The sequence below is a fragment of the Ochotona curzoniae genome, unplaced genomic scaffold (assembly GCF_017591425.1).
Source record: "Ochotona curzoniae isolate NIBS_2020 unplaced genomic scaffold, NIBS_Ocur_1.0 scaffold_4506, whole genome shotgun sequence".
Taxonomy (NCBI): Eukaryota; Metazoa; Chordata; class Mammalia; order Lagomorpha; family Ochotonidae; genus Ochotona; species Ochotona curzoniae.
In genome coordinates, this window is record NW_024467119.1 from 37723154 (window position 1) to 37792319 (window position 69166).

A 69166-nucleotide genomic window follows, 5' to 3' on the forward strand; every position below is an offset into this window, starting at 1 on the left:
TATAAGTTTATTAATAAATTCATAAGTTCACAAGTGTAACCACATTCTATTTCACTGTCTATTCTACACATAAGAGACACAATATTTCAATCTGCTCTTTGATATTAGGGACAACTGAGTATTAAGAATCGTCTTTCAACTGATCAGAATTCTAGTGATATAAAAAGGGAATTACTTATTTCCTGCACCTCCTTTGTAATCTAACTTGATGCCACATTTGGAGAGGTACGTGTAATCTTCTATTACACAAAGTGTTCATGCAGATGGTATAGGTTTATTATCATAAGTTATGTGACATCACAGGCAACTAGTATTGCAGTGGAATTATTATCCCAATTCCTAAAACAAACAAAAAACCAATATATTCACAGAAAACTGATCTAACATCGGCTTGATCACTTATGGCAGGCATTTTAATTACTTAGCTGCTTAGTAATTAACAAGTCCTGTTTGCTAAGACAATCTGTTCATTTATCTAGGAATAATTCCGTGTTTTATGTTATGGCACATCTAGAAATTAAGCTACCAATTACAAACAAATGTTGCAGGCTTTACAACTGTTTGACAAAGCTGGCCAACTGTCATAAAGTACAATTTCTAAAGGTCCACATTACAACAGATACTTTTTAATCGCATACTTTTCAAACCACAGGTTACAACGAATCAGATGAAGAGGACTTACAATATCAAAGAAATAAAATGGACTTCAACACAAGAACTTTCAGGTCACACAGATCAGCAGCTGATTCACATGCACAGTATTTGAGAGGCACTGACCTACAGGACCAATACTCAGAGGGCACAGGACTCCTGACTTCAGCACCAGTAGAAATAGATCGAACATTTTGAAGGCGTTACTGCCATCAAGTCTCTAACATCAGGATGAAGAACATGTACACTAAGAAAGTGTCCCATGACACACTCTAATACCATGCTAGACAACCATGGAAATTTTCACATAATTTATAAAACTGAAAACCGGAATGCAAACAGTTCCATTATCTCACACTAAGTATTCTGTACAACAGCCAATGTAAACCCATAGTTTTCCATCCAAAATATTACTAAGTATTCTTCACTATTTCAAAGTTATTTAATAGCCTACATTTCAGTCATTGTATTGCACTGTTTTAAGGCATAAACTCAATTATCAACACTTTATTCTATGATTAAACTAAGATATTTTACTTAAAACTAATTCTCTCATTTTCTTTCTCTTATTCTTTAAAAGGGATTTTCTCCCTAACCCATGAAAAATGTAGGCAACAAGTTATATCATGCACAGTTCTGGCTTGTGTATAGTGTTATACGCTTTTACAAAATAGGTACTAGTCTGACAGACTTTAGATCTATGCCTCTATTATCCCACCTAGGACAAGGGGACGTTAGCTTAGGAACAGAAAGAAGTTCAGCTTTAATGAATCCATGGAGTGGCTTCAGGAGAGCTATACAACCCATTAGTACTTACAATTTTATGTTTTCAAATCAATATCAATCATCACAAAGTGTGTAATTACCCTTGGTGGACAGCACACAATTTTATTCTATATCAAAAACAATGGGCTGGAGCTGGTGTTATATCACGCTGAGCCAACCAACCATTTGTGGCGTCAACCAGCATCTGACATGAGTACCAATTAGAGCCCCAGCTATACATGTTCTGATCCAAATCCTGCCACTTTGTAGGGGAAAACATCAGAGTATTTCCCAGGTTTTTGGCTCCTGCACCTACACAGCATACCTGGATGAAACTCCTGTCTGCTTTGGCATGGTCTAAGTCAATATGGACACTTGGAAAGTGCAGCTCTTCAACTCTGCCTTCCAAATAAATTAACTTAGAAAAATTTTTTTACCCTGAGGCTGTACAAATCAGACTCGATCATAAACTTGGACCTCAAAAATGTGGTTGATTCCTCACCCAGTTATATTTATGGAATTGCAGGTTATGTTTAGAAACATATAGGATGATATTCATCGTACTACTTGCACAATAGGTATTCTTCTATGAATATTCATGGAGAAGGCTAACACCCGTTAAACACTGCAATGTATGAAGCACTACGGTATGTTCTTTACACATAGGAACTCAATCACTTAAGTGTTAGGGGGTCTCTTTCATGGTTCACATGTGACTAGATTAATATAAACAGCTAATATATGGCAGAATAATACTTTGAATTTCAGCTGTCTGTTCCTGAAGCATGTACACATTTTCCTAAGGCAAGTGTCTTAAAAATATTTATTCTTATATGGAAAATTACAGAGTGAGAGGGAAAGGGAGTAGGGGAGGAAACAAAAGAGAAAGAAGATAGAAATAGATCTAAGAACAAGGAGGAAGGGAAGTCATGATTAAGACTGCAAAAACCCCAGCCCAAGTGAACCCTTCCATGCAAGGCAGGAACACCTGACACCAGAATCTTTCTAAATCTTGAAAAGTATGAAAAAAGGTAAACATAAAGTATCTACCTGAAGGAAAACAAGCATGTAACATTGTAACTTTATCTTTCTGGCTCAATCACAAAATCCTTATATATGGAGAAACAGGCCTTACTGCAATGTTTAGTCAGAGTTATTACCTAAAAGCTATCTCAAAGGCAGTGCTAGTTCACAAACTATATGTGCTTAATTGTCACTTTAACAAAAAGAGTACAAAACAGGATAAAGTTGGTATAAATCTTAGGATTCCTATTTCCAGTACAGATCCTACACATCACAACTTCATATAAGCATTAACATGCATTGAGCCAAAAGCTGAACAAAGGCAAAGCAGAAAAACAGAAGCCATATACCAAGAAAAACACATCAGGAAATGAAGATGTCTGGGAAATAAGTCTCATGTTAAATCAAGAACAGGTGAAAATAAAAAAAACTAGTTCTACTATTTGGCATTTGATTGAAGCTTTCCTAAAATTTACGGTTTTGGGAGACACTAGCTTCCTGTCATTGGAGAAAAATATAATCTAGGAAGTAAACTATACAATGTTGACTCATCAGTAGAAAATAAAGCATGAAGACTACAACTACAACACTTAGGAAATGGTAAAATAATGACTCATAAATCTATTCATCAATAAGGAATAAATCCATGTAATGGAATACTATATAATTAAAGACATTCTATACACACCATAAAAAATGGAAAACACTATTGAAAATGATTTGTGTCACCAGAAGTTACAAAGATGTGCACACACATACATTTGGTGCACACACACACATACACAAATTCCAGACATTTAAGAAACTTGAGTGGTACCTTGAAAAGAGTGAGACTGAAGACAGGAAAATTCCACCGTCTACCCTTCTGTAGGGAAGCAAAAATAAAGCATGCATAATGTTTACTGTCCAGAAAAGTAAAGAAAATCATAGATCAATCTGGAAAGAGGCTGGAAAACAGCAAGCTCTAAAGCTACACAAAAAAGCAGACAAAATCAAACTACAACATATACTCAAAATAATAAAGTGGTATTTCTTTAAAGTCACCGCAATCAAAAAACAGCCACAAAACTTTACTTGAACAATCATAGTTCAGTAACAAAGCAAAAACAGGCCAGATGCCATTCTCCAGATCTGTTCAGACTCCAAGTTACAGCTGGAAGTCTACACCAAATTCATTTTATATTTACCTTTAGATTATACAAACCCCAGTAATTAAATTCTAGTTCTATTTCAATAATAAAAGCTATCTGTAGAACCTTATAAAGACTCACTTTAAAATAAGTGTCTGCTTTAAAATTTCCTTAGAGCAGCGGCTCATTCCATTTTGTTCTTGGTATATGCCCAACCAAAGCATCATAAACATAGGTGATTGACACATTTTATATTCGGTAGTAAGGTAACTTTTTTTGCAAACCATGAGGGATTACAAAGTGTAAAGTAAAGAAAAAGGAAAAGATTACAATCTGAAAACTGATTCCTCTGAATTGGAAGAGAATACTACCCACAATGTCTACCCACCTGATATCATGCCTACACTTATCATTTTTGCTTCCATTAGTAGATGAGACTGGAATACTGAAATCTACAACTAACCAAAGTAGTAAGGAAGTCTAAAGCCTACTTCATAACCAAGTTCGATGCTATAGAAGGCCAAAATTTTGACATCAGATCCTTCAGCAGCATGCTGCAGAACAGAAACCTAATAAGACAGCATTGTTTTAGCAATTGAAGGGTAAATTCATTGACGTAGGTGTCTAGGAACAAATTCTTGAAGCAGTGCTTCTCAACACTGTCAAACACATGGATTTAGGCAAAGTTCATGAAAAGCCTACATTATAATTAGATTTCAAAAAATTTTGTATCACAATAAGCCCTTAATTTTTACAGCTATATATTTACAAAAAGTAATCTTGAACTTTATTTTTGTTAAATACATATTTTTAAAATAATTAGAATGATCACATACTTTGTTGTCACAGTGTAAAACTCCTGTGTTAGTAGACACCCCATTTCTACACTGGTCTTCTAAGAAAGCTGACTGGGTTTTGCTTTTCAACATCAATCTGACTTAAAATATTGAATTTGCATAAAGTTTCTAAAGTCCATGAGATAAAACTCAACTTTTCCTGTTTTTTTCTTCCTCCAGTACTCAGCAAGAGGACAAACCATCAGACAGATTTGACTTAGTCTAAGTTTAAAATGTACATCGCAGTGTCACAATACCTTACAACATTATACTCTTGAATGCAATTTCAACATTTAAGAAATTATATTTTACCATTTACGTTAGAATGCTGAACAAATAAGTATAAATACATGCATACTATATGCCTGCACCTTTGCATCCACCTACTCCAAACTCCCCAGACTAGTTATTCTTAGCAGTCTAAAAATTTCAATCTATTACTGGATTTGATTATCAAAGCAAGTAAAATGGAAACATGTTTGTTTGCCTGCCTATAAAATTGAAAACAATCTCAGGTGGCTTACAAGAGCCTATTACATAGGCCTTACCCTACTGAGAAACGATTTTGTGTCCTAGGGTCTCTGGAACCCAATTTCTAGGATTCAAATGCACAAACACCAAGTTGTGAAGTTACTTAATATCTTTTGGCTTTTCACTTGTGGAATAAAGGTAACAGCACATACATCTGAAAGCATTCTTGTGCAAGTAAATGTGCATGTAAAAGTGAATGAACTATCTAGTATGTTTCTAAGTGCTGAAATTATTTATTACAAAGTATAAATGATTGTGCCACAAAAATAGGGGTAATGAAGTTAATTAAATGAAATGTCACATTACATTACAAAGAACTGCTACTCACTTATTAAAGATTATTTCAATCCTCAAAATTATTTCAACTCTGTATTACAAAAATATATTTATAATGTCCTGCTGGAACAGGGAAGACAGACTTTCAGTGAGGTCATTATGATGTTTTAGTGATAACTGCCAGAAATGACTCAGAGTAATTTAAATCCCTCCCCAAACTCTAGAATCAAAACAGAGATTTTCAAACGATAATCAAATGCTGTTAAATAATTGTGTGTATTTAATGTTTTATTTCTCCTCTACCCCTAAAATCTTCTGATAGTTAAAACTGCACTACATGTTAAAATACCTTTAATTTCTAATGGATATGCTATTTTAATCCCATCCACTGTCAATATACCACCATCACCACCAATTCTGAGTATGTTCTTCAAGTGTTCACAATACACATCAACACAGATAGCACATCAGCTAACCAATCACCCATGCTTAAACATCAGATAGTAGGTACAATATGTTGGTTATAAGCACAAAAGTTCAGTTTGCCACACAATACTGAACCAGAGGTGTTTACAGCATTGAGAATACAAAGATCATAACATGTGGAATCAATTAAATTCTTTGGAAATTGTACAATGAAATCAATACTATTAATTTCACATTTACTTTATACAGAATCTCCATCAAGTATATCAGTTTTTAAATTATCAACTCATAATCATCACTGAAAGACAAATTCTCCTCTCAACTAACGATTTTCATTCTGCTTAGTTTGGCTTACCCTTTTAACTGTGATAGCCACGCTTTATTCGAAGGAGCGACTATTTCATCATGTATTAGAGACAAAATACCTGCTTTCAAAAGATACCTATAAAGAGATTAACTTTTCAAGTTTATAGAAAAGCATACTGTTAACAATTCACCAACATAAATATCTTGATACCTATTTACTCCATTCTGTCTAAACAACACTAATGAAGTTAACGCATACTCTCGCTTTACCTATGCTATCATACACAAAAAAATCTCAATCCAGAAACCAAGTTTTACAACCACTGTTCCTAACAATCAGAGGCACCAAGATCCCAATTCTGAGGAATTTTAACATATTAATGGTACATTATTTACCTAAGACTCAAGGATTATGCCTTACTGTATAAAAAAGAAATAGCCACATCAGCTTAATTCCATATATATATATGTGTATATATAATACCAACTATTTATTGAAGAGGTAATAAACATAATAAACTATTACTCAAAACTTGCGCAGTTATGTGGAAGACACTGTAAGAGAAGACACAACAGAGACTGCCTAGCAATAAGTACAAATTCTTTCGAGATGGAGAAATAAAAGGACAAATCTATTTGTCTAAAAGACAATTCACTGTACACATTTTATTTACAGTTTTGTACACTGTCTTAATATGAATGGGACCGCTTTTCTACTTGAGCCATTTTTAACCAAAGCAAAATAACCTAATACAAAGTGTTAAAATACAGCATAAAGATACAAAAACAGATACACTACTTCTAGTTAGGAATGTAATTATGATGTTACATTTTTCTTTATAATCCACAATTATGTTTAGGAAATCACACAAACATAGATCACTGATTTGAATGAAATGCATAAATTTGTAGCAAAGCTTTGTAGTTACAAAAAACAAAAAAATTACCAAAGAATGCACAAAATTAATGTTTATTCCACCTTTGTGTCATATTCCTGGATCCTTCACCAATGTTACATGAGGAAAAAACAAAAGCAAAACAAATGAAAACTGAAATCAGAATCACTAATGTTATCAAATAGGGAAACAAATAAATTAAAATCTAGCAGCCATCAGCAAAAGTACAGCAAAGATGATGCTGTAAAAAGAAACAAGGAAAATTGCTAGAAAACTGTATGCATCATACTCTTTCAAACCAGCAAAATATGCTCCTGCATACAATGGAACATAAACAATTTTTTTTTCTGTAAGGTATAGAAATGCAAGTTCTGTTTTGAATATTGTGGATGGGTAAACTGTGTTTGTAGAATTGTACTGAACTATTACAGAGTGGGCCAGGGACACACATGGGTTGTGGGGATGATGTATATATGTATATTGTATGTAATTCTTTGATTGGGATAGTGGACACTACCAAAAATTAAAAAAAAAAAAATGAACACAGAAGTACAAGACAAAGGTGAATGAGACTTCTCTTATATCTTAGCAACATTTAGATGGAAATCAAATTTAAATGCAGTCCACTCTGCTTTTGAAGAGGCTTTGGTTCAGCTCCCAAATCTCGATTGCTTGACGCAGTCTCCTATGAGAATACTCAAAAGGTGTCTTCTTAAACAACAAACCTATTTTTAGTGGTGGAGCCGCTCTTAGTAGCTGTGTCTGCATGGGACTGATAACCAATCACTATCTTTGGAGGAAGTCCTAACCTTTCCTTGTATACCCTCCTGGAAGAAAAAGAAGAAAAAAATGCCATTAGCTCTTACTTACCAAAAAGTTAATTCATTTTAAAATAGGCCTTTGAGTGAAACAGGAAAACTGTGCACCCTTCCAGCATAATGTACTCTTCATATTCACAATAATCTCGACTAATCATTTAACAAACACTGGATGATCAATGCAGTATGTACCAGGTAATATGGTAATAATTATTAAACTACTAGTGAACAAAGCAGGGACATTCCCTGGGCTGGGTAACATTCTTATTTAGTATGGAAATCACATTCCACTAATCACAAGTAGCTGTGTGGAACTATGTCACATGCATATTTAACTTACAGCATACTTAAATAATAAGTATCCTACTACATATCTATTTTAATTCCTCAGAATGTTTTCATATACATATCTAGCCTAACAACACTATATTATCACTATCTCATGTCATTACACTTACTGTACCCATTACTGACAAGACTGAACAAACAAAAATTCAGCACACTGAGGGGAATTTATTACATTCAGGGTAATTTAAAACACAATGTCTTATCAACTTTATAATTTCTAAATAAAGTGTGGGGATTAAGATCTCATCTGCAAAATTAGATAACTCTTTTTAAAAATACAGTTGAGGCAGGAATTAAGCCTAATAGGTGAGACATTTCCTAAGACTAGTCTGACCAAGACTGAATTCCTGGCTTCAACTTCCAACCAAGCAGATTCTGGGAAACAGTAGCTCACTCAAGTCATTGCGGCCACTTGGGGAGTGAATCAGTGGACAGATTTTTTTTTTCCCGCCTCTCGTCCCTGTATAGCTCAACTTTCAATAAAGATAAATCTTAAATAAAAACAAAAAAATTTCATAGGAAAACTTCAATTTCTTTACCTCTTATTTTCAAGGAAATAAAAAACTCCCGCAATTAAGATGTCTTATTCCTTTAAAAGGCAGAATAAAAGAAACAGGCACACACCTTCCATGGACTGGTTTACTTTCCCAGTGGCCTTAATTTCCGGAGCTGGGATGGTCCAAAGACAGGAGCCAAGAGCTTGTTCCAGGTCTGCCTTTTGGGAGTGCAGGGGACCAAGGACTTGGTCCATATCCCACTGCTGGTTCACTCCTCAAATAGTCACAATGGCTGGAGCTGAGCTGTTCTAAAGCCAACAGCCTAGGGCTTCTTTTGAGTCTCCTACAGAGATGGCAGGGGCCCCATGGACCTTGGCCATCCATCTTTTGCTGCTTTCTCAGATGCATTAGCAGGGAAGTGGATCCAGAAGTGAAGCAGCCAGGATTCAAATCAGCACATGTAAGGGCGCCAGCACCACAGGCAGAGGTTAATGTGCTATACCATAATGCCAGACCCAAACCTCAATATTTTAAAAGGTATCAACAGAAAATCTGGCCTTACTTATTATTATAAAAGCAAAAGAGGCAAAGAGCAAAACTTACCCTATATGTGTAACAGCTTCTCTGTTTTCACATTCAGTAGTCCATATTGCTATCTTATCACCTTTAGCTCTAACATTAACAACAGCTCCACACACATCATCACTGTAGTCATCAAAAGATTCTCCAATAAGGCACAGCAGCTTTAAAAAAGCAAATTATATTCAACAGATCATGAACCACAACAGATCGCAAATGCCTCTTTCTACAAGTTTCAATCAAATCTACTTTTTAATTGTTTGATTTTCTTTATATATATATATATATATACTATATATATACACACATATATATAGTTCTTTGCTCTAAAAAAAAAAAATCATTTTCTTGATAATTTATACTTTTCTAAGACTTCACTAATACATTTGAAAGACATATACAAGAGAGGGCAGAGCTATCTTCCATTCATTGGTTCACCCAAAAAGTCCAAAACAGCCAGGAACTGAGTCAGAATGAGGAGCCTAGAACTCCATCCAGGTCTCCAACATGAACCACAGTGGGCTATCTTCAGCTACCTTCCAAAGCACGTCAGCAGGCAACCACAGTGGAAGTAGAAGCACCTAGAATTCAGACTGGCACTCACATACCATGCTAGCACTGCAGGCACTGCCATAACCCACTGCTTGTTAATTTCATAGCAAGCATATGAAGAGCTGTTTTAACTTTTTCAGCAAACTGGGCAACTGATATCAGGGCACACAAAGAAGTTTAATTTTGTTTACATTCATTTGTTACACAGCTGTTAATACTTGCCAGTTAACAAATACTTCATAACCGTTCATGGTTAGATTAGCTACACTGCTCCTGCTTTGTTGTGAGTATCTGCTACTATTTTCAAACACTCAATAGAAAAGTTCATAAAGCCGTAATGGAAATAACCCTGCACCAATGATAGCGACAGACTCTGTTAACCTTTTATATTAACAAAATGAAAAAAAAAAAAAAGAAATGCTACAATTCAAAGTACAAGGAAACCAATGAACACTAGAGAAAATGCACACATACTAGCAAAATGTTTAAAATATATGTATTACGGGCCCAGCACAATGGCTCAACTGGCTAATCCTCCTGTTGCAAGTACTGTGATCCCACTGGGCACCAGTTTGCATTCTGAATGCTCTACTTCCCATCCAGCCCCTTGCTTATGGTCAGGGAGAGCAACAGTGGATGGCCCAAAGCCTTGGGACCATGGACCCACATGGGTGACCAGGAAAAAGCTCTTAGATCCTAGTTTCAGATAAGCTCATATCTGGCCATTGTGGCTATCTGGGGAGTGAACCAGAGGAGTGAAGATCTTTCTGTCTCTCCCTCTCTCCGTAAGTCTGCCTTTCCAGTAAAAACAAATAAATCTTTGAGGCACGGGGCCTTCCTTCACAGCTTTCCCAGGAAGGTGGATTTGAATGGAAGCAGCTGGGACTGGAACCAGCACCTTTATGGAACACCAGCACTGCTAGTGGAGACTTAGCTTACTTTGCTACCACACCAGCTTCAAGAAAACAGACTATAAACCCCTGTTCCTAAAGTCTGAGTTTTAGAACCTCTAATTACAGAAAACAAAACATGTTCAGCTTATATCACAACATGTAAATTCTGTGGTATTAGCCAACAACTTATTCCGATTCCTCACGAGTTTAAAATTTGATATGTAAAACAATTCAGTAAGTTGAAACTATACAAATCATACAAATGTGAGGTTCTATTACTTTTGACGTTAACGAAACCATCAGTATGAGCTTAGGCGAGGGGTGGCAGTTAACTACCCATTGCTGTAGACTTGTAAAGGGTAGGATGTCTCACTGTACACAGAATTCACATGATGAAATAGTAACTGCTGGCTCAGTATTTTCCATTATCGGTGTTCCTAAATCCTTTTTTAAGGTGCATTACTTTTATTGTAAAGATAGAGATCTTTCATCTTCTGGTTCACTCCTAAACGCCTGGGACATACTGGACTGGGCCGAGGACTAGGCATGAGCCAGGAACTCAGCTACTTAGCTAACATGTACTTCCTTCCAGGTATAGTAATGAGACAACTGGACCAAATGGCCAATAGCAGCCAGGGCTGAAACCAGTTATCAGGTGTGGTGTAAGCACATCCCAACCAGTGGCTTCATCTACTGTATCACAATACCCTTATTTCCTCATAAGTAATCAAAGCAAAAATCAAATGTAACTTAAGTATCAAATAGTCTAAATCTGGGGCCCAGCACGATAGCAGAGTAGCTAACGTCCTTGCTTTGGAACGTGCCATGATCCCATATGGGTGCCAGTTCTAATCCAGGCGGCTCCACTTCCCATCGAGCTCCCTGCTTGTGGCCTGGGAATGCAGTCAAGTACCCAGGAGGCTCCAGGCTCATGGCTTCAGATTGGCCCAGCCCAGCCACTGCAGCCACTTGGGGAGTGAATCATCGGATGGAAGATCTTCCTCTCGGTCTCTCCTCTTTACATATCCACCTTTCCAATAAAAATAAATAAACCTTTAAAAACTAGTCTAAAACTGTTGCTAAGACTTAATAACTGTAAAACCTTACTGTCTCTAGCCAAAAGCGATCGAGGTCACTTCGTCTCTGCTGTTTGTTCAATGTAATTAGCCATCGTCCTCCCCGTTTGTTTTTCTCATCTTCCCACATAGGCTCAATGCCATCCTAAAAAGGCGGTAACAACACAACAATGTTAGAGCTAAGTATTACTGTCACTTTAGGAGATATGCACTAAAATTGGAATCAACAACACTGTCAACATTTACTTCACTTGTGGCAAAACTGCCACTGGTATAGTTTTCATACAGGACTTAAAAGCTAGAGTCCTAAGATAGCAGAATTTGAGTCCCAACAATCACATATTAGCCACTTTTCATTTTTCATAAAGGTCTTTAAGCTTTGTCAGAAACAGTCACCTTTTAGAAACTACACACACTCCTATGCCTAGAAAATCCATGCAAAAATGATGTAATTCAAGGTTAATGAATGCCCCATTTTCCTACTACTGGACAAAATCCATTTATAGATATCTCAGGGACTCACACATCTTAAGAATGACTGAGAAACTCAGGGTATTCAAGTACATAAAAGGGACTAGACTAGATAATCAATGTTCCTATCAAAGTCAATCTCAATTAATATGCCCATTGAGCAAAACTCTCTAAATTTCTTATTTCTATCATAAATAAAGCAGAATCTATGGATGTAGAGGCCAATTCAACTACTAGCTTGTGCAACTTCAAATTATTCCTAAGTTGGTGACAATATTTCTTAATAAATATCCGAACCAGTCAAGCGCTACAACAAATATATGAAATCACCAATTAAGCATACCTTAAAAAGTGAGTAGTCACAGCCAGGCATTAAATTACTAGACAACTGGATATGGTTGTACAGACTAGGTAAAAGAAAGAGACAATTAAAAACACAGGATACATATTACAGAGTTTAGGTGTTTCACAGACACATTCACAAAGTATGAAAAATAAACAAGTTCTTTTGTATTTCTTTAATAGAGTCAATTTCTAATATGGAAAAAACATCTTTCACAAAGCAATTTATGGTATCTATTATTTTTGAAGAAAATACCCTCAATTATTTTGACAAAAAATACTTAATGCATGCATTACTTATTTCTAAGACAGTGAGAATAGCAGTTTGCTATTTTAAGTAAATAAAAGAATTTGTAAAGCTAACACTTTTTTTGTTTGTTACTAAACAAAACAAAAAATCAAAAGAAAAGCAAACTTCCTGCCCATCAGAACTGTATGAAACAACCATCATCATTATCCTTCGAAGTCTCCAAGGGTAAAACAAACCAAAAGTTAACTACTAAACACCACAAATTATTCCTGGCTATGCAGCACAAGGGACATCTTAAATAAAATACATAACTCAAAGTCTTACTCATTTAAATATGAGATAAAGCCTTGAAATATATATTTCCAAATTACTTTCCCAAGTCAAAATAACTCAATAGCATTTGAAATGACTTACTTGCCTCATTTAATCTCTTGAAACCTCTTAGCAAAACTGCTATGAAGTTGCAAGAGTAAAACACTTCGTTTACCTGATACTAAATGGTAGGATCATGACCATAACAGTACATCCACATAGTATGGGTGTTTCATTCTTACTCTGGTTCCCTTGATACTATTTAATAATCTAGGAATATTTCAGGCAGGCTTTTAAATAAGAATTTGACACCTTCTCCATCTCATTATGTAGTATAACAAATTCAGTTTGGGTAAGAGCAAGACATTGCTTAAAAACTGCTGAATACATGAGGTCATATTCATCACATTATCTGTGTCAACCTACACTAGGCAATAAAAGAAATTGAATACTGACAACTACAGAATGAATATCACCAATTATCTAACAGAAATGGATACTGTGGGAGTGATCCTCTTCAGTGGCCCCAACAAGGGGGGAAAAAAAAATCAACGCTTCTTCCTGCAGCCTCCATTCTCCTTCACAGCAGGCTGTCTTAGAACTTCAGAATGAGAATTTACAATGGCACATTTAAACACAGAGTCACATACAAGTACAAAAGTTGTTTATATTAAATTTGCTTTTTAAAAAGTGAGAAATTAAGAAGTAATGAAAGACTTTTTATTTTTACTTAAAAGGGAAAGAAAGAGAGAGAAAGAGAGAGAACTTTTCCATCTATTGGTTCACCCCTAAGTGGCCAGGCCAAAGCCAGAGAGAGGTCTGCAATTCCATCTGGGTCTTCCATATGGGGACAGGGGATGCAAGCACTTGGACCATATTCACAGACACATATTAGCCCAAAATTGGATCACAAGCAGAGTGGCTAGGACTCAAACCAGCGTCTATAAGGAAGCTAGCACTGCAAGCAGTGGATTAACGCTGTCACAACGCTGGTCCAATGATTAAAGATACTAACAGAAAGCAAAAGAAATTCTCCATATCTCCCAATAATGCAGATACATGGCAAACACCCATTTCAGGCCAAGTAGTAACTAAAAAAATACTGCCTCTGCATTTGAAATAATATGCATTTAATAATTTTATATAATAGGCAAAATATATTCATGGTATCAAAACATTAGTAACAGCACCACCAATTTAACATGCATATGACTCCAAAATACACATGTATAAATTGAAATATTTACAGAATTGCCAGGTAGTTTAAACCTCTTTAACACGAGGCAGGCATGGGATCTACTGGTAAAAATAGCTGCATCCCACAATAGAGTACTCTGGTTCAATACCTGCTTCAAACTCCTGGAACCAACTTCCTGTTAATGTAGATCCTGGCTAACAGTAGCGATGGCTCATATAACTGGGTTCGTGCCACCCATGTGGAAGACACCAAGTATGTTCCTGGCCAACAGTTTCAGCCTCTGGCCTGGAGCCATTATGAACATTTGTTGATTGCACCAACAGACATCTGGGAGCTTTCTCTACTTATCTATCTCTGTCTCTTCCAAACAAATGTGTTTAAAATTTCACCTTTCATATTTTCAGAAAGAATCTCCCAGATATATTCTACAAGCAAATAAAACACCAAAATTATCTTAAAGATTCAGCATCAAAACTTCATGGAAAAGACTTCACAATTTTACATGTAGTTTTGAAGTCATATAAGTTAATAATATCAAATTTAATATTTTGCTTTTCAAAAACAAAATCTCAACATTTTCAACATTCTTGAAGTTTATCACAATGTATCAGGAAATTAACAAATTATCACTGCAGACACTGTCAATCTTTTGACAGCCTCTGAATTTTCAGCACTTCAAACCTTCAGAATCTCAAAAAACACCTGCCAAAGAAACTTCGTATGTTTTGGAGCTACAGAAACAGTAACTCCACAATGCTTTAAAATATCCTTATAATGCAAAAATATATCTAGGCAACTATGAAAAAGAACAAAGCCCTTAGTTATCAAAAGTTGTAGCTGAAATAAGGAGTTCTCTCCGGAGAATATCTTAAGACAAGGCATTGAAAATACTGATGGCTAGAGGACGACAAAACTGACAAAAAGAAAACCTGACAAAACACTATCATCAATTCAAATATTTCTGAGGATAGCAAAGTTAGTTCTGCAAAAGTTCATTCTTCACTTCATCTACCATTTCATCAATTCAACATAGAATGAAAAACCCACAAACAAAACAGATAATATTATCAAATAGTTACTTACGCCCAAAAGTCTTCAACAGTATCAAACTTAGAGATCAGTCGGAGGTTTGCTTGCCAAGTTTTGCTTTTATCATTTTTAAAAAACCAGAGTGCCCATCTAAAAGTAAAGAGTTAGTGTCAAAAGTGGTAGTTGTAATCTAAGCTAATGCAGCATTACTTACCATGGCTAAAAGTAAAAGTTAAGAGTAGCAATTCTAAAGTGAAATATGCTAAGTGGAATAATCCAGTCACAAAAAGAAATACTATATCATTCTACTTATATGGGGTACCTGGAATATCAAAGTCTTACAGCATTGTGGCACAGCACATGCCATATCGGTGGCTGGTTGGAGTCCCAACTGCTGCACTTCTGATCCAGCTCCCTGCTAATGATTTCTGGGAAAGCAGATGATTCAAGTGAGCTGCTGTTCCCATGCGGGAAATCTGGATGAAGTTCCTGGCTCCTGGTTTCAGCCTGGTGCAGTCCTGCCCATTGAGGCCATTTGGAAAGGGCGCAGGATCTGTCTTTACTGCAACTCTGCCTTTTCAAATAAATCATAGCAAAAAAAATATCTAGAGTAAAGTTTTATTTCCCTACTGATACAAACACTGCATTGAGAGGTGGGCCCTTGACACAGAAGCTGCATTGCCTGTATATTGGGCCCAGTGTGGTAGGTAGCCCAGTGGCTAAGTCCTTGCCTTGCATGCAACGGGAACCCATAAGTGCCAGTTTGTATCCAAGCTGCTCCACTTCCCTTTCAGCTCCCTGTTTGTGGCCTGGGAAAGCAATAGAAGGTGGCTCAAAGCCTTGGGACCCTGCACCCGGCACAGGAGACTCAAAAGAAGCTCTTGGCTCCTAGCTTCAGATATTAATGTTCTAATGATTTTGGCTTGTATTAAGTATTACTCAGGTTAATTGTAGGAAGGTAACCAGAACTAGCAAGACAATGGAACTACGTACATTCTTAGAGACCTCTGAAAAAGAAGTTAAAGAAATCTTGTGTGGCAAATGAACAGAAAAACCCCATTGCGTAAAGTGAATCAGAGGGCAAAAGATTTCCCTCTCTGTCCTTTTTTGCAGCTTTTTCAAATAAAATTAAAGTTTAAAAAGAAATGTATAGGCATTATAATTCTCAGGCAGGTAAGAACTATTCCAAAACCCACTAATTATAGGATTCCAAGTGTTAAACCCATCAAAATCTTACATGGACTTTCCTGTGGTGTGGTACTCTTTTTAAGAGGAAGAAAAAGGGAATCAACTTCTATATTCTAACTACTTTCCACCATCACAATGAATTTTTACTTATGTAACAATCCAAGAGTATGCAACTGGTTAAAGCAAAGACTACAATCAGCATTAATGCTAATAAAAGATATTCTACATTAGCCAATGTTGTTTATGTATAAAAATGGAGTACTATATAATTTGATTTGATCCACACTTTAATTCTATCAGCATGATAATAAGAGTTTTAACATTATTATTATTTTAGTTAATAAAAGCCCAATGAGCTCCTGCTATAGGGACTATTCTAAATAACTTCATGTCTTTGATAGCTAAAGCTTATTGCAACATTTTTTAAGAAAGGAAAGGCCATCATCACTGTATGGCACAAAGTGCTTTGGTTAACACACCTGGGCAATTTTTTAAAACCTCGAGAAGACATAGGACTTATACTGTGTCTACTAAGATATATTAGTCCTTTCAAATCTTACTGTATACTTCCTTTGTTTGTTGGTTTGTTTACAAAGAACAAAGCTGTATAGTTACTAGCAGAGTGGGGGGTGTATAAACGTCTTTTAAACAACATTTAAATCAATTAACAATTTCTATAGATCATTTTCCGGCTTCTGCAGTTGTACATTCAATGGAAAACTTGTCTGCTCATGTATAAATAAAACTGTAATACCTAATGTACAAGTTTAGTATCTTTGCCTACTAATGATTATTTTTAAAACTTAATGCTTTGGTGGAAATGTTAAACAGTAGACAAGAACTGTGGGTGTGAACTTGGAACAAATGCAAGTGTTCAAAAGGCCATAACACTAACTTAAGGTAACTATTCCTATTTTATTCAACAGTACATTTTTATTTTAGATGCATTAACATCTGAGTATAAAGGGAGCCAGTGTTTAAAACAACCAAACTAATGACTATTTTGAATTGGTTACATGTAAAAGTTCTAATTCAGGTGATGCAATTCAGTACAATTTAGCACTCGTAGTTTAAATAAACTTGGACTGCAGGGACTGGCATCACGGCATAGCAGGCTAAATTTCTGCTTGTGCCAAAATCCGCCCCCCCCCCATGGACACTGGTTTTATCTGCTCTGATACAGCTCCTTGCTTTCGAGCTGGGAAAGCAGACGACAGCTCAATTCCCTGGGCCCTGGCACACAACTGGCAGATCCAGAAGTAGCTCTGGCTCCAGAATGGCCCATTGCAGCCATTTGTGGAATGAACCAATGGATAGAACATCTGTCTCTCCTCTCTGTAGCTTTGCCTTTCAAATAAATTTAAAATAAATCTTAATAGGTAATTCTAAATGAAGGAGCTTTCATTTTGTTGTTGTTTTTATTTATGTGTAAGTCAGATTTATATGGAGAATGGAAGACAAAGCTCTTCCATCTGCTTGTTCATTTCCTAAGTGTCTACAACAGTTCCGGCTGAGCCAAGCTGAAGCCAGGAGCTTCATTGGGGTCTCCCACCACGGTCATCTCTGCTGCTTTTCCCATGCCATTATCAAGGAGCTGATTAGAAATGATGTATCTGGCATTAAAACTGGCATCCCTATGGGATACTGACACTGCAGGAGGCAGATTTAATATCCAGGCCACAATGCCGGCTTCTATGCTTGCATTAATTTTAAGACTTATTTTTATGAATGGTAGATTTACAGAGAATGAGACAGAGAAGATTTACTATCTGCTGGTTTACTCCCTAAATGAATAATATGAAGCCAGGAACATCCTCATCCTCCAGTTCCTCCACAGGGGTGCAGGGACTCAAGGACATGAGCCATCTCCTTTGCTTTCCTAGGCCAAAAGCAGCAAGTTGGACTGGAAGTGGAGTGGCTGGGAAACCAATCAGGGCCCATATGGAAAGCTGGTGCTTCAGGCAGAGGATTTGCTTATAAGCCACTGTTCCAGCCCCTTTGAACCACTTTAAGAATGCAAAAAAGAAACTTTTCTTAAACCTGTAAAATCCCTTCAAACTGGGCTATTTAATGGATGGATATTTTGAGGCTCTAATTTGATCTTCCTCACACATACACTATTCTCACGTTTGTCACAACAGAATATCTTGATTTCCATGACTACTACTCTGTTGTGGATTACATGTCTATATCATTCACAGACATTATCCTGCAACAAAACTTGTAAGTACTGGTATCCCAGTGATCCGTCCTGAGTTTATCTGCCCTGAAGATAATTAATTTACTGCAATGGCTTCAATGACTACATATTTTACACACTAATGAATTTCAAATCAATGTTTCTCCTACAACTCTTCTTTCTGAGCGCAAGACAAACCTGCCTTTTAGTGATGAGTCATCCAGATATGAATGGTATTTTCAACCTTAGCACATCTAAAAATAGCCTTGCCTAACTTCCCCCTTAAAACTAACCATGTGTAGCATTTATCTCATGCCTCAGGTCCGAAAATTTGAATGTCAAAATCTTACCTGTTCTGTAGAGGATGCTTAATATAGAGTTCTGGGTTAGCAACCTCCTGATTAGATTCTGTTTTCTCCTCTTCTGTGGGCGGGGGATTAGAAGTAGGGGCGGTTTCCTAGCAGAAAGTAATCCAAAACATTATTTTTCAACTTTATATTTCTAATACGGTAATACGCTAAATAAACTTATATTGTTATTCCCAATATCCTTTTAAGAAGAAATTATTGCATCTTTATTGCGTCCTTATCATAAAACAGACCAGAGACTAATTTCTAAGAACAAGACTATGCATTTCAACAAAGTACAAGATTTCTCCAGTTTCAATAACCATACACACATATTTAGAATATTTACCATCCTATTTGCATTTTTTTGAAATATCAAGAAGACTGTCAGAGATAGCAAAACAATGGAAAAATGAACTATTAAAAATATCGACTTATTTGAAAGGTAGACAACAAAGAGATCAATCTTCCATTTGCAGGCTTACTCCCCAACTGTCCACAGTTTGGCCAGGCCAAAGTCAGGAGCCCGGCATCCTGGTCTCCCCTTGTGCAGGACAGAAACCTAACTACTTGGGCCATCATCATCCACTACTTTTCCAGGTGCAACAGGAGAGAGCTACCTGTGAACTGCAGAAGGCAGAACTCAAATCATCCCTACAAAATAGGATGCTGGCATTAAGTGGCAACTTAAAACACTGTAGTAGAGCCCTGGCCCCGAGCTCTCTCTCTTAACCACATTAAGGTATTATGTGTTATTGACAATAGGTAGAAGAATAAAACTCAAGCCTGGAGACTACAACAGCTAACTGTAGTACAATGACCAAAAACAAAAGCTCTGTAGAGTGATCATGACAATAGACAATACACATCCTTGCCTAAATGCTACACTGTTTAAACTATGGTAATTTCAAAGCTCAGCAGCGTGTTCCTTCATGTAGCTCTTCAGCCTATTACACCAACAAAGCAACCAAGGAGATTCTCAGGAACTTTCTTTCCCCATTTCCTTCCCCCTACAACACCTGCAAAACCAGCAAGAAATCAGACCTGTGCTAATGTAAAAAGATACATAAACTGAAAGAGGGGTGGATCAAACAGTTCATAAAAAAAAAAGTTCATGGAAAATGCCTATCAAGAAAGAAATCTAGGAGTAGCACGGTGACACAGCACATTCAACCTCAGCTTGGGACGCACACATCCCACATTCCAGTCCCAGCTACTCCACAACTTTGAAATAGCTTCCTGCTAATATGCCTGGGAGGCAGCAGGTAATGGCGTTTTGGTTTGAGGCTAACCCTGGATACTGAAGGCAACCAGGAAGTAAATCAGCAAATGGAAGATATTTTCCTCTTTCAAACAAAATAAATCTTAAAAAAGAAATTACACAAGAGTTTTGAATCTTTTTGCATCGAAAGTTTATTTTTCAATTCTATCTTCTACAAGTTTTCCAAAGTATTTCATGTTTTCAATGACCTCCCCCCACCAAAACAGATTTTTAACTCTCAATGTATGATGACACATTTCAGAAAATTCCCACCACATCTACTAAGTTACTCTGGGCAGAAGTCATGTTTCCACGTTGCTTACCACTGCTTTCTCAATATCCTGTGGTAAACTTAACAGAATCCCATTTGGCTTGATTATTTCACTCATGCCCTAAAATTCATATGCAACAGTATGTCTTAACATCACAAAACATTTTTAGCAGCATTTTTTCGCCAATTTTAGTCTTCAGATAATTACTGAATGTCATTTGCTACCCAGGTAGCTTTAAGTTGATGCTTTGAATAGAGAAAGAAAAAACACAGAAAAAGTTGAGGACTAACAATGTAGGTGTGCTCCAGGCAACAGAGTACAAGAGAGAAATTAAAATTAAGTACAGCATAGAATGAACACCAAAACTAATCTGTGTGGAAAGGCCCTCGCAGATCCTTAGCTGACACTTAAACTTACCAAAACTTCAGAAAGAGTTCCGGGGCCTGGCGCATTAGCATAGTGGCTAAAGTCCTCGCTTTGCATGCGCACCAGGTACCCATATGCATGCCGGTTCATATCCTGGTGGCCCCACTTCCCATTCAGCTTCCTGCTTGTGGCTCAGGAAAGCAGTGAGGACAGCCCAAAGCCTTGGAACCCTGAACTAGCACAGGAGACCTGGAAGAGGCTCCTGGCTCCTTCCTTCAGATCAGCACAGCTCCGGCCATTGTGGCCACTTGGGAACTGAATCAGTGGATGGAAGATCTTCCTCTGTCTGTCCTCCTTTCTGTATATCTGACTTTGCAATAAAAATAAAATAAATATTTAAAAAAAAAAGTTCACTGAATAAGTACCATCAGATCAAACTAAACTGAATGTAGGTGTAGCAAACTCACAGTTCAAAAGAGATCAAACTGATGCACAGCAAACCCCTCCCCCAAAAAGCACAACATATGAAATGTATAGAAACTGTTAACAAGTTTAAGGACAGATGACAGAATAGGATACAAGAAATACTCCAAAAATTAACCACTTCTGATCAGAATTTCCAGTCACAGAGTTAAGCAGCTCAGAAACTGCAAGCAATGTAAACACAAACTTACATTAAGTTACATCAGAATCACACTACAGAAAATAAAGGGGGTAACATCAAGGCAGCCATGCAAGAAATAAGAATTGCTAACTTCTCAACAGAAATTATGGAAGCCATGAGCAACAGAAATGACACTTCAGTACTGAAATTCAAGAACCTGCACCTTAAAATTTGATGGACCTTCTAAAAAAGAGGGGAACAGTACTGTGCCACTGCAAGTTAACCCACCATTTGCAAAACTGGCACCCCCATACTGGAGGACCACTTCAAGCCCTGCTATTCAAGTCCTGCTATTCACATGGAAGACCTGGATGAGTTCCTAATCCATGGCTTCGACCTAACTAGACCGGCCATTTGGGAATGCAGATAGAAAGATCTGTCTCTTCATTGCTCTGCCTTTCAAACAAACATTCCAAAAAAAGGGGGGGGGGGGCAGAAACAGTCTCAAATACACTACTACATGTGCACACATAAACAGTTCAATGGATTCAAAGAGAAACATCAAAGGAAAAATCACCCAGATGGTAGCATGAAAGCATATAAAAGAATGACAATCACATAACTATTAATTATTTAAACAGAAAATAACCATATCTTAAGTGTGAAATAATGGTGAGTTCACGTGGTTTAAAATGAGACTAGGTGTGATAGACAAAGAAACCCTTTCCAAAGCAAAAGGATAAGTTCTTTACCCAATGTGTGATACCAAAGTGTTTTTGGATCTTGCAGTATTTCCAAATACATACTAAGATATCTAAACAAAGTATTAATTTGTCTCATATGCATCTTACTATACAGCCTGAAAGTAAATGTATATATTTTTAATTTGGGGATGAGAACAGTTTATCACAAGTAGGAGGGACTAGAAAGGACATTATTCCCTTGTGGACACTGAATAAAGGATGCATTTTGACTACAACTTATGCATGAGGTCAAGTGTGATATTTTCCAACTTTAGTGCTATATCAGTACTCAAAGTTTCAGATTTCAGGTAAAGGATGTTTAATCACTTATAATGCAAATTCTCTTAAATTTACTGATAAGCTCAAAATCCTCATTATCAATCACAATTTCACAATGCTTAAACTTCTTATTCCAGCAGTTAAAAAAAAGGAACACTGAGTAATCACAAGTTTCATGAGGTCCAAAATGTCACCTTCTATCTGGCTCATTTCATGCTTTCCCTTCATATTGGCTCCCTCTCTTCTTTCACTACAAGAATGACAGCATCAAGTGTTTGGACACAGAAACTAAAAGCAGATAATCACTCAGGAAAAAACAACTCAAGTTTTTAAAAAGTATTCTTCAGAATTAAAAATTCTCTTAAGTAAATGACGTTGCAGTTTAATAACACATAATAAAACTATCACAAAAACAGCTAATCATTTTCAAATGTGTGGATGTATAAATCATTAAGTATACTTATTAGGGCTGGCATTATGGTGCAGCAGGTAAAGCTGCCACCTGCAATATAAGCATCCTACATGATGCCAGTTCATGTCCCAGCTGCTCTACTTCCTACCCAGCTTCTTGCTACTGAATTGGGAAAAGCAACGGAGGAGCCCGAGTACTTGCGGTCCTTGCCACTCATATTAAAGACCTGGAAGAAGCTTCCGTTTTCATCCTGGCCCCCACAGCTTTTGTTAATATTTGTGGTCCAGCAAATGAAAGATCTGTTAACTCTCTCTTTAACTCTCAATCAACCATTGGGTCAGCATAGTGGCAGGACCAGCACACTACTCCACGTGCAGGACTGGTAACCAATGCCAGCTTGAGTCCCAGCTGCTCCATTTCCCACCCACTCCCAGCTTATGGCCTGGGAAAGCAGAGAATGACTCAAGGCCTTGGGTCCTAGCACCCTGCACGGGAGACCTGGAAGAAGCCACTAGCTCCCAGCTTTGGATCAGCTTAGCTCTGGTTGTGGAAAAATTTGGGGAGTGAACTACTGAATGGAAGATATCTGTCACAGCTAAATTTTTTTAAAAAGAAAATACACTCTCTACAATCTTTAGGTCTGTATTTTAAATAATACATAAATATACTGGATTTTACAACAAATGCTCTGAAGCATTATTAAAATATTTAATGGCCATTTGAAAACCATGGTGACCAACTTGAGAGGGAGACAAAAAAGGGAGAGATCTCCATTTCTATATTCTTCTTGCCAATTGTCCTCAAAATGTCCAGGACTGGGAAAAGCAAAAGCCAGGGGCCAGAAATAACATCTTGGTCTCCCACTTAGGTGGTAGTAACCCAAGGCTGAGGGGCAGTGTTGCCTTGTTTCCCAGGTATTGTGGTCCAGGATATTGATACTCCACAGTGTTCTATAACACCCACGCCTGACAACCATCTTGGTCATGCATACTTAAAATTTTTTAAAGCTTAAGCCTGTGCTAATGTTTTCCTTTTGGCCTAAACTTCTAAAAAGATTCATTTAAGAGGCAAATTTATGAAGAGAATGAAAGACAAAGTTTTTCTATCTGCTGGTTCACTCTCCAAATGCAGAGCCTCCCAATAAAAACTGCACCTTAAATATCTATTCTTTTACCCTGTACTTCCAAGCACAAAAAATTACCTTATGAAACAAGAAAAGGTTAAACTAACAGGTTGCGGCTACTCCCAAAGTAATCAGATTTTTAGCCTACAAGACAACCTATCTTTGAAAAATCTGTGTATAATATATTACAGTGGGTAAACCAGGAAGAAAGCAAAGTTCTGGAATGGTGCTGTATTTATCCACACAATGTAACCAGTGTGGGCTCATGAAACCCAAGTAAGAGCTAAGAGTAGGTTGGAGTTAGATGATGAAAGACCTCAAAGGTCAAGCTAAAAGTGTACCTTTCATTTCGTGGGCAATGGAAGTTATTAACAAGCCAGTCAAAGAGATTAAGCATATGTGGCAAATAAGGAAAGAAACAAGAACAACCAATTTAAGTAAAAAGTATAAAATTTGGTTTTTGGTTGCCTGGGTTTTATGAGTCTCAGATAAAAAATGCTCAGTATTATGAATTAAGAGTCGCAGGGTCCACTGCTAGTGCCACAGAAGGTTAATTAGAAGAAAAAAGGACAAGCAAGCTTAGGACAATCTCAAATAGTTTAAGTTAGGTGTTAAACCTTATGGGATCATACTAATATATTATACTAATATGTTAAATATTTCTCAGATCTAATATTATTTCTGTGACATTTTTCTAACAAACGTGACTGCATTTTAGCAGTCACGTTCGAATCACACTTTCAATTCCAAAACCATATTCTCTTCTAAGGTTCCTGAACATCTATTGTCCTCACTAACCCAATCTAAACACATTAACTATCTCCTCTTGAAATAACACTGAGCCTTTCCAATTTGTGTCTGTTATTGCCTTCAAACAACAAATATTTACCCAAGAAACTTGCAGGATTTCCTTCCCAGTCTGAGACCTCACTCAACTCTGAGGTCTGAAAAAAAAAAATCGATAGATTCTTTGGCATGAACAATCGTTTGAAGCATTAACTTCAAATTTGATCCACAGACTACTTAGTACTGGCCCAAAACCTGGTCTAGAGTTAGGCAAAATATGGAAACGGAAAGTAAATATTTATAAATGTTTCTGGCAATTAGAATTGCTTGCATTCTGTATGCATTCTTTTCATTTACTTCATAAACATAATATATTGGTGATGTATTTTATAAAGGTCTCATCAAAGTATGAGATGTACTTTCAGGTTACACACTCTACAGAGAAATGACAGCCAGACTGGAATTCCAGTTCTGCTCTTCCACCACTGTATGATTCTGAGTAGTTAAAACTATGTAGGTGTTTGATTTCTCATTCTGCATTTACTCAAGGAATACTGTAGGGTCAGACACTATGCAAATTACGTAATTTCTAGAAAAAAAAGATGTCACTATTAATATCACCGTCCTCTATTCCCATATTTTCTTTTTAAGATGTATTTAGTTATTTGAAAGATTTGTTGAGGGGACAGCCAGAGAGAGAAGAGTTCTTTCATTCACTGGCTCACACCCCATGTGGCTTCACCGCAGCTCCCAGGGATGATGAGTCAGCCGGAAGACAGGGGCCAGGAGATTCACGGATGCCTCCCTCACGGGTGACAGGGGCCTAAAGCACTTCGGTCACCTTCTGCTGCTTTTCCCAGGTCATTAGCAGGGAGCTGGATTGGAAGTGGAGCTGCCAGAACATCAATCCCCTCCCTAAAGTATCTACCTGATGTTTCCAGGTATTAGGTAAAGGAAAGCATACCCTACTTTCCCCTCAGAACAAATGATCTGTGACAATATGAAATCATAATAAAACACATCCAAGTGAGGAAGACCATTCACCCTAATTATGAAAGTACTCCAAGATACTATAATTTCCCTTTTTCTGTACTAAAGGTTTCCTACCCTTGACCTCATTCAGTCCCCATACATCAAGGAGCTTAGCGAACAAAGAAACCATAAGGGACAGGTGTTTAGCTTAGCAGTTAAGTCAACTGCATCCCACAAAGAAGTGCTGGAGTTTGATCACTGACTCTAGTTCTTAACTCCAGTTTCCTGCCAAGCAGACTCTAATAGGCAGGTGCCGATACCAGTGATTGGGAGCACAGTCCCCAGCATACCTCCAGCTCTTGTGAGCATTTGGGTAGTTAACCAATGAGTTAAGGGAACACTCTCCACCTCCCTCTAGTCCTTTATATCTAAAATGGTGCAGGGGGGAGGAAATAAGGAAGAATTTTAGTGATATCACCCATCTGCCATCCTCTATAGTTGCAATTAGAGCTATAACTGTCAGTCTTTTTTTAAGATTTATTCATTTATTGGAAAGTCAGATATATAGAGAGGAGGAGAGACAGAGAGGAAGATCTTCCATCCGATGATTCACTCCCCAAGTATGTGCAACAGCCAATGCTATGCTGATCCAAAGCCAGGATCCAGGAACTTCTTCCGGGTCTCCCACACGAGTGCAGGGTCCCAAAGCTTTGGGCCGTCCTCAGGCCACAAGCAGGGAGCTGGACGGGAAGCGGGGCCACCGGGATTAGAACCAGCGCCCATATGGGATCCTGGGCATGCAAGGCGAGGACTTTGGCTGCTAGGCCACGCTGCCGGGCCCCCAACTTCTCATTTTACCAGTTTCCGTCAATGTAATAGTAATTGCAATCCCAGATTTACCAACCGCTGATCTACGAGGGGTTAGCACTGCCAAGTGGCTTGGTTTCTAGGAGTCCCTATTAGATCAGATTTTTTTTTAAATCAAGTGGTCTAGGGCAAGTCCTTAATATCCTAGCAATCCTTACTTTCTTTTGTAAAAAGAGGATCTTCAGTAACACTAAAGAATCTGGTATTTCAGTGGTCAGTAACTCAGTTACCACTAGGAATTAGCACTTAAGAGGACCTGAAGGATTTGTAAGCTGGAATGAAAAAAAAGGGGCACATCAAATCAGTTCCAAATCATAAGGAAGTTAGGCTAGCAAGTCTTCAAAAGATGAAGAAAAACTTATTAATAGAAGCTGAATTACTAACATTCATATTCAAATAATACAAGGAATATTCAGAAAGTTCATAAGAAATATTTAAAAACATGTCTCTTGAAATTTCTGCATCAAAATAAGCTTAATTTTTCCTAAATATTATTTGAGCAACAAAGACAGCACAAAGAGAGAAGAACCAGAGAGAGACTGCTTCTCGTCTTTTTGGCTAACATCAAGTGAGAAAAAGAACTTGCTTTAACCTGCTAGTCCGCGCCCCTAATGTAGGAACAGATGAGGACTGGACTAGGCTGAAGGTGGGGACTTTAACCCAGCTCCCCCATGGGTGGGAACCAACCATTTGAATTGTTCCCGGGGTTTCCACTAGTAGGAATCTGGAATTAAGACTCAAATTTAGGCACGCCATCATGGGATACTGGCATCATAACTGGTGTCTTACTTGCTAAGTCAAATGCCTTACTATACACATTACAACAGTAGCTACTGACCAAATTACTAGCCTAAGATTTACAAAATTCAGATGTATGAGTGTGAAGAGGAGTATGACAAAACACAATAAACAGAATTGTCATCTAAAATAACAACACTAAGAAGAAAATTCACATTCTACCAGTATTTATAAAAAAAAAAGGCTATCAGAATATTCTTACTTTAAAAATCCAGTTTCTTGCTGATGTGCACCTGCTGGTTTGTGGGGGCAAGGGAAGCAGATAATGGTAGTAGTACTTAGATACCTGCTGCCAACACAGGAGACCTCAAGCTGCATAAGTCATTTGGAGAGTGACTCTATCGGTGAACAGAAGATCTATCTCAATCTTTTTTTTTTTAAAGATTTATTTTATTTTTATTGGAAAGGCGGATATACAGAGAGGAGAGACAGAGAGGAAGATCTTCCGTCCGATGATTCACTCCCCAAGTGCTTTCCCGGGCCACAGGCAGGGAGCTGGATGGGAAGTGGGGCTGCCGGGATTAGAACCAGCGCCCATATGGGATCCCGGGCGTGCAAGGCAAGGACTTTAACCATTACGCCACTGCACCAGGCCCTCAATCTTTTTTAAAAAAGGTTGATGGTGAGGGCCCAGCACGGTGGCCTAATGGCTAAAGTGCTCGCCTTGAACGTGCTGGATGCTATATGCATGCCAGTTCATATCCCGGCATCCCTGCTTCCCATCCAGCTCCCTGCTTATGGCCTGGGAAAGCAGTAGAGGACGGTCCAAAGCCTTGGGACCCCGCACCCGTGTGGGAGACCGGGAAAAACTCTGGCTTCTGGCTTCAGATCAGCTTAGCTCTGGCCGTTGCAGTCACTTAGTGAATCATTGGATGGAAGATCTTCCTCTGTCTCTCCTCCTCTCTGTATATATACCTGACCTTGCAATAAAAATAAATAAGTCTTAAAAAAAAAAAGCAGCTAAAACACTCAATGCTCTCTGCTACTCCATGTTGACTGGGACTATTGCCTTTTGAGTGTAAAAACAAACAGAAAACAAGCAACTTGGAGAAAACAGGCATGAATAAGAAAATGTATTTTAAAAAGCAATATGTGCCCGGCGCGGTGGCACAGTGGTTAAGGTCTTCGCCTTGCACGCCCAGGGATCCCATATGGGCACCAGTTCTATCCCGGCAGCCCCGCGTCCCTTCCAGCTCCCTGCCTGTGGCCCGGAAAAGCAGTCGAGGACGGCCCAAAGCTTTGGGACCCTGCGCCCACGTGGGAGACCCGGAGGAGTCTCCTGGCTTCGGATTGGCATAGCATCGGCCGTTGCGCTCACTTGGGAAGTGAATCATCGGATGGAAGATCTTCCTCTCTGTCTCTCCTCTCTGTATATCCACCTTTCCAATAAAAAAAATAATAATAAAGATAAATCTTTTTTTAAAAAAAAGCAATATACAGGACCTGGCGTGGTGGCCTAGTGGCTAAAGTCCTCACCTTGAATGCACTGGGATCCCACAGGGACGCCGGTTCCAATCCCAGCAGCTCCACTTCCCATCCAGCTCCCTGCTTGTGGCCTGGGAAGGCAGTCAAAGACGGCCCAAAGCTTTGGGACCCTGCACCCATGTGGGAGACCGGAAGAGGTTCCTGGTCCTGGCTTCAGATCAGCGCAGCAATAGCCGTTGCAGTCACTCGGGGAGTGAATCATTGAACAGAAGATCTTCCTCTCTGTCTCTCCTCCTCTCTGTATATCTGACTTTATAACAAAAATGAATACATCTTTAAAAAAGAAACAGTAAAAGGATATCCAAAGACAAAGATCACTAGGCATATTTGCAGGAAGTTGGATTGGAAGTAGAGCAGCACAACCTTGAACTGGCCTAGCACTAAAATGGAACAGGTGCTCCATTATGGGACGCAAGCAGCAACTCACCTGGTACCTCCTAACGTAAGTATTAATTAAATCTCTAAAAATTTTATTAGCTGGAAGCTAAAATCAAGAGTAGAGCCAGTGCTTGACCTTAAGCACTCCAACATGGCATGTGAGGATCTCAACTGCCAGACGGAAGGCTTGCCTCCACACTAATTCTTTTTCAAAATGAGAAGGAAGGCTTTAAAATCTGCAGCCCACAGTCAAGTGTATTTGCAGAAGCTCTTTGACCAATATAGTTTTTAAGTTCTCATTTTGCTGACAAAACATCTACCTTACAAATACATTATTAACTAATGCACAGACTGACATAGGTAAAAGGTTATTCATCACAACAGCATTTGAAATAGCAAATGCTTGGAAATAACCTCAATCGTGGGTGGGAAAACTTTCATTTGCCCAGGCCATTTGGACATTCATAACATCATAAAATTATCAGTTTTTATGTTGGCCAGCTATAAATTATTAAATTTCAAGTCCCACCTGCAGGTGCCTTGACAGGTTCAGGTCAAGTGATTTCAAGGGCCACTACACCTGACCTAATGTTGATTGATACAGAAATAATTGTTAAAGCTATAACATCCAAAACATACCATGAGAAAAAAAAGATTTGTGTTGATAAAAAATACTATAAAAACATTAAGTGAAAAACATACTATGTCAGCAAAATACCTGTAGCTATCACATTAAAAAAATTTTTTTTTACTTAGTTGAAAGGCAAGTGACAGATACAGAAAAAGGCAGATCTTCCACATACCAGTAAACTCACTTGCACCCCAATGGCCACAACAGCCACAACTGGGGCAGGACAAAGCAAGAAGCCCAGAATTTCATTCCAGTCTCCCACAAGGGCCATCACCCACTCTGTTCCAAGTGTGTTAGCAGAAAGCTGGATCAAAAGTGAAACAGCCTAATACAGACAGCAAGGAAAGGAGGACCTAAGCCCCCCACCCACAACCAAGGACAGAAAACTGAAATACTTATGTTACCTTCCTTCCCCCACAACCCAACCTTCTCCAAAGTAATCAGAGACTCACAGGAGTTTGCAACTCCCTCACCTTTGTAACATTAATACATCAGAAATAAACCAAAAAATTTTTAAAAGTGGATCAGCTCCTTTATGAGTACCTGTATTATAAGAGGCTATTGCTAACTTGATGTGCCACAATGCAGCCCTACTATTTTTCAGAAGATACATAAGTCTCTATCAAAACATAACAAAATCAAAAGCTAGCTGGTTGGGGATCAGTTAAAGGTGACTTGACTATACACTCTACGTTGACAGTGCAAATTACTGTTTACACACTCAAACACACCCCTTAACAAAAAGATTAACTCATGGGGCTTGCAATATGTCACAGTGGGTTAAGCTACCACTTGTGCCATCCAGCATCCCATATGGGTGCAGTTCAATTCCCCTCAGCTCCAACCATCTGTGAGATGTGAAAGCAGGGAGGGTGGTACACGCCTTGGGCCCCTGCACTCACAAAGGAGACTCCGGGGAAGCTCCTGGCTAAAGCCTGCCCACTGTGGGCATTTGGGAAAGTGAATCAATGGGTAAGAGATCTCTCTGGTCTCTCTCTTTCTCCCTGTAACTTCCTTTCAAAGAAATACATTTTTTATAAAACAATTAACTCATGAGAAACTTAATTCCATAAAAGACCAAGTAACTATTTTTAAATGTTTAAAATGGGTAACTTTTCTAGGATGAAAGTAAAAAGCAATTTACACAATAAAACTAGTTATACGTATGTACCTTGCAAAGTTAAACTAAATAGGCACACATGTATTTGTACACAGAAAGGATGACTGGATTTCAGTTACTATTTGCATTTGGGAGCCTCAGCCACACGTGGCTCATTAAATTTAACATCATCAAAATTATATAATGTTTAAAATTAAACTTCTTGGTTGCACTTGCCACATTTTCTAGTGCTCAACTATATTCTGCAGCTAGTGGAGACTATATTATAACAGTAACAGCATTTCCATCACCACAGAAACTTCTTCAACGAGTCTTTTCAGGAAGAATCTTCAAAAACACTAGCAAAAAAGAGTGTCCTGGAAAGAACTAAATGGCTGGGGACAACAGGCAGGAAATAAAAGACATTTTCCTATCAATGACAGATTCAGAATTCACCTTATGTTCTTAACATAAGTATACTTCAGAAAATTCATGAAAGAAAACACAATTAAGATATTTTATTTTCATCATATACATGCTCCATGAATTTTTCTTAAGAGCCTTCATTTCAGGTTAAATCAACCCTATGGGGTGAAGTTTGGAGTTATGTCACCACCTGCAAGGCTGGCGTCTTCCATCAGAGCACCTGTTTCAGCAACAGCTGCTCTGCTTCTAATGCACCGCCCTGTTAATATGTCTTATAAAGGAGAATACAGTCCATGTGCTCAGTCCCTACCAATCACATGGAGACCCATATGGAATTCTAGCCCTGACTTTATCCTGGTCACCCAACTCTCACTGCTCTGGGCACTTGGGAAGTGAAACAGCATACAGAAAAGCTATGTCACTTCACCCTTCATGTAAATAAGCATTTTAAAAAATAATGACTATTACAATAAAAATATATAAGATGATATACTGAGACACATGCAAATACATTTTATAAAAGGGACTGTACATCTGCAGACTTTGATATTCATGGTGTGTGTCCCAGAACTGATGACTTTTGAGTCTTCAAATTCAGACACTGAGGTGTTAGCTTTTTAGTCATCTATACGTCTGTTGTGTTTTATTACAATAGGGTCTAACAACAAATGTCCACACATGCACCTATAAAGTTTGTCAAACTCAATCTCCATTTCTGAAATCAAGGCTAACCCACTGGAAATATAATTCCAAGTTTAAGAACACACACTCTAGAATTGGCTGCTTTAGTTTGAGCCTCACCCTATTTATTAGCTGTGTGATCAAGGGGTAAATTAGTCACACAGTTACTTAATAATTAAACATCTGTCTCGGTTTCCTCATCTTTGAAATACTAAATACCACTTTCCTTATAGGTTTGCTGTAAAGAATATATGAATTAATTTTATGTAAAGCATTTAATGTGCTCAACATACAGCAAGAACTGTATATTAGCAACTATTAAGAAATAAAAATCTGCTTATATTAAAAATAGTTCTTACAAACAGGTTAGGTTAAAGGTCTTCAGTTTTAGTCTGTTGCTTACAACTTTAAACTCATACCCCTGAAAATACAACCCTGATTGGGTTCCATGACTCAAGAGAAACGTACTGAGCAATGACTAAATTCCAGGCTTCCTTGTGCCTATGGAATAATATATCAAAAATCCCTAATGGGGAAAAATTACTGGTTCCTGACCACATTCTCAGGGTCTAGAAATGCTTACCAATATTTTAAGAGACAAAAATTATCCTTTTCTCTCCAGAAATAACTAGGATCATTTGAAGCAAGACTAGTAATTTTTAAAATAAGGATAGGAATGCAGAGTATGCAAGAGTTATGAGGCACAGGTTTTTAATTCCTCCCTAATGGCAAAGAATCAGCCATCAAAAGGCAGCCATATGAATTTTCTTGCCAAGGAGAAAAGGTTATGTATATATATATGGATAAATCCGAAGTGGGCATGGTGGCACAGCGAGTTAATAAGCCACTTATTAAGACACTCAAATCCCCCACATTGAAGTGCCTGGGGGGTCCAGAATTCCTCAGCTTTGGACCCAACTTCCTGTTAATGCATCCTGGGAAGCAGGAGTTAAGGCCCAAGTATGTGAGTTTCTCTCACTCACATGGGAGACCTGGGTAAGCTCCTGACAGCCCTGGCTATTGAAAGTATATGGAGGCGTGAACATAGTAGATGGAAAATCTGCCACTCTTAGATGAGTAAAAACACTTAAAAAACAAAAATTATTTTAAGATACCTTACTCTAATTTTTTGGTGAGACTGAAAAATCTGTCTTCAGGACCACAGATATTTATCAGACCAGAAATAATGTTCATTTATTTTTCAAAAAGCCTCTGTAACAAAGATGGTGCAACTTAAATAATATGAGATTAATGAGATTTCCAGAGGTACAATGAAGGAAAAGAAATGACCATTCCTGGAACAATTATTTTAGAGATCCTAACACTTCTATAGCACTCTTAACATTAGAAAAACCAAACACAGTATGTTTTTCTCCTGTAATTTTTCTGTCTAAATTAGATTAAGCTAACATTACAAATTATTTGCCAACTCGAATGTTTAAATTGTATTGACACTGAATTTCTCCAATTACAAGCATTAATTCAATCAAGAGTACAAGCTAAAATTTGTAGAACACCACAACAAATATATTCAGCTTACTAGTGAACTCAGACTCCTTCACTAAACCAAAAGTGCTAATTTACTTGCAAGATCAACTTTCAATATTAAAGCACTAAATTACGTAATTGTTACTCTGTATTAATTTACTTTTATTAATCTATAATAAAAGCACACTTAAAGTATATTAAAAAAAGCAAGCATTAGATCAGCTGAGAACCCAAGGTGACTCACTTATAAAATTAGGAAAATTCAAAAGACATGTAGTCTATGTCCCTGCCTTTCAAGTACATGAAAATATTTTTCTAAACATGGCATAAAAACAAGCAAAAATTACACATCTTCATAACTAAAGAAAACAAAATCATCCTCTTATTTTTTTAAAAAAATACAGGTCCAAAAAAAGAACAGAAACCATAAAAATAAATACAGAATGAAAATAAAGCAACAAAGAAACATGACCCACTGGAAGAAAGATGGCCTGGGCAAACTGCCTGACCACCTTCACTGTCTAATTCTGACCTATCCAGAGTTTAAATGCCAACAGGATAGCAGGATAGTACTCTTGGTCCCCATGTTTAAAATTCTGCCATACTATTTGTAAAGTGATGAAATGTGCCCTTTAGTATTCCCTTTCAAGATTTTCAACAAAATATCTGAAGCTGTATCTTAATGCGACTGTAACAATCTTACATACATTTAAAAAGCACACAACAGAGTAACATAAAAATGTTACTGTATGTATGTAATTTCCAAAAGTAAAAGCCATCAATACCTACAGAAGGTGGGACAGACAGAAAAAAACAAAGGCTCTGAAGTGCTTATGACTAAGCACAACAGAGAAGGATGAAATTCAAAATTCACCTGAAGCAGCAATGAACAAACAGAATTTCTGCAGGTTTCAGCAAAGTTATCTCAATTGCAATCCAATAGCTAATTGGTGTGAAAAAGATTAATGCAACTAGTTAAAAATCATTGAAATTCTACATACATGACTAGCCCATGCACAAGAGCATATTAAGAACATGGAAAATTTGCTCATTACTGCTTAAAAAAAAAAAAGTAGTACTTCAAAGTACTTCAACACCATTTTACTTGCAACCTCAAAATACTAGTTTTGATCTAGATTTCCACATTCACATGAGATTTCAGGCAGCTCCCTTACTCTCCAAATTTAAACATACAATCAAAATCTCCCCAAGGAAGCACTGGATTACTGTACCATTGACCACAACTCCAGGAAATTCAGTCTCTTTAGGAATTCACATTGAAGGTGGGATAGAATCTCATCTTGTACAACTTTGTATCCAAAGAACATTAGCTACAACTTCCTAAACACTCCAGGGGCTATAAACATTTACTGACTTATTAATCCTTCACCACTTTTAAAGTTCTAGTCTGTGCTGCCGAACACAGCTTGTGAAATTCAAGGGATCTAGTGGAGTCACACAATAATATTATCCTTTTCTTCCTTAGCCTTTGCCCCACACCCAGCCGCACTGACTTTTCCTCATGGAGGGGTAAGTTGGAGCAGAGCCAACCAAAGCCAGGATCAAAATTTGTCAACGGGACTTTAAGTTCTGCATATTTATCCTTCGTTGAGTTTATATAACAATGTTTTAAAATCAGTTAACTGTATCACCAACTGAAGAGTCAATTGCAGCTGATTTCAATTCTGGCAACAAGAGAAAGCCAGTTTACAACAATGTTATGAAAATAACCTATTTCACAGTCTACAGGTTTCTTGAAATAGTTACATAAAAGCATTTTTAAAAATCAAGGCAAATTAGTAAAGTATTACCAAAATCACAAGCTACCAAGAAAAGATAATGCAGAAATACCTGACAACGCAGCTCTAGTACCGGTTCCAAAGTGTCAAAGGTTTTCTGGCTGCTAACAGATTCCATTATGCACCTCAGTGACTGTCATACAGATGTGACATTCCTAAAACTGCAACACGGGCCCAGAAGTTTCAGTGAGCCAGTGCTGGCATACCCCAACTATGACAAGACATCCTCTGTATTAGGGATAACCACCTACTTTCTGCTCTGAGACTCGTATGCTTCAGTAACGTTTTAAATGGCGCCTACATTGAGAGGAAAGCCTGTAGCATGGGTAGAGTTATAAAAAAAAAAAAGAAAAGAAAAAGTCATTTCAGAAGTTTATATCCTTGATAAACTAGCTCGGAAATCTTCCAGACGCTAAGACTCAGAACAGATGGACGTGGACCCGTTCGCATTCTCTCAGGCGTGCGCACTGCGCGGAAAGGATGAATGAATGGAAGACAAGCGCGTGTGAAATGCAGTAGGTCCGGCCGGCGACCAGCCCGGCGGCAGCGATCTGTAGGCCTCGCTCCTCCCCCTTCCCTCCTCCATGACAGCCCAGTCCCAAGCATGGAGGGGCGAGGACAATGTGATCCCCCCTTCTCACCACCACCTCCCCTGGTCTTACGGGGACGGCTTCACCGCGCAGCGCCGGGCTTTCCTCCCCACCCCAAACCTCTCTCGCCTCCCCGGCCGCCAACCCCGGCAACTCTGGAGCGCACAGCGGGGACATGCGCTCGTTCCCCTAGGCTCTCGGCGGCGAGGTCGTGGCTTCCCCGGCGCGTGCCGCCGCACCACTCCCGCCTCACCCGCCCTCCCGCACCGCGCGCCCACCGGCTCGCCAGCCCACCCGTCCTAGTCCAGACTTGCACGCGCCTCGCACCCGTGCGCCGGGACTGGAGCTCGGGGCACCGGAGAGGGAGGCCACGGCTGCCCCGGGGCGCTAGCCCGCTCTCTCCATCGCGTTCCAGGCCGGCTCGCCGCCCACCCGCCCAGTGGATCCCGGCGCCGGCTCGGGACCGACCCCGCGCCCTCCTAGCCACCGAGACACGTTCCCCACACGCGTAGCCCAGGGCTCCGATCACCCCCGTACCCCCGGGGAGACCCCTCGCGGCTCCTCGGCAGGCGCCACGCCGCCCCTCCCCCACCCGTCTCCCCGGCTCCGGGGCCCCCACTAGAACGTGTGCGCTCCACGCCGCCGCGGCCAGCCTCCGGGGCGCCCCCCAGTTGCCCGCGGGAGGTCAGGCCCAAGAAGAGGGGGAGGGGACGGGAAAGGGTAGCGTGCACGCTGGGAGCGCCGTCCCGCGGGGTCCCCCAGTCAGAAAGGAGACCGAGCGCGGGGACCGGTGGGGGTGGGGGCCAAAGGCAATACTCACCGGTTCCACAGTCGCCATCTTAGATCGATCTGATCGCACAACCGCTCCTGAAGGGGGGGGTGAGAGGAAAAATTGAGATTCAAACCGGATTGGCCGGCTCCTACCCACGTGACGGACGTGTCCGTTTGGCCCGGCGGCGCCTGCGCAAGACTGCGGCTGCGTGGGTAACAAGTGGCTTCTGGGAAGTGGAGTCTTTTTTTTTTTTTAAGAGGCAAAGTTTTTTTTAAAAAGGGCTGGTCACGTGGCGGACGGGTTGGGCGCGCGGTTCTGAAGGCGGCGGGCACTCGCGTGCCGCAGGCTGGTTTTCAGTCCTCGGCTCTTCCGCCGGGGCGGCTCCAGTGGCAGGCGCTTACTACCGGGCATGCCTACCGTGCCCTTTGTCGCCCTGTCCTCCCATCTTCCCCGGAACGGTGGGAACTGCAGGCTCAGCACGCACAGCGTTTCATTGGCTTAGTTGAGGTCCTGTGTGTTTATGTCTTTGGACCTCCTACCATTTTCTCTTGGTTTCCAAAGGAGGTGGCGATGGAGAGTGGAAGCAGGTCGACCCTCCCCCTGTGCCCCGGCTCGGCTAACGCTGCTGGTGGTTCGCTGCCATCGCTGCGAAGGGCGATGGGCGGAACCCGTCGCAGTACCCACTCGCCACGAGCCAGGGGGAGGCGGAGAGGTCCGACCGCTTCGCAGGGCTGAGTCTTAGCGTAAAAACTACTTGGCAGTTCTGTCCAGTCGGTTCCAAGATTCTGCTTTAATGTGAAGGGTAATAGCCTAAGTCCAGGTGCCAGCCAGGGGAAGCCACTCCGGGCCCCGCTGACTAAGCCCTGGACTGTCAGCAGTCGTTGAGCCGGGTCAACTATGACTCTTGACGTTGACTCATTCACCTCAGGCGAGTCGCTTCATCATTCAGAGCCTCGGGTTTTTCGTGGATGAACCACAGGTGTAATACACTTACCTCACAAGGGTGTGCTGTGGTAATGACTGTAACCAGCTTTGAAAAGGCACGGGGCTCTGGGACTCTGTAAATGCTTCGTAATAAACAGCCGCGCGTCCTTTCTTTAGGATCAGCTGCTTCCCCTGCGGTTGTTTTTAAAAACAGTGTTGGTAATTTTTCCTTCTGTTTACTTTGTTACGGTATAATGTGCGCCAGTGCAATTTTACAGTTTCAGCATGTTTTACTTCTTTACAGCTGTAGCTGCCACCAGCAGAGGTTTCAGTATTCGGGAAATTGTTACACTGCCAATCATCATCGATTGTTAGAAATATGTCCCCATGCTAGCATCCTGCGGTTCTTTTCCCTCTAAGATACTGTGTTACCATTTCTCAGGACAGTGCTTTTCTGCACAGTCTGCAAGAGATAGGACAAAATGGAGTGCTTCTGTAAGGTCCTAAAGAAGAAGATAACTATCTCATTGCTGTTTCCCAGACATCTTAAGGATATCAACAGCAAGAACAGCAGTATAAGCAGGCTGGCCGTGCCTGCCTCCTTTTGGTGTTGCTGAAAACCAGAGCTGTGTCATAGCTATTATTGAGTGCATAATGGATGCTTGGGTTGACTAACACATAATTGAGGTTGTCTAAGAACGCAAAGCCATTGCCTGGTCAAATGTGTTGCCTGAATGTCAGAAGTGATTAATGAAAGGTTTTGTCTGGTCAGCTTAGCTCCAGTAGATTCTAAAGTGGACTGAATTCCAAATAACAAACAGATAATGAGTTTCTGCTCACAGAGACTACTGTCAGCTATCCAAAGTCATTATGGTTAGTTGATCTCATTGATGTTTTCTGCTGGGTAAAAATGTATGTGGTTAACTTCTTTGAAGTCACATTTTCCTGAAACTGCTAGATAACATGAATCAGATTGGCAAAGAAGTATTCTTGTGGTACTAAAACAAGAGATTCTCTTAAAGTTGTTAACTTTTTTCTTGATAATAGCTTTCGTTTTTGGTAAGTTTTCTCATCATCCAAAAAGGCCCCACATGGCTCATACTTTTACAATACCGATGGGTGCTTCTATTCTTGAGAGTTTAATTTCTTTGAGATTTTATGCCTGCTTTATTGCATGTGTTTTATTGTACCTTCACCTGTCTTTTGCCTAAAACATTGAGATTCTACCATGTCAGATTTAATGACTGGATTTTCATGTGTGTATATGTATGTGTGGTTGTTTTCTTTAGTTTTGTTTTTGCCAGTCTTAAATACACACAGTAGGGTCTTCGCACAGGAGGGTAAATCCCTGCGAGGGATGCCTGAGGCTCATATGGGAGTGACTGGAGCAAGTCGGCTGTTAGGCTTTCCATCCAGCTTCCTGCTGATGCATCCTGGGATAGAGTTTGACTCAGCTTGGCTTGGCCCAGCCCTGGGTCTTGTGGATATTCGGGGAATGAATCAGCATCTCTCTCTCTCTCTCTCTCTCTCTCTCTCTCTCTGCATTGCTCTGCCTTCGTAGTGAACAAAAACAAGTGTTTAAAAATAAACATAGGGGCTAGCATTGTAGTACAATGGGCTAAGTCCCCAATTGCTGTATATACTGTGTCAGACGCGTGTTTGAGTCCCAGTTGTTCCACTTCCAATCCAGCTCCCAGCAGATGCATCTGTGAAGGCAGTGGAAGATGGCCCAAGTGTTTGGTTCTTCACCCATGTGGGAGACGAGGCTGGAGATCTCTATACCTGGCCTCAGCCTGAGGCTGGTCTTCCCTGGCTGTTGCAGGGCATTTGGGATGTGAACCAGCACGTGGAAGATCTCCCCTTTTCCCCTCCATGTCTGTATCACTCTGCCTTTTAAATAAATATACACTATAGAAGTTTTGATTTTTCTCTATTAATTCACATAATGCATTAGTCTGTATTTGTACATATACTTAAGGAAAATAAAGTGTAAAAGATTTGTGGATGGGTATCTTTTTTTAAGATTTATTTATTTTTATTGGAAAAGCAGATGTACATAAAGTGGCAGATAAAGAATGATCTTCCATCCATTGATTCACTCCCCAAGTGACCCCAAAGGCCCAGAGCTGTGCTGATTCAAAGCCAAAAGCTAGGAGCCTCCCCCAAGTCTCCCACGGAGTTCCCAAGGCCTTGAGCCATCCTCCGCTGCTTTCCCAAGCCACAAGCAGGGAGCTGGATGGAAACTGGGGCCACCATGACACAAAACAGCACCCACATGAGATCCCGGCACATGAGAGGCAAGGATTTTAGCTACTAGGCCACTGTGCCAGGCCCAAAATGGAATATCTTATTAAAATACTATTCTGCATGATTGAGTACCTACTTTATACATAACTGCTGTGGCTCAACATAGCATCATGGTAGCTATTATGTCTGGAATGCTTGCATGTCACTTAACAGCTGGAAATAACCATGGCCTTTTCTCTATATAATATATCCCTCAAGCTGATATATTATTAGTCTTTATAGAATTAGCTCATGATGCAATATTTTAAATAATTTAATAAACCACATTTGCTGCTTTTATTACATGTTTATCTCTTTAGCATTTGTTTTATTTTAGCCCTACAGATGAGCAAAGTCATTGCTTTAAAAGGTTTCTCAGTTACATTTCAAACTATCATAACTGATACAATTTATCTCCTAAGATTATGAATGTCCATTGCCTAAGTTTTTGTTTGTTCTTAAAATAGGCTTTGGAGATACTCTGTTAGATTAGATCCCGTTTTTACCTCTGACTACCACTAGGGTACAATTTTTTTTAAAAAAAGTAGGTTTTGAAACAGAAGATATAAGTATAACCTAAACCAACCTCCAACCTCTAGTTAACAGTAACATTTTAAAATGTTGTTCACTCCTTTTAAAACTTGGTGATATCATAATCAATAAAAAATAAATTTAAAAAACTTGGTGATATCAGCACTTTAATGCACATTCTATTGTTTTCCAATTTTGTGGCCTTTTTTTAAGTGATTTTACCTATGATTATGGCTTCTAACAAGACAGTCTTTTAAATTTTAATTTAGCATTTTGTTTAAAGATTTATTTTATTTTTATTGGAAAGGCAGATATACAGAGAGGAGAGACAGAGAGGAAGATCTTCCATCCGATGATTCACTCCCCAAGTGAGCACAACGGTCAATGCTATGCCAATCCGAAGCCAGGAGCCTCTTCCGGGTCTCCCACACGGGTGCAGGGTCCCAAAGCTTTGGGCCGTCCTCGACTACTTTCCTGGGCCACAGGCAGGGAGCTGGAAGGGAAGCAGGGCTGCCGGGATTAGAACCGGCGCCCATATGGGATCCCGGGCGTGCAAGGCGAGGACCTTAACCACTGCGCAACCGCGCTGGGCCCAATTTAGTATTTTTTTAATATTTTGATTTTTATTCGGCTATGATTTTTAAATTAAATGGACAAATCTCATTTAGTTTTGTGTCTCAGTGTGGACTTATTTTAAGTACACACTTACTATATAATTAGAAGACACAGAGACACTGACTGAGCCAGGGGAACAACAAGGTCCCAGGCTGATTTGACACTGGTTTTTTTTATATATATATATAATCTTACATAGTTAATTAGGTACAAAGGGTCAAGGATTACAGGAAAGCGGGTAAGACCATTGTTTGCACACTAATATCGTCATCCACCCCCTTCGCCCCGTATCTGGGGTAAGGGGAGAAACAGAGAGAAATCCCACCCAGCCTCCCACCCAGCCCAGGTCTTTAATGTGGGGCATGCTCCGAAGTCCTGCTCAAGCAGTTTTGATAGTTCAACAGTTCTGAATTGCTGCCAGTCTCGCTGTTCTAATCATGATGAAATCTATTCAGAATCCACTGGCTGACATAGTCTCTTCGTGGTTGGGGTTCTGAGATCAGCAGTTCAGTTGAAGGGATCTCCAAAGAAACTTCATCTGAGGTGATCCCAGACCTGATTTTTGTGTGTGCTTACCAGTACAGGGTCCAGCATAGTCCATCGCCCCAATCAGCTTATGTACATGCTGGTTGTTGCAATTGCTGGGTCAGTTCTGTTTCCAGCCCTGTCTTCCACGCGAATCAATGGTTGTTGCTCTCCAGCCCAATCCTGCCCACTTCATACTCGGCCCTAACAAACCAGTGGGACTTGTAGCCTAGTTGGGGCGACTACCCATAACCCCTATCAGTCCTGCCCCCTATCCTGATTCCCCTCACCTGTCTCAGCCTTTGCCTTTGATGCTGTGGCCTAGTATTTCTGGCTCATGCAGACCCGTCAGTGTAAGAGCCTAGTTCGGCACGACCTGTGCTCAATCCTGGTTTTTTTTTGTTATTCCTTGTGAGTTGAGGTTTGCTCAGCGCTGCCCAGTCCATCCCCTTCCAGTTGCAGCTTGGTCCACCCCATATCCTATTTTAGGATGCGTATTCGGGTGCTGCCTTGACCTGCGCAGACCGTCAATTCCTTTACCCTTAACTCATGGTAGGTTCCATGGTCACACTAGTTCAGCCCATCACCACCCCAGCTCACAAGCTAACCAGCGGGACTTGTATTTCCACAGGATTGGGCCCACACTTCCCCCACATAATCTACCCCCGAACCAAGTTCTCTTGCGTGCTGGTTAGTGTCTTGACCCTGCCAAGTGTGGCCTGGACACTGTTCCACCACCCAGTCAGGTACTGGTACCTAGCACTGCCAGACAGGCCCCCATCCACAGCTTTCGTGTAGACTGGTGTGTAGCAGTAGTGATGCTCTATGCTAACAGCCCATCTCAGGATTACCATTTGAGCTGGTCAATCAGTCTGGCCCAAATAGATCTTATGGACACTCCCCTCCAAACCACCAGGTCTCAGTCCCCATACCTGCCAGAAAGTTCAGATTCCCGTGATTCTGGGAATCACCCAGAATTCATCCCTCACCTACATTCGCACTGGCCTTATCCATGGGTGTCCCTAGGCAGCAATTACATATCCTAAAAACCCTAAAGCTTGCTGCTGGGTGGCCAGCAGGCAGAGCCTGGAACCCAATAGGCATACTGGCCATGGAAAGCCTAGGACTCTGTCACTGCCTGGTGGCAGCAACTTTGGCCTGAGTCCCCAGCATTGGGTCCAGCCTGGCTGGGACACTCCCCACAGCCGCCACACTGCAGGGAGCTGCTTTTACCCAGACTCTCCCCTGACAGTGGCAGGGCGGAGCCAGGGCCTTAATCCAATTCCCAAGTTTCCCTCACGGTGTACTTACCCTGGGGAAAGAGATCTCTCGGGCCTGGAGAAAGCCTAGGATGGGTCACGGTCTGTTGGCAGTGACTTTGGCCTGAGTCCCCAGCATTGGGTCCGGCCTGGCTGGGGCACCCTGTACAGCAGGGAGCTGCTTTTGCCCCAACCCCAATGCTGAACCTAAATATTAATTCAGTATTTGAGAACATGAATTCTGGAGTCAAACTATTCTGGTTCACAATTCTACTTCTACCATTACTGTGAGAGCTAGGCAGGATATTTAGTTTCTTTAGGCCTTATTTTCCCCACAACTTATATGGGTAAAATAACATTATCATCTTGAATAGTTAGGGTGAAAAATTAATTCACATATTAAGAATAGTACTTCAAATACAGTAACCACTCAGTGTTATCTATAATTAACAAGAGGAAATATTGACATTTTTTGCTTTTACTGTAATTTAATAACTCTTTAACAGTATTAACTTTTTTGAGAGGCAAAGAGATAAAGAGAACAAATCCCATTATTGTTCCACTTCCCAGTTACCTGCAAATGCCGGAGCTGAGCTAGACCAGAGCATAGCTGGGAACCAGAAATTCAATCCAGGTTTCCCATATGGGCATCAGCACTGCCTTGCAGCATCTGCCTTAGCAAAGAGCTGGAGTCGGGAGCCAGAGGCAGATACAGAACTTACTGATTTACATATAAGATCTTAACCAGTGTCTTTTAACTACTAGAAAAAAAAAACGTGCCCACTTAAGCATCCTTATGAATATTGTATTTGAGAATATTTCAATTTTCTAAATATTCAGTTTGTAATCTTTAATCTCTTATATAAAATATTTTTATATTACTTTATTTGCATTTCACAACTATTAAATGAACTAAATATTTTTGTCTCCTCTTTTATAAAGAATCAAGCTCAACCAAGCTGGTGTTGTAGCCCTGCATATTAAGCCACCACTTGAGATACCAACTTCCTACATCAGTGTGCTGGTCCTGGTTGCTGTGCCCCTCATCTGATTTCCTGCTAATAATTCACGTGGGAATGCAGCAGGTGATGGTCCAAGCATTGGAGCTACTGCCAGTGATGTACAAGACTCACATAGAATTCCTGGGTGCTGGTTTCAACTTGGCCCAGCCTTAGTACTATGAAGAATGTTTAAAGGAGACAGGAAGGCACTTCCTTCCTGGATTGTAAAATCTAGGTGGCATACTAGATCATACCAATATAAACAGTCCAGTGCCAATATAAAGATGTGTGACTAAGAACTGAAGGGTGCGGCTCAGAAGCACCATAATGAGCACATAACGAATGAAACAGTGCATATGGAATTTCTGTATTTCACCGAAGTCTCTGTTGCATTGTCACCTCCAGAAGAAAGGCTTTCTTGACCACCTACTTTTATCTGTGTTTCTTCAGACTACTTCACACATATGGCTATAAACTCAGTATTATTATAAACATGATTTCAATAATTATTGATGATCTCCACTACTAGAATATTACCTTGATTTGTAGTAGACTTGTAACAAGTATTTTGGGAAAATGCAAGTGTAGTTTTTTTTTTTAAGTCTAGCCTCAAGACTAATAATGCATATAATAGAAACATTACTGCGTCTGATATATTGAGTAGTTTATATACATTACAGCACATTGTTTAATCTTGAAAACATTGTGGATATACTGATTTTTCAGATAAAGGAACTGGATCGCAAAAGTTAACTTTCTCGAAACTACAATTCTATTTTCAGGGCTCTGAAGCTTTACAGAAGCTCCTGTGCTGCTGATTATATTCAGGTCAATTAAAGAAAAGGATTCCTTAGAGATTTGGCCTGGGATTAAGACTGTGGTTAGGACACGCATGTCTCACATCAGAGTTAATATCCAGCTCTTGGGTTCAAAATCCAGCTCTGGCTCCTGACTCTAGCTTCTTGCTAATGTAGGTGCCGATAATGGTAGGAGAATGGCTCAAATAATTCTATTCCTACCACTCACTTGGAAGACTTGGACTGAGTTCCTAGTGCCAGGCTTTGGACCCAGCTGATGACCACTATGCATATTTGAGAAATGAATGAATAGAAAGTACTTTTCAGGCCTAGAACAGTAGCCTAGTGGCTAAAGTCCTCGCCGTGAATGCACCAGGATACCATTTGGGCACTGGCTCTAATCCCAGCGGCCCCACTTCCCATCCAGCTCCTGCTTGTGGTCTGGGAAAGCAGTCAAGGATGGCCCAAAGCCTTGGGATCCTGCACTTGTGTGGGAAACCTGGAGAAGGTTCCTGGCTTCTGGCTTCGAATGGGTGCAGCATTGGCCGTTGCGCTCACTTGGGGAGTGAATCATTGGACAGATCTTTCTGTCTCTCCTCCTCTCTGTATATCTGACTTTGCAATAAAAATAAATAAATCTTTAAAAAAAAAAGGAAATACCTTTCTTGCTGCCTCTCTCCAAAATGTTTTTAAATCATTGAACTAATGAGCAATGAATGATCTGTAGGGACAGACATCACTTGAGATAACCTCATCCCATATTAGAATCTCTGGTTTCCAGTCCTGACTGTATTCTGAATTCTAGCTTCCTGATAATGTACATCCAGTCAGAGAGCAGGTGATGGTTTCAGTGGATGGATCCCTGCCACCCAGTTTGGAGACCAAGATTGAGTTCCTGGTCCCTGGTTTCAATCTGACTAAGGCCTGAAGAGAACTAGAAGATGTTTTCTATTTTTCATCTCTCTATCTTACAAATAAAAATTAAGAAGCAAAAGAATCACCTGTAGAAAGTATGTGGGGAAAAAATGTGGTAGTTTAGGCCCATGAGATATTTTCCAGACCTGGGTAACCTAAGGCAGCAAGCCACATACGCCTGGCCTGGCACTGATGAGCCCTACTGAAGCAGCACCTCTGCTCTGCAGGATCCTCAAGCTTGCCCTTCCACCCTGCACGTGACATGAGATAGAGACAGGTTGCGCTGCATCAAACCCCTCCTCAGCTCTTGACCATCCGCATTCTCAAACAGGAGCAATGAACATCTACCCTAACTATGAAAGACTATATTGCCTTATTAAAGACATGCCAAATATCCACAGATACCCAGAGTAGCCCAATGTGATGGAATATGACCTTGGAGTAGCAGTAGGGAGTAGCACCATCATTTGAAACTTGTTTTGTGCAAAAAAATAGCAGCTTGTGCTGAACACAGAAGCAGGTGGAAGCAAAAACGGTCATGTGTGGAGAGGAATGAGGCAGAACTCCAGGCTGGGTGCAGAGCCAAGCACAGGTGCTGTCAGGGAACCTTCATTCCACCCATAAAAATCCCTACTCAGCTCATGTCACTGAAAAAAAATCAGTAGAACATCTTCCCACCACGCTGCTTCCCTTATATCTAGCCTTTAAACCTCAATTAAACTTTTTGGGGGAGGGGTAGAGACACATTAGCCTCCTATCAATTTTTTTTGAATATTTATTTTTATTGGAAAGGGAGATTTATAGAAAGAAGGAAAAACAGAGAGACAGATCTTCCACCCACTTGTTCACCCTCTAAATGGCTGCAAAGGCCTGGAGCTGAGCTGATCTGATGCCAGGAGGCAGGAGCTTTTTCCAGTTCTTCCACATGGGTGCAGGGTCCCCAGGCTTTGGGCCATCCTCTACTGCTTTCCTAGGTCACAAGCAGGGAGCTGGATTAGGAGTGGAGCACCAGGACATGAATTAGCTCCCGAATATGGGATCCTCGTGCTTGGAAGTTGTGGGAAGTCGTCCCCACCCCACCCCCTCTACTTACCCCCCCCCCCCCCCAGGTCTCGGCCTGCCACCTGGTGGGCATGACCTGGAGCTTGTCTGCCCTGGTCTACGGAGTGACTTCCAACCCTGAATATATGGAGAATGTGACCTCTGATATGATTGGAAGGTCAACAGGATTAGGCAAGCCTTTCATCCAATCACAGTGTCATTATTGGGTGAAGGGACTACCAGAAAATGCCCTCTTACCCTCCTTTTCCCTAGACTTTTATCAACCTGGAACTTGGGCTGAATAGAGGAGCATCCCTCACCAGCTTGTCCCCGGTGTTTCTTATGGCCAAAGAACACAATTGCCTCACCCTCGGTGACCTTGGGGGGGAGGTGGCCCTGCTGGCCCCCAAGAACAGGTGAAGGATTAGCAAGTTAAGTCAAAGCACTGGGTCCTCTCCTATCAATTTCTACTTCAAGAGAACCAAAGAACCTGGAATTGTTATCATATCCATGTAATATGTTCATATTAGGACAAGAAAGAGTCCAAAGTGACCCAAAATCTCATAATGTTGTCATGTTACACCTACTGAAGTCACCAGCACTGCAGTAGGCTGAGGTCCAATACATAAAATGTAAATTCAACCAGGAGAATTTACTTGAGAAGGCACTGTATGTGGAGTTGAGACATGACTTAGGCCTGCCTTCTATACCAGGGAGTAGGTTTGAATCCTTAGTACTATGCTCCTGAACCAGCTTCTTCATTATGCTCCTAGGAAAGCAGCAGAAGATGGCCCATGTGCTTGGGTCCCTGCCACCCACATGGGTGAGCTGATGGAATTCCAAGCTCCTGGTTTCAATCTGGCCCAGTCCATGCCATTATAGCCATTTCAGAGAGTGAACCATCTGATGCAAGATTTTCTCTCTCTTTTTGTGTTTTTGGTCGTTCTGCTTTTCAGATAAAATATTTTTTTATATTTTTTAAAGGATTTATTTATTTTTATTACAAAGTCAGATATATAGAGAGAGGAGCAGTGACAGAGAGAAATGTCCTTCGTCCGATGATTCACTCCCCAAGTGACTGCAACAGCCATTGCTGTGCCAATCCGAAGTCAGGAGTCTTTCCGGGTCTCCCACATGGGTGCAGGGTCCCAAGGTTTTGGGCCATCCTCCACTGCTTTCCCAGACCACAAGCAGTGAGCTGGATGGGAAACAGGGCTGCCAGGATTAGAACCGGCATCCATATGGGACTCCGGTGGGTTCAAGGCAAGGACTTTAGCCGCTAGAGCATCACACTGGGCCCTAAAATAAATATTTTAAAAACAAAAACAAAACAAGAAAGAAAATTAAAAATACCTATCTTTCCTAGACACTTGCCATAAAACTATTTTACCAGTTTTGTTCATGCACACGTCTATATACTTACAGATCTTTTCTAGATGTAATTGCTAGCTAAAGGCAACACACACGTGGAAAAAAGAAAAACCTCCCCAAATGAATTTACCTCACAACACAGAAATTTGAAAATAACGTAAATACATGAAATAAGTTCAATAGACTTTGGATGTCAGGACTTAAATACCTGTCAAAAGACAAAATTCACAACCAATTAAAGATCTTATTTTGCTTTATTTTTATTCTAGGATTGGGAAATAATATGTTCCAGAGAACAGAATAAATGTTCCAGTGGCAGAGGAAAAGAAGTTTCAGGTACAGCTTAGAAAAAACTTTAGAAGAAAGAAACGAAAATAACAAAAAGCAGCTTGGTCATTTCCAAGTTGCTTTCCTTAGAAATGGGGAAGACGGAACAATAGGAAAGTAGCTTATTGCCTTACATCATGTTACTTCAGTTCACCTATTTTGTATTAGGATTAAGGTAGAGGGAACTTCTTTATCATACTGAATAAAACAGACCAGTGTTGGAAAGTTGGCTGTTGTTTCTCTAATCCTGACTTCTCAGTCAATGAAACAGTTTGATCACTTAGAGTTTCAGCATAAGCGACTGTTTTAATATTTAGTTTGATATTTGTACTTGCCCAGCACAGGAGCCTAGTCCAAAACAATGGTGTTCTATAATTTTTATTTAACACATTCCTCCAATTTTTAAAAACTTATTTATCTGAAAGGCAGAGAAGGGAGACAGAAAAAGTCTTCAATTTGCTGGTTCACTCCTTAAATGGTCCCAAGTTGTGAGGTCAGGTCAGTCTGAAGCCAAGATCTAGGAGCTTCCTCCAGGGGCACAATTTGTTGCTGTCCTAGGCACATTATCAAGAAGCTGGATCTGAAGTGGAGCAGCCAGGACATGAACTGGTGCTCATACAGGATGTTGATGCTGCAGGTGGCAGTTTTATCTGTTATGCCAAGGTGCCAGTCCAACACCCCAAATTTAATTAAAGGTTTAGGTGGAAGTTCATGGAAGCACATCTTGGTTTTCATTATTACATAATGAGTGTGTACATTCTTTTTGTCTAAAGAAATAAATGTAGGGACAAGAATTGTGGCACAGCCAACTCAACCATCACTTATAACACCAACATTCCATATTGGAGCAATGCTTCCAGTCCTGGCTACTGTTTCAAATCACCTTTCTAGTAATGTGCTTAGGCGGACAATGGATTATGAACAAAGTACTTGGGTCCCTGCCCCCCTGCCCTCCTTGGGAAAGTCAGTGAAAGTCCCTGCCCCCCTGCCCTCCTTGGGAAAGTCAGTTTCAGGTTTTGGTGTGGTTCATCCCCAGCTATTGTGATCATTTGAGTGAACCAATGGATGGAAGATCTCTATCTCAGTCTCTGTCTTTCTATCACTTGGTCATCCAAATAAACAAATCTTTAGAAGGAGAATTGTTAAGGGATGAGAATTGACTGCCTTCCATAGTATGAAAGAGGAGTCTAGAATGACAACATTTGGTGATCTTTGTCTAACCTTGCCCATAGGGAATGCCATAATATGATTTTAGATCCCCCTGACCATTATTGGAGATGGTTGCTTGAGAATAACAATCATACAACTAATACACTTTGTTTTGGTTATAGACTCAACAAGCAACCATGTAATAAACATGATCTTCCCACACTGATTTCCATGCTGGGCTGATTAGGAAACATGGCTACCCAAGCTACAATAATTACGTTTCTCAGAGTCCATTTTTTAAATGGTGTTAAATTTTTTTATTTGCTCACTTGCTATAATTGTCCTTTCTGATTTAAGCTACGGGAAAGCTATCCCGTGGACTAGGTTTTGTGTCCTGAGATTGTGCTGATTGCTGAGGAAATGCTATGCTTACAGGAGTTGTCTGAGTAGTTCATCAACCTCCCCCAGGGCTGACCAGTTACCTTTTTTTCCCCAATTTTTTTCCTTTATTTTTGTCAATTTTTACAGTTACTTAGGGCAAAAAAGTTCAAGGGCTACAGAAAAGTGGGTAAGACTATTATTTCCACATTGGTTTTTTTTTTCCTGTATCTGGGGTAAAGGGAGAGATAAGGGGAGAAGTCCCACCCAGTCTCCCATCCATCCCAGGTCCCTGATGTGGGGCATGCTCCAAGGGTCCTGCTCAAGTGGTTTTGATAGTTCAACAATTATGGATTGCTGCCAATCTCACCATTCCAAGAACAATGAAGTTGCTGCAGAATCCACTGATTGACATAGTCCACCTTAAGAGTCTCTGTTTGCCCAGTTTTTCACTGCCAATATATGGCTGGGGTAGTTGATTGATTTGTTCTGTCCTCTGTTGTGATGCCAGGTATCCTCTGCAGGTTCTGACAGACCTCCATATCCTCCTTGTGCAGCTGGTTATGCTGTCCACTGCTCTGTCTGAGCCTCTAAGGAGGCTCAACTCTGGCACTTGCACTCCATGGCAGACCATGGATTCTGAGTCTGGCAGTTTGATTGGGGAGATCCTGAAAGAAACTTTGTCTGAGGTGATCCCAGAGCAGACTCTTGCATGCACCTGCAAGAACAGGGCCCGGTATAGTTCATTGCCCCCATCAGCTGGTGGTTGTGATTGCTGGGTTGGTTCTGTTTCCAGCCCTGTCTTCCACTGGAACCAATGGGTGTTGCAGTTCAGCCTGACCAGGTACCTTTCTCCTCCAACTACATTGTTGGACACCTATCCATTAGTGTACTTTATTATTTTTCAGAAAACTGAGCCATTTTAATGTGTTGGGTTTATTTGTGCTTTTTTTTTTTACAGTTTAACCAGCCATTCTCTTGATGACTATAGATAAATAAGGTAGTTTGGTACTATTCAGAAGCATCAGTGCAGTGGTAGTTTTCTCATTCAGTGTGCAGTCTTCAATAATGGTAAAGAGTTATTTATATGAAACATATCAAATAGTAACTACATTTATGTATCCATCACTTTCAGGATTGTTAGCAACCTGGGCATATTTCTTTTGAATAACGTTACCTCCTTGTGTCAAAAGCTCCAACTCAATGACAGTGCCTTTTGTTTATAGCAGCCAAAGTTGTATATACTGAGCACGATGGATTATTTCTTATATCAGATATACTGGCAGCAGGCAAAAGGTGGCTTTCACTTTAGAGTGTTTTACATGGGCCCTCTTGAAACACAAGCCTAAATACATGGAGTGTCCTCTAAAGTTTTTAAGCATTTCAGGTATCTTGAAGAAAACCATGGTTGTAGCTTTATAAAACTAGACAATAAAGTAGTGATACCCATACTGCAAGGAAGCCTGTTAAGTAGTTTCAAAATTATCCCCAACAGTTAGACAGTTTGCTCCATGAGTATTGTATGTTCTGATAAGGACTTGGAGGATACTTGCTTCCCCTAAAACATAACAGCCCTCCTGAGGAATGCCCATATGTGAGCTAACGATCTCGACTACTGGACTTCAAAATACATAGGAACTCAAGAGTTTGCCAGACATTTGAGAGCTGGGTGAAGGTAGGTTGCAGTCTATCAGCAGCTGCTGTGACAGGGCTGTACTGTCAGTGACTGTAACTGACAGCACGGGCTGCACCAGGGCCACAACCTGCTAATATTTGAGCTTATCTCCCAGGCTACACTTATCTGCCAACTCTAAGGTTGAGAGACCCTTACTTATTGTGCCATCAGGGATTTCCAACACATTAGGGGACTTTCCACCTCAAACATTAATTAAACTTAATTTTCCACAGTGGCTTGATTCTGTCCTTTCGTGCAAGTAGGCTTCAGTAGTTTTAGAATTCCTTTACTATATGATTGATGTACCTCATCTACCAAAGGTATTCTCTATGAGATTTGTTCTTCCCTCTTTGAGTATAAGGAAGAGAGTTATCTTTACTTTGGCAATGTGATCTATGAAATCACACTTTGACATCTCCTAGGTTAGCCATACAAAATTACCATTTAAAGTTTTTAGGAAAAAATTAAAGATCTGTATCAAAAACTTGCTAAGTAGGGAAACCTCTTTTTAAAAGTTTTATTTCTATTTATTTGAAAGACACACACACAGAGAAATCTCCCATTTGCTGGTTCACTCTTCAAGTGGTTGCAATGGTCAAGACTGAACCACACCAAACTTAGGAACTTAGAGCTTCAATCGGGTCTCATTCATGAGTGGGTGGGGTGGCAGTCCAAGCACATGGCCCAACCTCTGTTGTGTTTCCTAGGCCAATAGCAGTGAGCTAGATTGGAAGTGGAACATTCAGGATAGGACTGGGCACCCATATCGGACGCTGGAGTTACAGGCTATGGCCTTGCCTATTGTTTCACAATCTCCTGAAAGAGATTTTGGAAACACATGGGAGAATTGGAAGATATCAGTAATCATTTCTGCACATTAAAAACCAGTTGGAAAGGTAGCAGGACTGAAGAATGCCCTAGAGAGCCCTGAGAAACCTCACTGCCATCAGTGGCCTAATGATCATTACACCTGGTGGGAGCTGTAGCTGCCATAGACAGCCCCATTCACCGTCGCCACAACTTTGCAGTGATACTGATACCCCAGCCGGGCACCAGGAGTAGTGGTGCAGGGAGCGGGGGCTTGTGTGGTACCTATTGGTAGGGAGAAGTGGGTCATAGCAACCAAGGTTTTGGGAAGAGTAAAATGGTTCATTGTAAGAAATCGATGTGGTTTCATCAACAGAAATGATGGTAAGGAAGACGTTTTTGTACACCAGACTTCCATAAAGCAGTACCTGGGCAATACCTTTGCAGTGTAGGTGATAGAGAGACTATGGAGTGTTGTTGAAGGAGAGAAGGGTGCATGTGGAGTCTGCTAATGTACCGGTGAAGGAGACCTAACCATCAGAGTTATGGAAATAGTTACTGGGACAAAAAGTCTCCAGGTACAAAATAGATGGGCCTGCCAAAAGGAAACTATACAAGGCATATTCTACAAAACATCCATGATGGATAAGGATACCAAAGAAAACCTTCTAGATAAAACATTATAATCTCCTATTTAGTTCCTGTACTGCAGCCAGATTTTAAACCCAAAACCCCATTGACTGATGATGCTAGGCACCTGGAGGAAAGAACCACGGCAGGCAGTGTGGATAGGATTCCTCAGTCTTCCATGAAGGGATCGACAGCTGTTCTTCTTTTTTTGGCAATTATATGCCTTGAAACGAGGAATATTCGAACATTTCTAGTATTGTTAGGTTCTGGTCTACCTTGAAACTAAGACCCAGCACCCTGGCATTATTTGAGCTTCCCTCTGCCCCCGAGCCAGTGAAGCCACTCTGCACAAATCCACAGAGCAGGTACAACCAAAATAGACATACTTAGTAATTGGACTCTTGGCCCGTGGGGGAAAAAAAACTATGATAGTGGCAATAATTCCGTTGCATCACCTAGTTAGGTGGAAATTGACCATTGTTTTTGCAAATTAAAAATGCTTCGATGTCTACTCCACCTGGAAACAGAATTTCATTTTAGAGCACATATATTTCTTTCTGAGAAGAAACGCTGGAGTGATTGCTCTCAGTTGTGTAAATGTGAGAAAAGAGACACCCATTGCCCTTTATTTTGTGTCTTGCAGAGGTTACCCTTTCTAATAACTCTTGGTATGCAATTTTCTTTATAGAAAGCAGTTTCCTGTGTAAAAAGAAACCAAGACCTTGACCCTGTCTCTTTTGACATGCCAATTCATTAAAATCTATGTAATAAATTAGATGGCCCCAACTGATGCCTGCTGGCAGAGAAGGGCAGAAAACCACCAAGAATTAATCCTGAAGAGAGGGGTCATGAAATGTGGAGGCACATGGTCAAAATCTATCAGCAAAAGGAGACAATGAGAATCTAACCTCCCCATCTCACACCTTGCTTGTTTCACAGGGTATCTTCCTCAGTATGTTAAAATGCTGTCATTAATGTGGGGTGTGGGTGCTTCAACCAACAGGATAAATGCTTGCTGTACAGTACAATATTTGAATATGAATATAAACATGGCATGATCCAATTGAATCAGGCAATTAGCGTTTCTACTTTCTTATCTTTCTTTATTTGAAGTGTATCAACTCTTGTCTTCTATTTCTCTATATAGTATGTAAAACATTGCTGGGAACTAAACTCATTTCAACGTGTTGTGGAACTCTAGAACATATTTTCTGTTAAAGATGTACTTATTTGTTTGAAAAGCAAAGTTGTAGAGGGAGTCACAGTGGGGTAAGGAGAGGCAGAGATGGCGAGAACAGCCCTTCACTCATTCACTCACCAAATGGCCCACATGGCTGGAAATGGGCAGGGTGAAGCCAGGATCCTGAACCTTCATGTGGGTCTCCTACATGGGTAGCAGGGGTCTAACTGCTTATGTCATTATTTGTTAACTTTCCCAGGTTCACTAGCAGGAAGCTGGATTGGAAGTAGAGCACTTGGGACTTGAACAGGTATTCAAATGGGATGCTGTCATCACCCTAGAATGTGTTTCTTCCATTTTAATTCTCTTTATTTAACTTTCCTTATTTTGTCATGTTGCCCTTTCAAACATATTTCTTTTTTTCAATAATTATTTTTAGTTTTGATGATTTTATATAGTTGACTTAGCGTGATAAGGGTCAAGGGCTACAGGGAGGTGGGCAAAATCATTATTTCCACATTCTCTTTTTTCCTTCCTGTATTTGAGGGAAGGGAAAATATGAGGGAAGCCACACCCAACCTCCCAAATGCCTCTCTACCCAGGGGTGGAGGTCAGCAACCTGACACCACCTCAGGGTCCCCGATCTGAGGCATGCTCTGAGGGTCCTGGTCAAGAGGTTTTGATAGCTCAACATGTCTCAATTATTGCCAATCTCACCATTCCAAGAACAATGAAATCTCTCCAGAACCCGCTGGTAATACAAAGGATGATTTCATAAATTTCCACAGTACGTAAGCAATTTCCCATGTGTGCCTATGGACTAGACCTGAGAAGAGGAAGTGTTGGGTAAAAGTTCATGTGCAAGTGTGATTTTTCATAGTTACTATAAAACAGCAGGCAGCAGTCAAGGTAATTAGCATTTTCCGTAGCATATGGTAGTGCCTGCTGCCTCATATTCTAACAGAAAAAGTAAGTTATCAAACTTTGATGCTATTGTAATTTAATGAAATACAGTATTACAATGTCATTTTCATTTGTGTGCATCTTCCAATCAATAAAATTCAAGGTTTCTTTCAGTTTTAAAGAATAAAATGGGAGTCGGGACTGGTACAGTGATTCATGAACACATTCCCACTCCTCTACGGGATTGAGGAACCACCACCGTCTAGGCGGAGCACTGATGGTGGCTGCAGTGGTTGAATCATATACTCATTCACTCTCCAAATGGCCCATATTCCTGGAAATGGGGCAAGGTGAAGCCAGGGTCCTGAAACTCCATTTGGGTCTCCTACATGGATAGCAGGGGCCAAAGTGCTTACCTGTCTCTCTATGTGGCACATGCAATTCACTGGTTCTATCAGGAAAATAGCTTCATGGTTCCCACTAGCTGGATTAAAAAACAAGATTCATCTATTTTCTCAATGGATGCAGAGAAATCATTTAATAAAACATGATATTCTTTCATGATAAAAACCTTAAATAAATTGGATATGGGGAATGTTTCTCAACACACTCAGGCAACATACAAAAACCAAATGCCAGCATTCAAGAGCTCAAGAATGTGAAAAAGGAGGCATTCCCACTAAGATCTAGAACCAGAAAAGAATGCCCAGTCCCACTGCTACTATTCAATATAGTCCTGGATGTTTTAGTGTGATGACCTTAAGGTGGACTCCAGGAATGTCACCAATGGTATGACTTTTCCAACCAAATCCATTCACCAGGACTCCATTGTTTTCCTCGATAAGGTTGAGGCAGCCACTGGTGGGCACAGCGAGTCCTGGATGTTTTAGAGAGAGCCATTCAGTAAGGAAAAGAAAACAAAGGGATACAAATTGGAAAGGTGGGGCTTGGCGCGATAATGTAATGGTTAAAATCCTCGCCTTGCACGCACTGGGATCCCATATGGGCGCCGGTTCTAATCCCAGAAGCCCCGCTTCCCATCCAGCTCCCTGCTTGTGGCCTGGAAAAGCAGTCCAGGACAGCCCAAAGCCTTGAGATCCTGCACCTGCATGGGAGACCTGGAAGAGCTCCTGGCTCCTGGCTTCAGATTGGCTCAGCTCCAGCCATTGCGGCTGCTTGGGGAGTGAATCACTGAGTGGAAGATCTTCCTCTCTGTCTCTCCTCCTCTCTGTATATCTGCCTTTCCAATAAAAATAAATAAATCTTAAAAGAAATTGAAGGCAGAGAGATCCCTGTTTGAAAATAACATATTTCTCTATAAAGCGGAACAAAAAGACAATTGGAACTTATGAGAGTTTGGTAAAGTTGTATGATGTAAAATTAATAGCTTTTGTATATGTAGGCAAGTAATGGCTGAGAAAGAGCTTATAATTTCAGACCCATTCACAATAGCTGCAAAAAATTTAAATACCTCAAAATGAATTTAATCAAGGATGTGGAGGATCTCTACAGGGAAAATTTAAAAACATTAAAGAAAAAATAATCTCCCCCCTTATCCCAGATACAGAAAATAATAATAATAATAATAATAATAATTTGGAAACAATGGTCTTACCTACAAAGTAAAAAGAAAAAAGAAAAGAAAAAATAGAAGACAGCAAAACATGGAAAAATCTGCCATGTATGTGGATTAGAATTAGTAAAATCAAAAAGTCTAAGCTGCAAAAATCAGTTTATAGATTCAATGCAATCTCAATCAAAATACTTATGACATTCCTCTCAGATCTGGACAAAATGATGCTGAAATTCCTATGAAAGTACAAGAGACTCCAAATACTAAAGCAATCTTAAAAAAAAAAAAAAACTAGAGGTGTCAAAATATCAAACTGCAAGATTTCCTTAGGGCAACTGTAATCAAAACAGCCTGGCGTTGGCACAAAAACAGACATGTGGATCAATGGAACAGAATGAAATCCCAGAAATGAACCCACATACATACAGTCAACTAAGTTTGTCAAGTAAACCAAAATCAATATAGGAAGAAATGACAGTATCGTCAACAAATGGTAAAACTTGGATCTTATTTGCAAAAGTATCAAAGAAGACCCTTACCTTAGCCTTATACCAAAATCAACTCTAAATAGATCAAGGATCTAAATCTATGGTATGACCCATTTAAGTTATCGGACAAAACAACAGGGGCATTTTGCAAGACATAGTTATAGGCAAAAACTTCTTGGAAAACACCACAGAAACACAGTCAATGAAAGCAAAAATAAACAGATGGCATTATATCTAGTTAAGAAACTTCCGTATTGCAAAGGAAATAGTCAACAAAATGAAGAGGCACCTAATAAGATGTGACAAATTATTTGCAACCTACACATCTAATAGAGGATTAATATACAGGATCTCTAAAAAGCTCAAGAAACTTAACAACAAAACAAATAATCCATTTCAGACATGTATAAAGGACATGAACAAGCATTTTTAAATGGATGAAATTCAACATGGCTTACAGCTATGAAAAAAAAAATGCTCAGTTTCATTGGCCATCAAGGAAATGCAAACAAAAATCACAATCAGGTTTTACCTTGCCCGTCAGAATGGGTATTATACAATAATAAGAAAACAATAAATGGTGGCCAGGAGATCCCTCAGATATCTGAAAACAAATATACCATATGTACAACCATCCCATTCCTGAAAATTTTTCTCAGCAAAATGAAATCAGCAAATGAGAGAGTTATTTCTATCCCCATATTACAGCAGCTCAGTTCATAATTGCTAAGATACGGAATTAACATAGATGCCCATCAACTGATGACTGGATAAAGAAAATGTACATTTATTCCATGGAGTACTACTCTTCTATAAAAAGAATGAAATTATACTGTTTGTAACAAAATGGATCCAAATTGAAACCATTATGCTTAGTGAAATAAGCCAGTTCCAGTAAGACAAGCAGTATGTTTTCCCTGCTCTGTGATAACTAAGACATAGAGATAAAAAAAAAAAAAAAGAAAGTAACCTTTTTTAAAGATTTATTTTTATTGGAAAGGCAGAAGATTTATGGAGAGAAGGAAAGACAAAAAGAAAGATCTGCCATCCACTGGTTTATTGCCCAAATGGCCGCAACAGCCAGAGCTGAGCTGAATTGAAGCCAGGAGCTAGGAGTTTCTTACGGGTCTCCCCTGTGAGTGTAGGATCCCAAGGCTTTGGGGTATTCTCTACTGCTTTCCCAAGCAACTGGCAGGGAGCTGAATAAGAAGTGGGGCAGCTGGAACATGAACTGGTATCCATATGGCATCCTTGTGCTTGCAAGTTGAGGATTTAGCCATTGAGCCATTATGCCAGACCCCAAAAACGTAGTGTTTATGAGAGAGGTTAACATCTGGGATTTGATTATTTATAGGCTTTGTCTGTACTCCTAAGGAACAGTAGGGTGGGGTTTTTTTTTCCTATTTTGTATGTTGATATTTTACTTACTGAAAATTAAGCTTGTGATTGCAAGCTTGTGTTAAGCTTGTGATTGCAAAGTGAAATGAAAATATATCATAGTAAAAATTAGGGGGAAATGGGAGGAGATGGGAAAAAGAAGGGCTCTGGGAAATTCTGGCAGGAGCAAGAGTGGGATAGGAAGTGTCATTGTGCTTATAAATCTGTATTGTAAATTATGTGAAACTTATTCACTACCTATAAATAAATAAAATTAACTTTAAAAAAGAAAAAGAGAATTACAAAGGGGTTGGTACTATGGCACAGCACGTTAAGCCACCACCTATCTGTAGCATCATCATCTCAAATGGGTGTAGGTTTGTGTCCAGGTGCTTTGGCTCCAGCTTCACGTATGGGTAACTGGGAGGGAATTCCTGTGTCCTGGTTTTGGCCTGCTGCAGACTTGGCTATGCATCCATTTGGACACTCTGCCTTTCAAACAAACAAAAATTTTTACTTAAGATTTTTTGGGTGAAATGTGTTCATATCATTGTCTATTTCTACTTTATTTGGCCTTTCATTGACTTTAGAAGTTCTTATGCAATAAGTATACCTTTTTATATGAATTGCAAATATTTTTTCCAGTTTCATTGTTTGTCATTTATATGAACATCTAATGGCTTTTCCTCTCGGGATTTTTTTTAATGTAGGTGACTCATTTTGTCAAGCTTATCTTTGATGACTTGCAAATTTATCTCATACTAGGGAAGCCTTATCCCACTCTAAAACTGTTCTGTATTTTAAAATCTCTCTTTTGGTCCCAGTGCAATGGTTCAGTGACTATCCTAGCCTTGCACATGCCAGGATCCCACATTGGCACCTGTTTGTGCTCTGTCTGTTGCAACCACTTGGGGAATGAACCAGCAGACAGAAGATCTTTCTATCTCCTTCTGTCTGTAAATCTGCCTTTCCAATAAAAATAAGTAAAATTGAGAAATCTCTTTTATAAGATTATATGCTTTTACATTTTATATCTAAATCTTGGTGTTATTTAGGATATTTGATATTAGACTGATGTTATATGAAGTGCCAGTTCTTTTGAACAGCATGGTTCATAGCTTTCTTTGCTATTCATTATTCAACATGTTTTCCTGGTTCATTTATTATTGTATACTTTCTCCAAAGTTGCATCTAGAGCAGTTCTATCCAAGTCTGTTTTTTGCCTGAAAAATGCTGTTGATCAATTCTCCCTTTGAGTTGGGAGAGTGAAAGCAAGATTCCACAGCACCAAACTGTTGCCCTGCTTGCTGTGGCCACGTGGAGTCCCAGCCACTCAACGCAGCAGTGCCAGCGCTGCTCAAACCACAGCCCATTCCAGGTACCACCCAAACTCCCCTTCTGTGTCCTGCTAACTCTCCCTTTATGGTCACTGCTACTCCTCCAGAGCCATTCCATATAGTGAGAACTGCAAATTCTCTGATTTTGCAACTAATAATACAAGCCAGCTAGAACTATCCAATACAGTTGCAGGTTGTGCCCCCACAACGACCTTTAGGTCACCATGATGGCATTACAATAAAATCACAGTGGGTAACACACCTACTCCCACGATGCACGTAAAACCATGATACTTCTGATATTCCCATAAAAAGGCACAGGAAGGCACAGTCATCATATGTACAGCTCATCAAATGTAAAGTCCTCCCTCACATTCCACCCTCTTTGAATATTCAAGTTAGTCTTGCCCCAGATAGCATCACCTATGCCCCCATGTGGTTTAACAAGACAGTCCTAACTCTTGTTCATTGTAGTCATTCTTCCTCCAACTTGCTCTCACTCATTTCCTGTGTGCTTTTGCTTTAAGTTGATCTTGCATGTCTGCTCATCTTTATCTATATCTCTTAAAAGGAGACAAGAACCTAGACCTGGCCTAACTAGAAATCACTCCACAACACCTTGACTGCCCGATCACTTATTACTTGGGAGCTGTATATATGTATACACATATATACATATATACATACACACATATACATGCCTACACACATATGATAATGTTGGGATGGATATATTCTCCTTGTCATAACCACCACATAAGACTGTAATATGAAATATATGCGGATCAGCTTCTACAATGAGAATGTCTGTTCTGCCTGTGCTTCATTAGCTATGTTCCCTTGGTTTCTTCACCTCACTAGCTCTTTCCTTATCTGTAAATTGAGACTGTTGCTAGGATTTGCTGAGGGAGGGCCTGTAGTATAACATGTGTGCATTGGTGCTTGGCAAACATTCAAGGTTCTGTAACCATTGGCCATTATGATGATTACCTTGCTGTAGCTTGTGAGAGAAAGGAAAATGGCTATGGTCAAAGGCAGCTTGAAAAATAAGGGACCTTTGAGTTTGATTTAGAAACGAACTTAACCTCTATGAAGATAGACAAAGAAAACCCATCCAAGCTTAAGCTCACTTTCTCTTAACATATGCTCACAACACAGATTAATTCTGATACCAGATGTACAGGAATTTTCCCCCATAATATCAAGCAAACAATCAGTTCTGCAAGGTAGATTCCAAGTGAGTGTCCTATTCAATTTCACTGATACCAGCAACTTGGAAGTATTGCCAGATCCCACATGCTGAGGGTGCAATCCCAAAGGCTGTCCCTGCCGCCCTGCATTTTACCTTTAATTTATTTTATTTTACTACTTGAAAAACAGAGGAAAAAACAGAGTACAAGAAGTTTTTATCCACCAGTTCATTCCCCAAATGCCTACAATGGCTAGGACTGAGCCAGGGGAAAGCTAGGAGTCAGGAACTCAATCTGTATGTCCCCACATTGGTGGCGTAGACTCAATTAAATGAGGCATTGCCTGCTGCCTCCCAAGATATACATTAGCAGAAGAAATATGGAGTGAGGCCATGACTTGAACCAGGGCACTCCAACACGGGATGTGGGAGTCCCAGGCAGCATGTTAAACACAGCACCAGCTATCTGGCCTTTCTCCACATTTTAAATGCCAGTATTTTAGATACTGATGAAATATGTAAGCTCCATAAAAATTTAATGAGTCAATTATATTACTAACTTTGTAATAATTATATTTAAAATTTACTTTTATCCAGTTCATAGTAAATTATTTTTGAATCTTCAATAAATGCTCATGACAGATTAGGCTTCCAAGAAAACTGTCATTTCATATGGGGCATCAGTTCAAATCCCAGCTGCTCCACTTTCCATTTAGTTCCATTTAGTTAATGAGCTTGGGAAAGTAATGGAAGATTACCTAAGACTTTGAGCCCCTGCACCCACAGGAAAGACCCTGATGAAACCTGTGGTTCCTGGCTTTGACTTAATCCAGTCTTGGCCATTGAAGCCATCTAGAGAGTAAAGCAGTAGACAGAAGATCTCTACCTCTAACTATGTCTCTGAAATAAATAAGTATCAGTGTTTCTCAAGAAAATTAATCCAAAACCTCATTTCCTTCCCCCTATTTAATATTGTTTCATTTGGGTAAACAATTTGCTCTAAGAAAATGTAATTTAGTTACTTTTCATGGGGTATCATGATAGATTCAGTCTTTGTTCTTCGGTCTTATGAACTACTGACAGCTTACTAAATTATTCCAAGATTCTGGAATCCAGTGATTTATTACTTGTGAAATGATCTCTGCAAAGTTGCTGAAACCTGGCAAGTCTATAATTAATTATATAAAATAGACAAAGCAATTGGCTCTGATACAATAGAAGTGAGGTTTGTTTTTCTCATTGCCAACAGCATTGTTTTGGTCAGTCTGCTGTCATTAGCCAATGTCCACAGGGATGCCTTTGTTCTGTTTTGTAATGAAGACAGCATATGTATTTGTGCATCATTACTTGAAGATCTCCTTTTAATCTGCCACATAGAACTGGGAAAAAACAATATATCAAATTACATCTAACTATAGAGGGAAATCCCAATTTGAAGTAAACTAAATTCCTCGTATAAGCATGGATGTCTCACAAACTGGTGGCAGGGGCCTATCAGGAACCAATTGTATAAGGACAGAATTTCCTGTGGGAGAAATTCAGCTTGAAGAACGAACAAGTAGAAACAAAGGTAGGAGTTTGTAGGAGAGTCTTCATAGAATGAAAACAGGCTCCATAGTCAGTCTGGTGTCTGTCATTCAATGTGTTCTCATTACCAAGTCCACTTTGTGGGTGTCTGGGACCTAGGAAGAGAGTGGGTTGTAAGTAAAAGTCAGAAGTGTTATCTCACAGGAAACTATTAAACAGCAACCTCTGGTTTAGATTTCCTCTATTAGAATTGGATCAAGAGGAAGAGAAGCATCCTTTATTTAATATCTTCGTAGTGCTTGGATAGAGTTGGCAATAAAGGCACCCCATAGGACAGAACTTGAATACAGGGCAGGAGCCAGGGCAAGTAAAACCTTCCAAGTTTGATGCAGCTGAGGCAAAAACTGATGTTCTTCAACATCTGATGGGATATGGTGACTAAAGTGCTCATCAATGATCTAGATTCTTCCATGACCATCAATGGAACCCAGCAGAAATGATCATGCCAACAGAGAAGATTTTCTAGTGTGGAGTCAGCAGAAGAGCTTATATACCAAAACCAGGGAGTGGTACCTGGTGGGAGAACATGCTTGACAACATAAATGCAACACCTGTTGAAGAGGCATAAAACACCCAAGAAACCGAGATTTCAAAAAGGAAACCTGCATTATGTGAGTGATGTCATGAGCTAGTGATTCTGTTATTCAGTTACACAGGATCCCATCCATGTCCCAAGCTGGTGGAAGCTAGACCAATGTGTATACTAAACATTCAGAAGATCAGAAGTTGTCATGGAAGCTTTTGGAGTATTTCAGCAGGTCTCTTGGGCATGTGTGTCATTAGACATAAACAACAAATATACAATAAATGTTGTATAAATTCTTGTTTGAGACTAAATATCCAAGACTTTGGGATGCATGTCTCTTTGAGGTCATAGAGCCAAATCATGCCTGCATGCATCACAGTGGGATTTTATTCCCAAAGGGAAGTTGTATTATAACCTGAGACTCTAAGCAAAACCTTAAAATCCTGTCTACCCAGAGCCTCTCCTTAGAGTCCTGGTCTAATGCATTGCCTTTGCATGTAACTTTTTTTAAAAAATAATAAATTCATTTTATTTTTGAGGATGTTTACATACTTGAGAAGGATGCATACCCATGTGGATCACTGATCAGGGGAAGGGGAAGGTGAAGGAATTGGGGGAAAGTGGTCGAGATAACTGCCTCCAATCTCCTTTATATATATATACTTGGGAAAGAGGGGAGAGATGGGAAGACAGCTGTTCCCAGGAGCCCAGTCATCCCAGTACCAGGGAATGGGGAACAGCCACCCAATGTTCCTGATGTGGAGTGTGCTCTGAGGACCCTGCTCAAGTGGTTTTGATAGTTCAGAAATGCTGTTGAACTCATTGCCCCAAGGATGAGGAAATCCTTCCAAGGTCCGTTGTCTCACATCATCCACCTTAGGGCCACAATTTGCACAGATACTGTCAAAGCTTAACTGGGAGAGCTGTCCAATTTGTTCTGACCTCCATGGTACTAGGCGTCCTCTGCAGAACTCAGTGAACAGGTTGTCAAGTCCCCCATGAGCATCTGGGCACACCATCCTCTACACAGGCCTCAGCAACCATAAGACCCAGTTCTGACACATGCATTCCACAGTCAGAACACAAATCCTGTGATTTTTTTTCCCTGTGGTTGGAGTTTTAAATCCAGTGGTTTCTATGGAGTGGATCCCCAAAGAAGTTTTAACAAAAGTGACCCCAGACCTGACTTCTGTGTGTGCCAGCCATTGTGGGGTCAGAATCAGGTCATCACCCACATCAACTTAAAAACACACTGCAGTCACCTGGTCAGTTCTTTCCTCAGCCCCATCTCTTATGCAAAACAATGATACTGTAGCCAAGCCTAATCCTGCCCACCACAAACTTGGCACTCAGACACACCAACAGAACTTCAGTGTGGTCAGAGCGACTCCCAATAACCTCCACCAGGCCTGCCCTCAGTCCCAGTTCCTGCACATGCCAGTATGTTGAGCATATTGGTCCAATCCATCCTGCATCCCATTCAGCTCTCATACATATCAAGGGGTGCTGGAGCCTAGCTCAACCCAACCAATTCCACTATCCAGCCCACATCCATACTGGCAAGTGCCACTGCCTGACCAGTTAGGCCCGCCCCCAGCCCTGGTTCTCATATTCACCAGTGGGAGCTGCAACCCATCAGAGAAATGTCCACAATTTCCCCATTAGATCCATCTCCAGCCCCAGGTCTTGCAATTTCCAGGTGGTTCTAGGACCTAGCTTGACAAGACTTGCCCCCAATCCCAGCCAACCCTTGTTAGCTGATGCTGCAACAAAGCCCAACTAACCTGCACTTATTCTGGCTCATGCCTGCACCAGTGGACAGTTGCTTACCCCAGCCTGGCTCTGCTTCTAACCCAGCTCACATGCAGGCCAATGAATATTGTAGCCCTAACTCGCCTGGTCTGCTCCCAGTCCCAATTCTGATGCTCACCAGTAGGAGCCCAGCAGGGGACCCCAGCAGCTTCCCTATTGGGTTCACTGTCCCCCAACCTGGGACTTAAATGTGCAAGTTGGAGCTATGGCCCACACAGGCATAGCTCACCTCATGTTGGCATTCACCAGTTCTGCAGCCTGGATTGGCCAGCCTGTTCCCAGTTTCAGCTCATATTGGCAGGCGCTGTTGCCTAGCCCAGCCCAGGCCAGCCAGCCCCAAATCCCAGGCCTAATGTGAACCGGCTGATATTGTGTCCGAACCCGGACTGTCTTGTCCTCTCTCCTGGTTCTCAGATACACCAGTAGGTGTTATGAACTGGCCCAGTATACTGGCGGGTACTGGAACCTGACTTGGTCTAGGTTGCTCAAGCCTTGGTTCCTGCACTCAACTTCAGGGACTCCATGCTAACAGAGGAGTTCCCCAAGCTACTCTATCAGGTCATTTCACAGTCACAGATCTCATGCATCCTGGTGGGTTCTTGGTCCAGCCTGATTTGGCCCACATCCTGTGATGGCAGGTACAGTTGCCTTGCCTGACCAAAATGCACCCATTCCGGCTCTTATGTTGGGTGTTATAATCCAGCCCTTCCTGGCCCACTCCCAGATCCAGCTGTCACATGGTTCAGTGGGTACAAAACCTAACATAGCCTGTTCTATACCCACTCTAGCTTTTGGGAACACCAACAGGTGGTAGAGCCTTGCCCAGTCTGGCACATTCCAGATCCAATCCACACCCAAGCTGAGGGATACTGCAGCCATGTCCAGATCACCCCAATTCTGGCTCTTGTGCTCACCAGTGGGAACTTCCCTGGCTCCCTTCCTCCACAATGCCAACCTACATATCTGCTGACAAATGAAACAACCCTGCTTGTCCTGACCTACACCCAGCCCTGATTCACATGCTCACCAGTGGGAACAACAGCCCACCAGGGGAGTTCCCCAAGTTCTTCCCCAGAACCATTCCCAGAACCAGATCTTAAACATTGCAGCATGTGCTCGACGCTTACCCAGCAGTCTTCCCCCTCTGATTTCAGCCTTTGTGTGTGCTGGTGGATGTTGTGACATGGCCTATCCCACACCCAATTTTTGTGCTTGCCTGTGGGTGTTACAGCCTGTACCTGTTGCCAAACACAGTACCCATGAATGTTGGTGAGTTTCATGGTCATGCCTAGCTCATCCTGTCACACCTCCAGCTCTCAAGCAAACCAGCTGCTATGACAGACCCACAGAGATAAGCCCATGATTCCCCACAGAATCTGCTCTCAGACCCAGTTCTCTCGCACGTTGGTTAGTGTCATGGCCCAGCCCAACATGGTCTACACCCTGCTCCGATGCTCACTGATGGGTAATGTGGTTGAGCTTTGCCAGACAGGTTCCTCAACCACAGCTTTCATGTGTGTTGGTGGGCAGTGGTTGATACCAACAGTCCCAGCTCAGGTCTCATGGGGTGGGTATATTGGTTTGGCTTGAAAAGGTTCTCTGGTTTCCCTCCCCTAAACCACCTGGTCTCAGCCCCTCATTTACCTGCAAGTACAGTAGCCTGGGTGGTAGAAGTCCACCAGAAGTCACTCCTCACCTATCACATTCTCCCTCAGCAGTCCTCCCTCCCACTTTCCTGGGAAACCACAGCCCCGGTGCCCCCAGAACCCCAAGTCTAGTCCTCCAGTGGTGTTCCATGCCAGCCTGGGGCCCTTCCTGCCTACCCAGGACTCATGCACACTCGTGCACAGGTCCCCACACACTGTTGACATGGCAACATCTGCCTCCCCCCACACATATCTTTTTATTTTAAAGATTCTATTTATTTTTATTGCAAAGTCAGAGTTACAGAGAGAAGGAGATACAGAAAGATCTTCCATCTACTGATTCACTCCAAGTGGCCACAATGGCTGGAGCTGAGCTGATCAGAAGCCAGGGGCCAGGAGATTCTTCTGGGTCTCCCACACAGGTCATGGTCCCAAGACTTTGGGACATCCTTAGTTGCTTTCCCAGGCCACAAGCAGAGAGCTGGATGGGAAGTGGACCATCCAGGACATGAACCAGTGCTCATATGGGATCCTGACACATATAAGGCAAGGACTTCAGCTACTAGGCTACACTATCACACTAGTCCCACCCACCCCCCACATAGCTTTAAAAAAAATTGAATAGGCAACTATGCTGGCACACTGGTGTTGTTAACATAAGTTTGTCATCAACCAGGCCCAGGATGCCTGCCAGCTATTTGCTGCCTTTCTCCCCGCAGTGTAACATTTGCCTAGGTACAATGCGACCTAGGCAGTTGCCTACAGCTGGGGTAGCCCACTTCTGAATTTCAAGTGAAGTATAGTGGCTGTAATGACAGCCTCTTTAAAGTCAAAATGGCATGCTAAGGAACATCAAATAATGGACTTTTAAGTAAACATGACAAATATTTGTCTTGTGGTGGGTCTCACCTGCCCCACTAAAATAAACCTGAAAGATCAGTCGGAATATCATCAGTTCCTCCCATTGTGTTCTCATGCTGCTGTAGGTCCCAGCTGCAGTCCTATATTATTCTGGCAACTCAGCTACTCTACTGAGAGCAGCTCCTGTTCCTGATACTGAGCAAAGAGCTGACTTCTCTGCATTGTGCTTCTTAGCTTTTCCATTCATGGTTTCTGACTACTCTTGCCTTTCATTGTTTCATGGCTTCTGATCGTTGCCCTTTCTCTGAGTGTTGGTTGGCTTTGTTCTTTTCAGTTTTTGAATTCTGCCCCCACAACAAACTGCTGACTTCTCCTGTGTGTTGTTCACTCACTGATGCAAGAGAGACTAGTGGTCCATAGTTCAATTGTGGCTACTTCTGTGGGGCAGGGCTATTGACAGCGGATCATCTAACTTAGCCTTGTCTAACTTGCAGCCAAGCCTACCTAACAGGGATTCACCTACCTAACAGGGAGTTGTGCTTGTTGCAGGTTAAGAGGAAACCAAAAGCTACCATGGTGCTGTAGCTATGGAGCAGAAACTGTTTCTAGAGCTTCACTGTTTAAATTTCTGAATAATATTCCCATTTTACAGATAAAGGAAGCTAAGCATATTTCCACTCACACAGCCAGTAAGTAGCAGATTCTAGCTAGGCAATCTGGCTTTTAACCACTGCCTTTCTAAAATAACTATATTTAAATAGACCTTTATTAGAGTTGGTTGGGTGTAGTAGACTTTGGTGGCTAATGGATCACCAAAGACTGATTCTAATTCTGGAAGCAGACATTTGTCCTAACAGTTAAAATGCAGATTTGTATGCCTGTATCCCTTATCCTTAGCCTGATTCTCAACTCTGGCTGGACTCCAGGTTCCTGCTAACACAGACCCACAGAGGCAGCGGGGTGATGGCTCAAGTAACTGAGTTCCTATTACACATATGGGAAATCTGGATTGAGTTCCTGTCTCCAACTTGGATCCTGACACAGTCCCGTGGGTATATGGGGAATAAATCAGTAGATTAAAACTATTCTCTTTCACCCCATCTTTCTCTCTGCCACTCAAATAAATAAATAAATGATCAAATTCTTACTGTGTATTCCAGGTGTAGAGTTGTCCCTAGAAAGCAGCTACCCAGCTAAAGACTATATGTTTCTGAGCCTGTTAATCTCAAGTGGAGCACTTGACTGGTTCTAGTTCATGTGAACAAAACTGATGTGCTTCACACCCAGGTCAGGAGGATAAGGACCTGTTCTGCCTTCCCTGCTCTCTTCTCCTTCTAAGGAAATCTTGGAATCTACTTACTTCAGATGGCAAGTTCCTGGTTCCCTGACCCTGGGTGAAGATTGTTGAGGTCTTTCCAATCAAGAGCATCTTGTAGATTCTTCCTGTGGAAAATACATAAAATGTAATATATTAAAATTGGGGCTGTGTTATTGCAGTTAGTTCTTCCTGATAAATATAGCATAAGCCTCCACTTGCTGAATAATAATTATGCATTTCTTGACGAAAATGTGGTGAAAAGCTTGGTGCAGTAACTTAGTGGCTTAAGTCCTCGACTTGCATGTGCCGGGATCCCATATGGGCAGTGGTTCATACTCCAGCAGCACTGCTTACCTAGCTCCTTGCTTGCAGCCTGGGAAAGCAGTC

The 69166-nt window shown here is 40.6% G+C and overlaps 1 protein-coding gene across 2 annotated transcripts; it reads right to left on the reverse strand.

Annotated features, from left to right (window-relative positions):
• Nucleotides 1–6579: 6579 nt before the first annotated feature.
• On the reverse strand, nt 6580–37475 carry EIF4E (eukaryotic translation initiation factor 4E). 2 transcript variants are annotated; one of them, XM_040967459.1, is made up of 7 exons: nt 36800–37475; nt 18923–19029; nt 15260–15355; nt 12418–12481; nt 11635–11748; nt 9107–9246; nt 6580–7667 (listed from the first exon to the last, which is right to left on the reverse strand). In XM_040967459.1, the coding sequence occupies exons 1-7, from the start codon at nt 36815–36817 to the stop codon at nt 7553–7555; spliced, it is 654 nt and encodes a 217-aa protein (XP_040823393.1). In that variant the 5' UTR covers nt 36818–37475; the 3' UTR covers nt 6580–7552. The 2 variants fall into 2 exon arrangements, with proteins under 2 accessions (XP_040823393.1, XP_040823392.1); XM_040967458.1 differs by lacking the exon at nt 36800–37475 and adding an exon at nt 35442–35950.
• Between the last annotated feature and the right edge of the window lie 31691 nt (nt 37476–69166).

Bases quoted from the DNA above. Each gene is read 5' to 3' on its own strand.
- EIF4E (XM_040967458.1), bottom strand. From the start codon at position 35,507: ATGGAATCTGTTAGCAGCCAGAAAACCTTTGACACTTTGGAACCGGTA. The intron at 19,030-35,441 runs GTATTTCTGCAT...ACTTTCTGCTAG, and splicing joins TACTAGAGCTGCGTTGTCAG to GAAACCGCCCCTACTTCTAA. The intron at 11,749-12,417 runs GTATGCTTAATT...CCGCCTTTTTAG, and splicing joins GTGACTACTCACTTTTTAAG to GATGGCATTGAGCCTATGTG.